The sequence below is a fragment of the Macaca nemestrina genome, chromosome 1 (assembly GCF_043159975.1).
Source record: "Macaca nemestrina isolate mMacNem1 chromosome 1, mMacNem.hap1, whole genome shotgun sequence".
Taxonomy (NCBI): Eukaryota; Metazoa; Chordata; class Mammalia; order Primates; family Cercopithecidae; genus Macaca; species Macaca nemestrina.
The window spans coordinates 127,580,031-127,652,119 of record NC_092125.1 but is presented as its reverse complement, the minus strand read 5'-3'; the positions used below and the strand labels follow the sequence as shown (position 1 = coordinate 127,652,119).

The 72,089-nt window shown below is 34.7% G+C and overlaps 1 long non-coding RNA gene across 1 annotated transcript; it reads left to right on the top strand.

Annotated features, from left to right (window-relative positions):
• Nucleotides 1–32,716: 32,716 nt before the first annotated feature.
• LOC105489195 (uncharacterized) lies at nt 32,717–51,832 on the top strand. Its single transcript, XR_011609129.1, has 3 exons — nt 32,717–32,855; nt 32,962–33,028; nt 51,710–51,832. It is a non-coding gene; the product is annotated as an uncharacterized lncRNA (long non-coding RNA).
• Nucleotides 51,833–72,089: the final 20,257 nt, after the last annotated feature.

Sequence of the window (72,089 nt, the reverse complement as noted above, 5' to 3'; positions counted from 1 at the left end):
CCTAGAACCTATTTTTCTCATACACACCTAGAACAGAGGGCTAAAGGAGGGTTTGTCATGCCTTCTTGGATCGTGTATTCTCCCAACTCCCACTTAGCCATTTATAGTACCCACCATGTTAGGTGCCAAATTGATTCCTTTGTTGACCTTATTTTAGATTTTTCAGTCAAGCTTTTATTGTACCATTGATATCTGACCCACTAGAAGGAGCCTGTGAGCAGAAAAATGTAAGAGAATTGGAATTATTACCCCTACCCCAAAAATGCTGTAACAAGAGAAAAAAAAAAAAAAAACTAAAATTATTTCAGGCATTTTTTAGGCAATTTCTCCTAATGTTTGCAAACCATTCTGCTTTACAACAATGTAACATGTTGACAAAGAATGAAATATACAGAATTCTAAATTTGTCCAATTTTGTCTGAAAAGCATACTCAATGCTCTTTTAATAGTAAGCCTCTAAAAATGTACTATGTGTTAACACCTGTTATTTTAACAGTGTGAGAATTATGAATTAAAATTTTATTTATGTATATATATTTATCTATATATACTTTACATATATAAAATTTGACATATAGGGTATATACATAATGAAATATATATAGTGAGATATCTCTTTCTGTATGTCTATCTTCCCAGTCTGAAAAAGTTATTGTTTGTAGGAAAAGGTGTAATACTGACATTTCTTTTCCTTTGTATTTCTATATGAGTGATGAAAATCCTGCAGAAGCAAAAACTGATTTTAATAGATAGAGGATACATACAAGGAAGTTACACATAAAACATGCTTGTTAATATTTTGATATATTATTTCCCATATGCTTCTCTTTACTTATGCTGTATCTAAGCACTGCTTAGAAAACCATGTATTCTATCTTGTCTTCGGATGAAAATTTCTCCTTCCTTTTTCACCTCCTTCTTCTGGGCTGCCACTGCCATTAGCTTCTTCTTTTCTTCATTTTTCTTTTTTTATTTTACCCTCTTCTTTCTCCTCCTTCTCCCCTTCTTTTCTTCTCTTTCTCCTTGTCAGCCTCCTCCTACTTCTCCTGTCTCTTCTTTTTATATATTTCTCGTCTTCTGCTTCCTTTCTCTCCTTGTCCTCCCCCACTTCTTCCCTCTTCTCTTTTCTCTCTCCTATCTTCTTGCATACTTCTCACTTCTACATTTGCCTCTCTATAACTATCAGTTTTGTGGTTGCTATCACCTTGTTACACAAAATTTGTAATACCTAACTAGGTTTAGATGGGTCAGAATTCGTTTTACATAATGTTGGAGTACTGCAATTTCAGTCACCGATCTGCAATTCAAGTCGCTGGTGACTTGGCTCAGATGCCTGTACAGGTACAACTACATTGAGTAGTATCTTTGTACAAATTATAATTCCAATTAGCACAGTTTAAAAAGTGCCTCATCAAAGCTATGGGAAGGCCTAGACTTCGTTAATCTTTAATGTACATACATATGTGAAATATGTAATTTAAAATATTTTGAAAACAATATATTCAGAAGTTCGGGAAGTTAAAATTACTTAACAGTGCCCCTTTTACCTACAGTCATTGACTTTGTAAAAATAAACATCGTAGGTATATTTATATCTTTGTGTATACTTATGCAAATATATATTTTATATATATCTACATAAATATATAAAATGATACATGCATATCTATATAACGAGAAATAGAAATATAGACTCCAGTATTAACAAGGTACACTTGCTATCTGAATTTTTTTTGTTGTTCCTAAATTTTGAATAACAAATAGAAGCAGCAAGGGTATCAGTGAATATATCCCTATATCAAACATTTTACACCAAGCTGCGACATATCTGAAGTAAAGAAACAAGAGTTCAGATCACCAGAGAGAAGCCTAATCTTGAACGGGTCATAGCTGCAAATTTTGTTTAGCTGATTGATGGGCTTAGGCAACTCTGCCCCCTTGTGGTGTTCAATGGGCTCATAGGAAACCAATATCCTGCAGGTCATAAATTTGGAAACAATTCTCACATGCCATTGACTGTGCCTAAGCATTAAAATCAAATACCTGGACAATATTGTGATTCCTATGGGTCCCAGGAGTACTGGGAGGAAAAATATGAACCAGTTTTGATAAGAGTGGAAGAACTGAGACAAAGAAGCAATCTCTATGGCTTTACATATTACATTTCTCAGTGTCGGTGTTTTGAGGGCAGTCATCCATAAGTGATATAGCAGCTTGTGCTTCTCTGTATTGTGGCTCTAACTTCTTCTAGGTTCCTCCAGTTCTCTGTTATATGCCAAATCTTTCCAGCAAATAGGACATTTAAAAAACAGAGAATTGTGCTTGAGGCTTTTTGTGCCCCAAACGTACAAATGTCATGTGTCATTTTTGTCCAAATTCAACAGTCTAGAACCCAGTCACATAGTCATACCTAAATACGATGATGACTAAAAATGTAGTCTAATGTAGTCAAAGGACAGAGAAATAAATTTGGTAGACAAATAACAAGCTGTGGCCCTTTGGTTAAAATTAGGTCTCAGATATTTGCAGATCCCACTGACTTATTCATAACCCTCAAAGAAATACCTTTAAACAATGAAATTTTTAAAATTTAAATTTAATCTAATTTAACACTTAGAGAAAATCACCATAAGTGATATAAAAAGTTAGCAAAATAGGCCAGACTAAACAGTACTATACGTATATCAGAAATAACAGTAACAGTCTTTTATGGAACACAGCCCCTTTCTCATGTTAGACATCCCTACCCTCTCCCTCAAAGCTCACTGTTCCAGAAAAGATAATGAGTCACTAGACTCCCAAAAAGTCCCAGAAAAGCTGGTCCAATAACTAAGAGGTTCTAGAAAGTAGAATGTTGATGTGTGATATTTTTCAAGAAATATAACAATACATTCAAATGCAACTGGTATTATAAAAAGAAAAAAAAAAACAAACAAACAAACAAAAAAAAACCAAGATGCATCTTCTTAAAAATCCCAACAGTCTTGCTCTAAAAACAAAACAAAAAGTGTAAGGTGGATAGGTCAGTTTGACACTCAATGTAGTGTCTTCACAAATAGTTTATTACTGAGTAAAATCCTTTTCCATATATTTCGAAATGAGAAACTCCAACTGAAGCCTAAACTCTCCTATATTACAGTAATACTAGACATATAGTTGCACTTGCAGCTCCATAGACTGAAGGAAGATGCTGGTTATCCTGTGATTTTCAGCCTATAAGTATCTTCCCAAGCATTGGGGTAGAGGTGACAGCAAGAGAAAAATCCCTCTTTTTTCCCTAGTATTACCATAGTGATTAGCTTTCTGCTCTTCGCTTGGTTTATCTTAAGTTCCTGTCAGTGAACAACGTCATATACTTGTCCTGTTTGTTCTTGCTGTCCTCCTTTTTTTGTTTCTTGCTGTTTTTTGTTTAATCCATACATGTTATCATTTTCCTCCACGTGGCAAAAATTTGAATTCTGACTCACTTGTGAGAGCATACATTTGTTAATTGATTTGAGTGTCATGTCAAATGTTCTAACTTAGGAAATTTGGATCTGGCTTAACTTTCTTTTCCCACTTCTATGTGGTCCACTCCACACACTCCAGCTTCTGGAGTTTCCACTTCAGCAAGCTGCCATCTTGGGCTGAGATTGTGGGCAGTTATTGAGAGATAACTTATATTGCGGTATCCAACAGAAATGACCATTCAGCTTTCAGTAAACTTTTGCAAAGTTTTCACATTAATCACAGAAATTGACCTTAACCCACATGCATACAACGTTTCTCAGGTTCACTCTTTTTCCTTCAGGCCACTTCAATTGTCCCAGCTCTATGCTTTAAGAGGATATGCACATCTCAGACGAAAGATATCACCATTCCCTGACAAATTTGGAGAGGAGAGATTTCTTTTCTTCTCAAACATTGTGGAAAATGAGATAGTTATCCCCCCAAAATGTTTTAACATTACCAAGAGGAAGGGAAAATAATTATGCCATTTCATTCTATCCTCAAGGAAAAACTGTGATGGGTACATTTTTAATTACATGTAAATTCATGGGCAAACCTTTGCTATTGATATGTATCTTGATTTAATAGACTTGTATCACATGTTTACTCCTGTGCCCACAATAGCAGTGTATACCAATAGGCTGCTTCAAAACCATCATGAAAAGTAGGAGGTGGTGTTTCCAAAGGTAGTGCTTTTGCCAGAAGAAATGGAAATACTGTGAAGATAAAAATAAACATCTATTAACACAAAAATAGAAAAATAATATATGTATACACATACACATACTTTTCTACATATTTTATGCAGTCATATCATAATAAAGAGGAACAAAAGTGGAAATGAAATATGACTCAACTTAAGTTAGATTCGTTTCATGTATTTTCCTAGCCTTACTGTAAATTTATTTTGTGGCTTTAGGAAAACCGGTTTCCTTATCTGATTATTTTTTCTTTCCAAAGTAATACTTTGGCCTGGATCAGAAGTCAAAAATCAATTGCCAATGGGTGCCAAGAATATAGTATAAATGAATGATATAGGGAACACAGAAGTTTTCCAACTAAAACTTGTTTGTTTGCATTGAACCAAAGATAAACGAGAGACAAAAAATGTTTTCTGTTGTTTTCTTGAATTATGCAGTCTTCTAGGTATATATCTCATTTTTAAAACTTTACAGTTTGGAAAACACAAGTTATCTGTCCAGCAAACATTCTTGTTCTCTTTTCCATACCACAGAGTTAAAGGAGGAGCCCAGGCAGGGACCTCATTTGCCAGGCCCCTTGCATCTAGGCCCAACATGAGACTTTTATTGGCCAAGGAATGTGAGGAAAAATGCTGTGCCTCACTTCCTGAATATGGAATGACATAGTTACAAAATTATGAGAGATCTGTACCACTTACATCGTTTCTTTTCTATTCCACTAACTGATCACAGATTAACTCTAAATCCCAGGGGATCTAAAAATCACAAAGTAAGAGGAAGATGAATTCCCAAATCACAATTTGGAAGAATACACACATTGAAGTGTAACATAAAATAGAAATCAAAATATTCTGGGTTAAGAGCTGAATATTTTGTTGTTCCTTTATTGTAGAAATTACCCCTGCTGTAACTAATATGAAAATAAAAATGGAAGAAAGTTTCACACTTTGTAAAAATGTAGCCATGCCAAGTATAGTGATAAATGACAGCAACACACTGAGCAATGTGCTGAAGTTTATGGTGACTGATGGGGACAGTGTGAAAAACGGAACATACCTACTTTTTGTTTGTCCCACGAGAATTTGAGTTCTAGTACTTTAGAAAATTTTATCTACTTTACTTACTTTAATTTTATAAGCAACTAGAATAATATAATGTGGAATAGATCATCAATAACTATTAGTTTGAATAAATGAATGAATGAATAAATATCTTATATGAAAGAGGAAGTTACTAACAGTTCTAGTACGTTACTGAAATATAACAATGCACATTCTCTGTTGCTAAATTTATTTTGACAAGAAGCTGTAAATGTGAATATTTATATATAAATTGAAAACACAAGATAACCCTCTGTGGACCAAAAAATCATGTTTATTTGTTCAAATCAGGCCACTGACAGCCATTTTATGATCTCTGAAAAATATTATTGGTTCTCAAAACTGGATAGCAGAGTTTTCTAAACCTCTTTGGGAGCTTTATGATCATGTTTTAAAGTCTTGACTTTACTTCAGACCTGTTAATTAGAATCTCTAGGAGTGGAACATGCTATTATATATTTTCATTAAGTTCCTCAGGTGATTTTCATATCACCAGTCTACACCTCATCCATGGACTAATACTGGAAATTACTCCATTAGATGACTCCAACTTTTATGATAGAATTTATGTTTTTGGATATAAAACATAATTAAAAAAAGAGTAAATTACAATAGATTTTTAGAACACCAGCTGTTTAGACAAAATATTTATTTATTCATCTAATATTTAATCTTTTCTCACTTCATTTTTTATCATACTAAATTTAGTCAGTCCAAACGTTACTAATTTGTATTTCTCATTTCAATAATCTGCCATTTACTTATGTATTTGAACACTTGTTTATACAAATATTTGATCACTAAAGTTAAAAAATGTCTCTAGTGAGGTGTTTCACTAGCATTCCATTCATGATTGCATTGTCTATAATAGTTAAATGTAGTGATTGAATTTATTAAATATTAATAATTCCTTTTTATGTTCTTATTTTATCTACATAATTTTATGAACATGTACATGTGTGTTTTATTAGGTAGGTATGAATGCCTACTTATTTTCATCATTTAATTGGAAATAGTTACACTTTGATTAAATATTTTCCACATTTCATGTTTTAACAAGTGGTTATATTTTTGGCTTTTTCTTCTGCTGCCATGTTCTTATACTGTAAAACAATCAATTCAGCCCTAATTAACTAGATCTAAAGAATGTTTTACATTCATTTCTTTCTGCATTCACTGGTAAATTGCATTTTGTATATACAATGTGTCAGGCACTGCTCTAGGTGCTGAATATATAGCAGTTAGGAAAAAAATTCTGCTTATTTGAAAATTAAAATTATGTTGGCAGAGACTAACAAGCAAATGTGTGCCTTTGTGTGTATGCATGTATGATGTTAGAAGGTAATTGATGCAAAGGAAAATAATGAAAGCAGAATTTATTTTTCCTTGATTCTCAGATGGGGGAGAATGTAATTTTATATGGGATGACACGAGCAGGAAGGTAATGTTTGAGCAGAGACCAACAGGAGAAGCACAGTTTGCACAGATTATATGGGTGGGAGAAGTACTCAGGAAAAGGGAATAGCAAAAGTACTAAGTCAGAAGCATGTTAAGTGGAATCAAAGAAAAGCAATGAATGAATATGAGTGAGCAAAGAATGAAAAATAGTAGAAAGCTAGACTACAAAAAAATAAAAGTAGAGATCTTGGAGGACTTCAGCTGATTTTTAAAGGTGTTTGTTTGTTTGTTTGTTTTTTCCTCTAGTTAATATTGGACACTAGCTTGCAGGAAGTAAATGTCAGAATTTTGAGATCAATAAAGAGGCTATTGTAATAACTCACAAGAGAAATGATACAGGCTTGGACTAAGATGATAGTTTGAGATGTGCAGTTAGTCATGATCACATTCTGGCTATATCTTGAAGAAAGTTCATTTGTTAAGCGCATTAGTCTGTAGTCACACTGCTATAAAGATACTACTTGAGATTAGTAATTTATAAATAGGAAAGGTTTAATTGACTCACGGTTCTACATGGTTGAAGAGGTCTTAGGGAACTTACAATCATGGCAGAAGGCAAAAGGGATGCAAGGACTTTCTTCACATAGTGGCAGGAAAGAGAGTGTGTGCAGGGGAAATTGCCTCTTTTAAGCTTTCAAATCTCATGAGAACATCCTCATTATCATGAGCATAGCATGGGAGAACAACTTTCATGATCCCAATACCTCCCACCAAGTCTTCTCCTTGACACATGGGGATTACAATTCCAGATGAGATTTTGGTGAGGACACAGAGCCATACCATATTATTCTGCTTTGGCCCCTCCAACATCTCATGTCCTTTTCACATTTTAAAATCAATTATGCCTTCCCAACAGTCCACCAAAGTCTTAATTTATTCTAGAATTAACTCAAAAGACCAAGTACAAAGTCTCATCTGAGACAAGGCAAGTCTATTCTGACTATGAACCTGTAAAAACAAATCAAATTACTTTCAACATAAAGTGGGGGTACAGGCATTGGGTAAATGTTTCCATTCTAAATGGGAAAAATCGGCCTAAACAAAGGCGCCACAGGCTCCATAAAAGTCAAAACCCAGACTGGGCAGTCATTAAATCTTAAAGCTCCAAAGTATCCTTTGACTCTGTGTCTCACATCCAGGACATGCTGATGCAAGGGGTGTGCTCCTTCAGCCTGGGCAGCTTCAACCCTGTAGCTCTGCACAGTACATTCCTGCAGCTGTTTCCATGGGCAGGCATTGAGGGTCTACAGCTTATTCAGGTGCACAGTGCAAGCTGTCAGTGGATCTAACTTTCTGGGTCTGGAGGATGGTGTCCTTTTCTCACAGATCCACTAGGCAGTGCCCTAGTAAAAACTTTGCATAGGGGCTCCAACCCCACATTTCCCTCTGGATTCCGCTAGTCAATGTTCTCTGTGAGAGCTCCACTCCTCCAGCAGACTTCTGCCTGGACATTCAGGTATTTTCATACATTCTCTGAAATCTAGGCAGAGTCTCTCAAAGCTCAACTCTTGTATTCTTCACACCCACAGACCCAATACCATGTGAAAGCCACCAAAACTTAGGCTTTCACCCTATAAAATCAATGGCCCAAGCTGTACCTTTTCCTTTTTTAGCAAGAGCCGGAGCTGAGGTGGCTGGCATGCAGGGCTCAATGTCACAAGACTGAACAGTGCAACAGGACCCTGGGCCCAGCCCCAAAACCATTTTTCTTCTAGGCCTCTAGGATTGTGATGGGGGGTGCTTCTGTAAAGGTGCCTGACATGCCCTGGAGACATTTTCCCCATTGTCTTGGCTATTAACATTCAGTTACTCATAACTTTTGCAAATTTCTGCAGCCGACTTGAATTCCTCCCCAGAAAATTGGTTTTTCTTTTCTACCACATGATCAGGCTGTAAATTTCCAAAGTTTTATGCCTTGCTTTCTTTTTGTATATAATATCCAATTTCAGGCCATCTCTTTGTTCACAATATGAGCATACATTTTTAGAAACAGTCAGTCTACGTCTTTAATGTTTTGCTACTTAGAAATTTCTTCCTCCAGATACCCTAAATCATCTCTTTCAAGTAAAAAGTTACATAAATCTTTAGAGCATTGGTGAAATGTCACCAGTCACTTTATTAAAGCATAGCCAGAGTGGCTTTTTATCTAGTTCCCAATTAATTTCCTGTCTCCATCTGAGACCACCTCAGTCTGGACTTCATTTTCCATATCATTACCAGCATTATGGTCAAAACCATTTAACAAGTGTCTAGGAAGTTTAAAATGCTTTCACATCTTCCTGTCTTCTTTAGAGCTCTCCAAAATGTTCCAACCTCTGACTGTTACCTAACTGAAAAGTTGCTTCCACATTTTCAGGTTACTTTTATAGCAGTGCCCCACTCTTGGTACCAATTTTTCCTGTATTACTCTGTTTTCACACTGCTATAAAGATGTCACCCAATGCTGAGTAATTTATACACACAAAAAAAGTTTAATTGATGCAGTTTCCCATGGCTGGAGAGGCCTCAGAAAACTTACAATAATGGCAGAATACAAAGGGGAAGCAAGGACATTCTTTATATAGTGGCAGGAGAGAGAATACAGTGGAAACTTCCATTTTTAAACCATCAGATTTTATGAGAACTCTCTCACTATCAGTAGAATAACATGGAGAAACCACCCACATGACACTATCATCCTCCACTAGGTCCCTACCTTGACATGTGGGAATTACAATTCCAGATGAGATTTTAGTGGGGACACAGAACCAAACCATATTAACTGACTGATATTGATAATTATACTTTTTGAAAGAAATCTGCTAAATTTTTAAATAAATTAGATTTATATTTAGAGAAATATAAGTAAAATTTAATTTATAGATTTCTGTAGTTATCCCTGGTGCATATATTCATATACAGATAAAAATTGAGGTAAATAGACCAGAATTGTACTGTTATTAAATTCATACAATCAATATAAAAATATGTCAATTAAAACAACATATATTAGTTACTACAGTATGTATTAAGGCATTAATAGTTTCAAAAATGAAGTATGATGACAAAATATTCAAATTTTAATTGAAAAACACAGTTAAATCTTATTTTAAAGGTTAACTTTTTTTTTTTTTTTTTTTTGAGACGGAGTCTCGCTCTGCCGCCCAGGCTGGAGTTGCAGTGGCCGGATCTCAGCTCACTGCAAGCTCCGCCTCCCGGGTTCACGCCATTCTCCTGCCTCAGCCTCCCGAGTAGCTGGGACTACAGGCGCCGCCACCTATCCCGGCTAGTTTTTTGTATTTTTTAAAGTAGAGACGGGGTTTCACCGTGTCAGCCAGGATGGTCTCGATCTCCTGACCTCGTGATCCGCCCGTCTCGGCCTCCCAAAGTGCTGGGATTACAGGCTTGAGCCACCGCGCCCGGCCAAGGTTAACTTTCATGATCATCTTCCTGTAAGGTATTCAGATACTTCGATTATTTTGAGTAAATTCCTTATCCACAAAATTTGAACAGTTTAACATTTACTTAAATACATTTTTCTCACTGTGGATAAAAAAATAATTTAAGGATACAGCTAAGTAGACTATAACCATTGTTATGCAGAAGACTTATTGTAGAGGCAAAACAATAGGCAAACAAAACTGTTACTTCTAAAATGTCTTTCATGTCATCAAGAGCAATTTCATATCTACCCTTAAGAATGTCACTATTTATATAAGAGATAAGTTGTAAAAATAATGAATACATTTGTAGTATTTACCAGATTTCATCAAGGGCCCACCTTCTTGACCATGAAACAATATTTATACCAACATAACTAGAGCAAATAAGTGACCAGCATATTAAATACTTGAATGTTAGAGTGAAAATGACACCCAGTATCAAGTATTTAAATCAAATATTGATTTGACATTTTAGTCAGTATTTTTTACAAAATTTAATTAGACTTGTTAAAAGAATAATCAATTCACACTTTATATAATATCAGGAATTTTCCGGTAATAAATTATGTAATACCAAATTATTATCCTTGTGTTTATTTAAATATTGAAATTGATCATTGTGTTGATCAATATGTTGACTACATTGTGATCAGTTTGTGCATATTTTATCACTGCACTGAATCTGATTCAGTAATAGTTGGCTGTAAATGTGAAACAATTATTGTCTTATTACTTATAGAACCTGTTTTTCATATAATCAGGACACAATTCCAAGCATAGAAATATAAATAATTTAAAAAAAAATTTAATTTTTGTTCTATTTATATTTAACATATATCAGAAATTATAGATAATTAGCCAATAATTACAAAAATCCTAATCAAATTGTAATTGTGATGGGTTTAAGAATGTAAAAATCCAATGGCCTGAATACCTTATTTTGAGAATGGATGTTAAATAGCTTATGAGTGGTGAGGTTACAGGTGATTTACATAAGAAAGTGTCAGATATAAAATCAGATATAAAAGCTGATTTATCCAAGTAAAAGAGAGAAAAGTGCAGCAGGAATATGCCAGAGCACAGTAACAAAATTAGTTTAGTAATGTGTCTTGAGATAAGGATACAAACAATCTTGATTTTCATTATGAGGGTAAAGAAATCTCTCTAATAGGTTTCAAGTCAGGAGATGAAAGAATCTCCTATTCGGTAAATGGTTCTGGGAAAACTGGTTAGCCATATGCAGAAAACTGAAATTAGATGCCTTCATTACACCTAATACAAAAATTAACTCAAGATGGATTAAAGACTTAAATGTAGAACCCAGAACCATAAAAACACTAGAAGAAAACCTAGGCAATACCATTCAGGACATAGGCATGGGCAAATACTTCATGACTAAAATGCCAAAAGCAATTGCAATAAAAGCCAAAATTGACAAGTGACATCTAATTAAACTAAAGGGCTTCTGCACAGCAAAAGAAACTATCAGTAGTGTGAACAGGTACCCAATAGAATCAGAGAAAATGTTTACAATCTACCCATCTGACAAAGGTCTAATATCCAGAATCTACAAGGAACTTACACAAATTTACAATAAAAAAAACCTCATCAAAAAGTGGGTGAAGGATATGAACAGACACGTCTCAAAAGAAGACATTTATGTGGCCAACAAATCTACAAACACAAGCTCATTATTAATGGTCATTAGAGAAATGCAAATCAAAACCACAATGAGATACCACCTCATACCTGTTAGAATGGCGATTATTAAAATGTCAGGAAACAACAGATGATGGAGAGGATGTAGAGAAACAGGAAGATTTTTACACTGTTGATGGGAGTGTAAATTAGTTCAACCAGTGTGGAAAATAGTGTGATTCTTCAAAGATCTAGAACCAGAAATACCATTTGACCCAGGAATCCCACTACTGGGTATATACCCAAAGGATTATAAATCATTCTATTATAAAGACACATGCACACATATGTTTATTGCAGCATTATTTATAATAATAAAGACTTGGAACCAACCCAAATGCCCATCAATTATAGAGTGGGTAAAGAAAATGTGGCACATATACACCATGGAATACTATGCAGCCATAAAAAAGAATGAGGACCTGGGTGAAGTTGGAAATCATAATTCTCAGGAAACTAACACAGGAACAGAAAACCAAACACTGAATGTTCTCACTCATAAGTGGGATTTGAACAATGAGAACACGTGGGCACAGGGAGAGGAACATCACACACTGAGGCCTGTTTGTAGGGGGTGGCAAGGGGAGGGAGAGCATTTGAACAAATGCCTGATGCATGTGGGGCTTAAAACCTAGATGACAGGTTGATAAGTGAAGCAAACCACCATGGCACATGTATACCTATGTAACAAACCTGCACATTCTGCACATGTACCTCAGAACTTAAAGTAAAATTTAAAAAAAAAATTACTCAGAAGGCAAAAGTGACTGTGATTCAGACACCTGTGAAGAAATTAACTGTTGATACAAAGGTGAAGCTTCTCATTAATACGGAAGTATAAAAATGGGAAGAGGATGTTTGTATGTACTTCTTCTAGCCATTTCAGTACATTTTCAGTTAGTGATATTACTTTTGTTTTGGATGCTCCTTTTTTCCCTCTGTTTTTGAAAAAGCCTAAAGTAACTATCATTAGAACATTTCAAGTTGATAATTTCAGTTGAGTAGGTTAATGGACAGTCTTTCTTATGTCATATTATAGATAGTTTCATACACTCCTGATACTAAATTTATGCAAAACTGTCTGATTAAAAATTATATATAACTTCATTTTCCTATATGTTGCTGTCAAAATGTTGGCGTATATTAAGAAGTTAAAGACAGACAATCTTTTCTCAATAAATTTGAAAATTTTACCAACAATTTTCTCCGCTTGTCAAAAACATTAAAGGTAAGTTTTCTAAGCTGAATTTCTGAGCTAAGAAATACAACTCTCATAATTTTTTCAGGTACATATATTTGTAATTTCTGATGCCTTTCTCATGCCTTAACATCCTCAAAAGATCATTTTGTGAGAGATAGTCAACCTGATAAGCAGCAACAATGTCCTAAATCTCCACTACAGAATAAGCCATTCGAAAATAAAAATATAACATTTACATTTTAAAATTTCCTTTGTTGGGCGGCAGAGCAAGATGGCAGAATAGAAAGCTTCACCCATTGTTTCCCATGCAAGGTCATAAAGTGAACAACTATCTATAGAGAAAAAAAAAAAAAAAAAAAAAAAAAAACAGCTTCATAAGAACCGAAAATTAAGTGAGCACTCACAGTAGGTGATTTTAACTGAAAGAGGCACTGAAGAAATTTTTTAAAAACAGTCCTGAATCACCGATGCATCCCTCTCCCATCCCTCAGCAGCAACAGCAGCATAGAGCAGACAGTCTATGTGGACTCTAGGGGAGGAAGAACACGCAATTGTGAGGTTTCGAACTAACTGCTGTCCTATTAGAGCAGAAAGAAAACTGAACCAAACCCAGCTAAAGCCTGTCCACAGAGGGAGCATTAAAAACCATCCTTAGCGGGGGGGAATAACCAGTGCCAGTGGTCCAAACTCGAGTGCCTCCAATCCTCGCCACCAAGGGCTACAGCAGTTTGAGTCTCCAAGTAAACTTGAAAAGGCAATGTAGGCCGTAAGAGCTGCAACTCAGACAAGTTCTAGAGACAGTGCACTGGGGGTGGGGACGTGAAATACTGAGACACCACCTGAGGTAGCAAAGGGCTGCTGGCACCACCCTCCTCTAACCTCAGGCTGCACCATTTGTGGCTCTAAAAGAGACCCCTATCTTCCACTAGAGAAGAGAACAGGGAAGAGTGTAAAGGACTTTTTCTTGCATCTAGGATACCAACTCAGCCACAGCAAGACAGTGCACCAGTCAGAGATGTGAGGCCCGTGTTCCAGAGTCTATCTGCCAGATGAAATTTGTAGACACCCCCTGGGCCAGAAGGAAACCCACTGCCTTAAAGGAAAGGACCCAGTCCTGGCAGCATCCATCATTTGGTAACTGAAGAGCCCCTTAACCCTGAATAATGACAACAAAACCCAGACACTACATTGAGGGCACTGGATGAGCCTCTGATACTTTCCGGCTTCAGATTACTCAGCACATTACCAGCTTCAGTGGGCTATGGGACCATTGAAACTCCTTCTGCTTGAGAGAAACAGAGAGAAAAGTAAAGGAAACTTTGTCTTGCAGCTTAGGTACCATCACAGCCACATGGCGTAGAGTACCAAGCAGGCTCTTGGGATCCGCAATTCTAGGACATGACTCTTAGAAAGCAGAGGGGAGCCCTGGGGCATAGGGGAGCCCACTGGCCTGAAGGGTGAGTCTTGGGGCAAGCAGCATTCAGGACAAGCTAATTTAAGAGACGTTGAGCCTTAAGCAAACATTGGTGGTATTCTGGAAGTACTTTCTACGACTTGTGGCGGTGATGGCTATTGGGTGAGTCTCCTCCGCCTTTGGAAAGGGGAAGGAAGAGTAGAAAAGACAGAGTCTGTGGTTTGACTGCCAGCTCAGCCCCAATACACAGAACCTCAGGTAGACTTCTAAGGTTTTTGACTCTAGTCCCTGACTTCCAGAGGTACTTCTGGGCCCACCAAGGGCATTTGGGACCTTACTGTCCTGAAAGCAAGGTCATAGGCTTGCCTGGCTCTAATGCCTGCTGATTGTAGAGTCCCACAGGCTTCAGCAAACTTAGACAGTAGCCAGAGAGTGGTTATAGAAGGCCTTGTGGAAGTCTCAGTGCTGTGCTGGCTTCAAGTCTGACCTAACTCAGTCACAGTAGTGGTAGCCACAGGGATGCTAATGTCACTCCACTACCAGATTTAGGTGATGAGAGAGAGAGAGAGAGAGAGAGAGAGAGAGAGAGAGAATCTGTATGTTTGGGAGGATGTAAGGGAGGAGAACAACAATAATCCAGATAATTATCTGAGATCTGGTCCTAGACCATCAAGGTAGTACTTCTACAAATTTACAAAAATCACAGCATTATTGCACTTGAGGTGCTCACTAAAGCAGATACAGCTTAGAACACAACACCTAAGTCCTTTCAAATGGTTGGAAAGCCTTCCCAATAAGAAGGCTTATTGGGTGGAAATAAGCTCAGACAGTGAAGACTACAATAAATACCAAACTCATTAATACCCAGACACCAAAGAATATCCACCAGCATCAACATCATCCAGGAAAACATGACCTCACCAAATGAACTAAATAAGCCACCAGGAAGCAATCCTAGAGAAACAGAGACATTCAAAATAGTTATTCAAACAGAGAAGAGAATTCACAATAGCTATGTTGAGGGAATCCACCCAAAATCAAAATAACACAGAGAAGAACTTCAGATTGTATCATAAATTTAACATAGAGATCAAAATAATGAAAAATAATCAAGAAGAAATTCTAGAGCTGAAAAATGCAATTGGCATAGTGAAAAATGCATCAGAGTTCTTTAATGGCAGAATTGATCAAGCAGAATAAAGAATTAGTGAGCTTAAAGACAGGCTATTTGAAAATACAGCCAGAGGGGGAAATGAAGCAAAGAATGAGAAACAATGAAGCATGCATACAGGATCTAGAAAATAGCCTCAGAGGGACAAAAGTAGGAGTTATTGGCTTTAAAGAGGGAGTAGAGAAAGAGGTAGAGGTAGAAAGTTTATTCAAAGGGATAACAATAGAGAACTTCCAAAGCTAAAAAAAGATACTATCCAAGTACAAGAAGGTTATGGAATAAGAAGCAGATTTAACCCAAAGAAGACTAGACATTTAATAATCAAACTCCTAACAGGTAAGGAAAAATAAAATAAAATAAAAAATAACCCTAAAAGCAGTAAGAGAAAATAAACAAATACTATACAATGGAGCTCCAATATGTCTGGCAGTAGTGTTCAGTGGAAATCTTACAGGCCAGATCAGAGTGGCATGGCATGTTTTTTTTTTAAAAAAAAAAAAGGAAAAAAAGGTAGCCTAGAATCGTATATCTGGCAAAATAAATAAATAAAAAATAAAATAAAATCCTTCAAACATGAAGAAGAAACAAAGATATTCCCAAACAAAAAACTGAGGGATTTTATCAGTATCAGACCTGTCCTACAGGAAATGCTAAAGGTAGTACTTCTATGAGAAATAAAAAGATATTAATGAGCAATAAATAATCACCCAAAGGGTACAAAATTCACTGGTAATAGTATGTACACAAAAAAACACAGAATATTATAACACTGCAACTATATTGTGCAAATTATTCTCATCTTAAGTAGAAAGACAAAATGATGAATGATAAACCAATCAAAATAATTACAGTAACTTTCCAAGACATAGTTGGTATGAAAAGATATAAAGAAAAACAACAAAAAGTTGGCCGGGCGTGGTGGCTCAAGCCTGTAATCCCAGCACTTTGGGAGGCCGAGACGGGCGGATCACAAGGTCAGGAGATCGAGACCAGCCTGGCTAATACGGTGAAACCCCGTCTCTACTAAAAAAATACAAAAAACTAGCCGGGTGAGGTGGCGGGCGCCTGTAGTCCCAGCTACTCGGGAGGCTGAGGCAGGAGAATGGCGTAGACCCGGGAGGCGGAGCTTGCAGTGAGCTGAGATGCGGCCACTGCACTCCAGCCTGGGCGACAGAGCGAGACTCCATCTCAAAAAAAAAAAAAAAGAAAAACAACAAAAAGTTAAAAAGTGGGGTAGCAAAGTTAAGGCATAGAGTTTTCATTAATTTTCTTATCACTTGTTTGCCTGTCTATTTATGTAAATAAACTAGTGTTTATTATTAGGTAAAAATAATGGGTTATAAAATATTTGCAATCCTCATGGTAACCTCAAACCAAAAACATACAATTGATACATGCAGAATAAGCAAGAACTTAATCATATCACCCAGAGAAAATCACCATAACAGAGGAAGACTAGAAAGAGAGAAGAGATTATAAAACAACCAGAAATTCCATAACAAAATGGCAAGAGTAACCCTTTACTTATTAATAATAACATTGATTGTAAATGAATTAAACTCTCCAATCAAAAGACATAGGCTGGCTGAATTATAAAAAGAAGACCTTTGGATCTGTTGTCTACAAGAAATGCTCTTAACCTGTGAAGTCATACATAGACTATAAATAAAGAGATGGAAACAGATGTTCCATGCCAATAAAAACCAAAAAAGAAAAGGGCTCACTATCTTTATATCTGACAAGATAGATTTCAAGACAAAAACTGTAAGACACAAAGAAAGCCATTATATAATGATAGAGGGAGTCTGTTCTGCAAGAGGATTAAAACAGTTTTAAATATATATGCAGCCAGCATTGGAACACTCAGATATATAAAGAAAATATTATTAGAGCAAAGAGAAAGATAGACCCCAATACAATAATAGCTGCAGACTTCAACATCCCACTTTCAGCATTGGACAGCTATTCCAGACAACAAAACCAACAAAGAAACATCAAACTTCACCTCTAGGGGTCTGCTGCACTTTAGACTAGTTATGGGTCTAGAAGCAAAAAGGAGCCTTGGGGCTCCTGAGGAAAATCAACATTATCTTGCCTGGCAACTGCCTTAGGGGAGGCCATCACTCTTGCCTTAGGCAGTGCAGGGTTTTTCTCCTCAGATAAAGGTAGAAAGTCTAATGTCAGCATGGGTCAGGGAGAGGATGTTGCCACTACTGGGGATGGGGAAGCAGTTTCTTCTGGCAAAAAAAGTTCAACAGAGTTCACAAGCTCACTGTCTCCAGCTTCATCAAGGTCCTCCCACACATATCTATTCCAAGTTTCAGGGTCTCATTCTTTTCCAGTTAGTGCCCTCACATTAACAGTAGAGACCTGGAGAGGCTGTGCATGCACCTTTTGTTGAAGTTAAGCCTCTCACATAAGAGCTTGTGACAATTTTTCCACAATTTTAGCTCTTTCTTTACAGGAGATAAGACTCTCACTCAGGATAATCTTAGCACATTTGAGGCTCACTGTCTGCTCTTGAAGCCAGGAGTTAGAGTCTCTGAGTTCATCATTTACTTTCATCACTTTGTCCAGTGAACTTAGAAGCAAATATCAAACTTCACTGTGTTTCTTGGTCCCCATATATGGTCAAAGGTATTATGTATAGGTTCACTAAACTCCTTGCCTCTCATGAGCAGTAAATCAGGAGTGTCAAATGCATTTATTTTACATAACTCTCTAAACAGTTCACACCAAGGATTATCAATGTTCTTCATACTCTTAGAAGTAGAGTCCTTAGCATTTTGGGGTCTAATTATATTAAGCAGCCAACTTCAGAAATCCCAAAACCAATTAAAGAACTCCATCCTTAATATCCTGTTTCTGTAGTGCCACTCCTGGTAATGGTACCAAAAATATGTATTAGTCGGGGTTATATAGAGAGACAGAACTATACATATACATACATATATATACACATACATATACATACATACATATATACATATATATATATATATAGAGAGAGAGAGAGAGAGAGAGAGTTTATTAAGTAGTATTAACTTACAAGATCACAAGGTTCAGTAATAGGCTGTCTGCAAACTGAAGGGCAAGAAAGCCAAAGCCAATATGAGTCCCAAAGCTGGAGAACTTGGAGTCCTATGTTCAAGGGCAGGAAACATCCAACACAGGAAAAAGATGTAGGCTTGGGGGGAAAGCTAAACCAGTCTAGCCTTCTCACATTTTTCTACCTACTTTATATTCTGGTCATGCTGGCAGCTGATTAGATGGTGCCCACCCAGATTAAGGGTGGGTCTGTCTTTCCCAGGCCAATGACTCAAATGTTAATCCCCTCACAGACACACCAAGGATCAGTAGTTTGCATCCTTCAATCCAATCAAGTTGACACTCAGTATTAACCATCACAATATCAATCCTATTTAAACTATTAAAAATATATACAGAAGTATGAAATACTTCTAAACTCATTTTACGAGGACAGTTTTACCCAGATACCAAAACCAGACAAAAACACTTCAAAAAAGAGAAGACTACACACTAATATATCTGATGAATATTGATGCAAAAATACTCAACAAAATAGCTGGCAAACCAAATTCAACAATACATTAGAAAGATCATTCATTATGACCAAGGAGAATTTATGCTGGTGATATGGTTAGGTTTTTTGTCCCCTCCCAAATTTCATCTTAAATTGCTATCCCCAGATTTTGAAGGAGAGACCTGACAGGAGGTGATAGGATTAGGGGAGCTGTTTCCCCCATGCTGTTCTTTTGATAGTGAATTATCTTGAGGTTTGATGGTTTTATAAATACTAGTTTTCCTGTGCTTTTCTCTGTGTTTCCTGTCGCCTTTGAAGAATGTGCCTGCTTCTCCTCCTGCCATTGTTGCAAGTTTCCTGAGGTCTCCCAAGCCATGTGTAATTGTAATCAATTAAACCTCCTTTTTAAATAAATTACCCAGTCTCGGATAGCATTTTTATAGCATTGTGAAAATGGACTAATACACCCTGCGTTTCAAGGAGGGTTCAGCATATGTTAATCAATCATTGTGATGTTTCATATTAATAGAATGAAGAATAAAAACCGTACAGTCATTTCAATTGATGCTGAAAAAACATTTGATTAAATTCAGCACCACTTTCATGTTACAAACCCTCAAAAAACTAGAGATGGAAGAAACATACCTCAACATAATAAAAGTCACATATGACTGACCCACAGCTACTATCATACTGAATAGAGAAAAACTGAAAGCCTTTTCTTTAAGATCTGGAAAACAACATAGATGCCCACTGTCACCTCTGTCATTCAACATACCACTGGAAGTCCTAGCTAGATGAATCTGACAAAGAAAGCTATAAAAGACTTCAAATTGGAAAAGAATAAGTCAAATTATCCCTGTTTACAGATGATATGATCTTATATTTGGAAAAATCTAAGGACTCCATAAGAAAACTATTAGAACTGATAAATTCAATAAAATTGCACGATGCAGAATCAATATACAAAAATCAGTAGCATTTCTATATGCCAACAGTAAGCAATGTGAAAAAGAAATTTAAAAATAATCACATTTACAATAGCCACACATAAAATTAAAGTCCTATGGATTAACCAAAGAAATGAAAAATCTCTATAATAAAAACTATAAAACACTGATGAAATAAATTGAACAGGACACCAAAACATGGAAAATATTCCAAGTTCATTGATGGAAAGAATCAGTAATTTAAAACATCCTTATTACACAAAGCAATCCAGGACTTAATGCAAATCTTATCAAAATACCAAGGACATTCTTCACAGAAGTAGAAAAAACAATCCTAAATTTTATATGGAACCACAAAAGACCCAGATTGTGCAAAGCTATTTTAACCAAAGCAAGAACATCAGGAAGAATAACAAATGGACACTGGGCTTCATACTTAGAAGAAGGGATGATCTGTGCAGCAAATCACAATTGCACACATTTATTTATGTAACAAACCTGCACATCCTGCACATGTAACCCTGAACTTAAAATAAAAGTTAAAAAAGAAAAAAAAAAAAAAAAAGAACAAAACTACAGGAATCACAATACCTGACTTCAAATTATACTACACAGCTATAGTAACCAAAACAGCAAGGTACTGGCATAAAAACAGACACACAGACCACGCAATGGAATAGGGGAACCCAGAAACAAATCCACAGATATACAGTGAACTTATTTTTGACAAAGATACCAAGAATATACATTGAGGAAAAGACACGCTCCTTAATAAATGGGCTGGTTAACTAGATATCCATATGCAGAAGAATGAAACTAGACCACTATCTCTTGCCATATACAAAAATCAAATTAAAATAGATTAAAGACTTAAATCTAAGACCTCAAACTATGAAACTACTATAAGAAAATTTGGGGGAGATGCTCCTGGACATTTTTCTGGCCAAAGAGTTCTTGAGCAATACCCCACCTACACAGGCAATTAAAGCAAAACTTGACAAATGGAAACAAATTGGGTTAAAAAGTTTCTGCACAGCAAAGGATACAATCAATAAAGTGTAGAGACAACCCACAGAAATGGTAGAAAACGTTTGCAAACTACTCATCTGACAAGGGATTAATATACAGAATATATAAGGAGCTCAAACAACTCTATAAGAAAAAATCTAATAATCTGGCCAAAGAAATGGGCAAAAGATTTGAACAGACATTCCTCAAAGGAAGACATACAAATGGAAAACAGACATATAAAAAAGTGCTCAATATCATTGATCATCAGAGAAATGCATATCGAAACAATGAGATGTCATCTCACATCTCACCCCAGTTAAAATGACTTAGGTCCAAAAGACAGGCAATAAAAAACACTGATGAGGATGTGGAGCAGAGGAACCCTTGTACACTGTTGGTGGGAATGAAAATTATAGAGAGCAGTTTATAATCTCTCTCTCACTATAGAGAGCAGTTTGAGGCTTCCTCAATAAACTAATAATTGAACTACCATAGGATCCAGCAATCCCACTGCTGGGTTTATACACAAAAGAAAGAAAATCAGTGTATCAAAGAGATTTCTGCACTCCTGTGTTTGTTGCAGCACTGTTTACAATGTTTGAGAATTGAAAGCCACCTAAGTGTTCATTAGGAGATTACTGGATAAAGAAAATATGTCATATATTCAAAATGGAGCACTATTCAGCCAATAATAATAATAATAATAATAATGATATCCAGTCATTTGCAACAGCATCAGTGGAAATGGAAATCATTATACCAAGTGAAATAAGCCAGGCACAGAAAGGTAAGCATCACATTTTCACCTTTTGTTGGATCTCATGGATAGAAAGAGTAGAAGGATGGTTACCAGAGCCTGGGAAGGACAGTGGGACACTGGGGGAAAGGTGAGGATGACTAATGAGTGCAAAATAAAAATGGGAAAGAATGAATAAGACCTACTATTAGATAGCACAACAGAGTGACTATAGTCAATAATAATTGTATATTTTAAAATAAAAAATAAGTGAAAATTGCCAAAATTTTCTTTGTGTATTTAGATAACTTGATGTTATGTAGCTCCTTTTGTCTTAAGGAGATCAGCAGATTCACTGTGATTATCATTATTTGTATGCCTTGCTGATGACCTGAAAAGAGTAGATACACTCAGAAATCAGAAATAGCTTTTCCTTGGTAAATCCTGCATGTTTTTTGTAGATCATGACCGAAGAACATGTACAAATATATATATATATATTTAATGGATAGAATAGATGTACTGCAAATGGTTTACTTTTACTGGGAATTCTGTTCCTATCTTTGTGTCCATATGCCCTTTCTTAGTGAAGACTCACAAAATGGCCAATACCAATATAATGGTGGAGAAAAATTCACCCAAGAATAGAACTGACTTTAATGCACTGACAATAACGGATATAGATATATGAACAGACTCCCTTCCTAATTAAAAAACCATAACTTTTGATTCACAGGAAAAAATACAAGGTTTGGTTGGATGATACTTTCCTTCACCTCACAGTCCTATTCATTTTCTCTAGGTTCATCATGAAATAGAAAGTCTGAGTGGCAACTTGCTTATTTGGTTTATGATCGTAGCTGCATGCATAGAAACTTCAGAATTCTGATACAGGTTAATAATTTGGCACCTTTTCTTAGTAATATTTTTAATATTTGTCCAACATTTGCTTAGTGAAGACTAGGAAAAACTCATTTTATATTAATAACTGTACATTGCTTTATTTTAAAATAAGGATTTACTGCATGCACTGAATGGAACACATAATTAAATAAAACTATCATATTTCTTCTCAGCTTTGTATCATTCCTAGGTAGCATTCCTAAGTAGCATTACTCTCTTGCCTAGAAAAGACATAATCTAGATAGATCTGTTTAGAGTCTGATGTTTAAAAAGTGGTTAACATTTTATTTTCTGTCTCTCATGTTACTGAAAAAGTGCCTTTCTAAATTTATTGTTTCTGCCAACTGCAACTATCAATTTTAGACGAATGTGAACTGATGCTTTCAAGATTATTGCCATTTCCTTTATTTCAAACCGATGCAAACTTAAAGCGAGTATCAACTATCTCCTTCTTAGAGTATTCTGGGCAAGGTGACTTCTCCCCTTTAGCTCTGTTCTTATAAATACATTTGCTTATTAATATCCACAATTGATGTTTCCCAGATATCTCAAATTTTACATACACAAAGTAGATACTTGATTTCAAAATCTCACCAAACCTCACTTTCACTAATTTCCATCTCTGTCAATTTTACATTTTCTACATTTTTGATCAAACAGTAAATCTAGAAGACAACTCTAATTCATCTGGTTTACTATTATTTAATGCATCAAATTCATCTGTAAGCCCTGGAACTTCTATATCAACAACACTTCTTTATTGCATTTTTTTCACATCCACTACTATCCTATTTCATCAAACTATCGTCTCTGAACCAGATAAAATGATGTCTTTGTACCTTTCTTAAAATGAATATCATATTATACAAATACTTGCTTATACATAATCAATGGTCTTTTAGGCCTTGTATTATCATACCCTATTCATTTCTTCTACCTGATTCCAAGGTATGTTCTCCCTGGCACATTCCACTCAAGCCATACTTTATCTAAACAAATTAAGTTCTTTCCTCCCTTAGAAAGTCCAAGAAGGTGGAATGATGTTTGTTGTGTTCATTGCTTTGCATATGGCTTAGCAAAGTTAAATCAATTTCAAGAATATTAAGCAGAAACAATTGCAGCTACTACTAGGTATTCTAGTTTACAATCTTGCTTTTGTGCCCCCACAAAAGCAAAGCGTGCAACCAGGAATTGTTTGTAGGTGGTTTATTTAGGAGATCATCCCAAGAAGTAGTAGTGAGAGTTAGAGGTGTTGGAGAAATGAAAAAAAAAAGCCAAAAAATAAATGTATTAAATAACTGGTTCTTTTTGTGGGCAACTGCTCAGTACTTCTGAGTAACTATAAACTGTGCTCAGAATTTTTACTATAAATAAAGACTGCCCCATTTATGTGCTAACTCCTATCCTTCTTTGTATGAAGGTGGGTCCAGAGGGCTTTATTTTTATGCATTTTTAGGCCACACATGTGGGTAGGCTTAGCAAGCTTCTATGGTTTCAGAAAGGGCACCGGGCCAAAAAGAAAAGAAAAGAAAGAGAGAGAGAGAGAGAGAGAGAGAGAGAGAGAGAGAGAGAAAGAAAGAAAGAAAGAAAGAAAGAAAGAAAGAAAGAAAGGAAGGAAGGAAGGAAGGAAGGAAGGAAGGAAGGAAGGAAGGAAGGAAGGAAGGAAGGAAGGAAGGAAGGAAGGAAGGAAGGAAGGAAGGAAGGAAAGAAAGAAAGAAAGAAAGAAAGAAAGAAAGAAAGAAAGAAAGAAAGAAAGAAAGAAAGAAAGAAAGAAAGACAGACCAACAAAAGCACAGAGCATTAGAAGGCACTTGAGATGAGACATGCCCACTTGCTCAAATACTGCCCACCAGAACTTTGACTCAAATCAGAACAGCTCTGCGGGAATATCACATGTGGCACCAAAAGAACTTTCTATAATGTACCCTTTGCACCAACAAAATCTGTCCACTGTTTCTTCAAGTTTACTCTGGCTCTCACTCTCCAAAGTGGTGTTCACCTGTTGTCTTTAAAAATGAATAATAAGGAGGCTAGTGAAACAAACTACAGTGTTCACTGATTTAGTTTGTCTCAAGGTGATAATTCATTATCTCTCCCATTTTAGAAAGAGAAATAACCTCTTTCTAAAATGTTATCACTCCTTGTAAACATGTCACCTGGGCCAGGTGATTTGCTTAGTGGTATGGCACAGATTTTTATTACAGAGTATCCCAAGTCCTTGCCCTTTGCTCTTTGCTCTTTTTATTCCTTGTCAGGTTGCGGCTTCTGCAGTTTTCTGTTCATTGTTATCATCAGGTATGGTAACATCAAAAGACATTTATGTGGATTTTAGGCCTATTATACCTTGACCACATTAGGTAGCAACACCCCTAACTCCTCAACATGATCAGAGTCAATTACACCTGCCAGCATAATGACTCATTTCTGTGTCTATAGTCTACTGTCATAAAGACCCCAAAATGGCCTCACCAGAGTAGTATTATCAGATTTAATGCAATCTTTACCCTACCCACTGGTGGAAGTGCTCATCTGCTGGGATCTAACACCAATAATCCAGTATTTCTATAGTAATAAATACAGATAGGACACATTCCATAGGAGAGTCACTGGGAGTGATGGTGGAATAGTTTGTCTCTAACTGGAATAGCTTATCTCTAAAGGGCACAGCAACATATGTGGCCCTTTGGCTCAATAAATATATAACAACACCCTAAAGGACAGCATTTTTAATTAAGATTTGTACATTGTTATTTTAGACATAGTGCTATTGCACACTTAATCAATTATATCATAGTGTAAACATCATTTTTATATGCACTGGAAAACCAAAAAATGTGTGTGACTCACTTTGTTGTACTATTCTCTTTAATGTGGTACTTTGTAACTGAACCCATAATATCTCAGAGGTATGCCTGCATTACATTTTTCGTATGGTTCTATATATGAGCTCTAAATACCCTCTAAAATTAGTATTAATGTCACAATTTTAGAGAAAGCATAATTTAGGTCCATAAATATTTACCAACAAACGCATTAATAAGAGGTTTGTATAGGGAAGAAGGAGAAATATATTTCCCTCCTGTTGCAAAGTTCATAGCTAATGTTCCTATGACATAGACAGACTAACAAGATAATATTACACTAATTTATTTAATAATACATGTGACATGGGAGCCTTAAGAAATGAAGAATCAAATACAGGGAAAACTGTATTTTTATGGACCATCATTGAGAAATGTAATAAAAGTAAAACATTATGCTGTGATGGTAATAAACCAAGGGAAACTTAGCAACACTTGTTTGTTCAGATTCTGCTTGGTCTCAGGGTATAAGAGTATAAGGTAGGAACTCTCTGAAATGATCTACTTTCTCAGGAGGAAAGATAGAGAAGGTCAGAGTTCACTTCCTGCTTTGTGTTTTTCTCAATTCCTTCAGTTTAAAATACTCAGTATGGCAAGTTGTCACATGTTGGGGTATTGTGTTCTGAACTCTGAAACTTGGCAGTTGTTCAAACTTATGAGCATTTTACTCCAGTGCACATGTTCTTGCTGAGTGTAAGACACCATATACAAAGGACTTAAAACTTCATAATTCTCTTTATATATAGATACATAGATATTTTAATAAAATGTAATCATATATATATATATATGAGAAAGCAGACAGGGAGGCAGGGATAGAAAGAGTAATGGACTATAAGGGGGACCAAAAGACTTCTGAGGGTGTTGAAAACATTTTATACTGATTATGTTGATGGCTTCAAGGGCGTTTATATCTGATAATACTCAAGAAGCTATACACTTTAGACATAATTATTTACAGAGTGGTATATAAATTATCCCTCACCAAAAGAAATGCATTTCACTAGTTATAAAAATAAGGCACTCCTTGCATATATATTGAAAATACAAAATAGTATAAATATAACAATAAAAACTTTCCATCAATAGTTTTTATTTAATGCTGGTTTTCTTTTATAATTTTCTGCTACACACAGATATGGGTGTATGTTTGTATAAACAGAAATTTATGCTACATATATACTCAATATAATAACAGTTTTATGTTCCATTAAATTTTGCTTATGTATATACCCTTCTTTGTTAAGTTTCAACTATTGTAAAATTATTGGAAATAAAAATACATGAAGAAAAACAAATCCACAAACATATATTGCAAACACAAAGATATTCTTTTAACAGAAATTGATATTTTAAGGAATAGGGCAATATTGTCCTATCCAAATTTAAAATGGTTTTATTGATGAAGTTATACTAAGATAGACCATGCATATGCATATAGCATAAACTATTTAAAAACAAGAAAATACATGTAGAAGGTGCTTTTTAACAGCAATTTGTCTATACTTACAAAAAGCCATAAAAAATTCATACTTTACGTAGTTGTTTGAATAGGAATTATTCATGAGGAAAGTAATCAGTAATTCAGTCAAAATCTAGGTACAATGCTGTTGAAGTAATACTTTCAAAAATGGCAAAAGTTTTACATAACTTAATTGTCCAACAATAGAAGAATAATGATAATGAAGAAAACAGCTTCAATTATAAACAGGACTTCATGTCATGTTAAAATCTCAACTAATAAAAAAAATTCTTGATGTTTGCCTCCCTATGTTAACATCAGTTATAGATCTGAAATATATACTGGACAAGTCATGTGCCATTTTATGTGTACTACATTTATGTAGCTTTTAAAAAGATTGATTAATGAAGATAAATTTGTCTCTCCCTTTTCTAGTTAGGGATACTATCTCACTTCTCTAACCTGTGGTCACAAGGATCTTTCTCACCTCTTAACTCAAAGTATTCTAAGGGGAAGTAATTTACTATATTTGTTTATGAAGAAACCCAATATATTTAGTGTGGAATGATAGTAATGTATGGCTCACTTATTACCTTCTCATAAATAATTTTTTATAAAAGGTAAGGATCTATTTTTATTTCTTAATTGGTGGTTTTTTTACAACTTTTATGTAAATTACTTACAAAAACATAATATGATATGAAGTTATTTTAATCATAATTTCAAATAACAAAATAATTACAAATATTTTTATATATAATATATATTGTAGATCACAAAACATTATTATAATATATAATTCTGAGTCTAAAAGACAGCATACAATTCTGGATCCAACCTAAAAGGGGAAAATAAAGAATATCTCATATTGAATAAAGAAGAATATGCAATGTAAAAAATCTAATTGTCAAATATAAACACAAGTGACAAAAGCAAAAATAGACAAATGAGATTACATAAAAAAATTTTTAAAAAACTATGCACAACAATAAAAAATAATTAACAGAGTTTAAAGGTGACTTATGGATTATGAGAAAATATTTGCAAGACATACAGACAATGCGTTAATCTCCAGAATACATAAGGAACTCAAAAAGCTCTATAGATAAAAAAGAGGATGGGAGAAAATATTTGCAAACTATGCATCTAAGGGTTAATATCCCGAATCTACAAGAAACTCAATCAACACAACAAAAAATCAAATACCATTAAAAAGTGGTGAAAGTGCATGAACATTTTTCAAGAGGATATACAAGAGGCAACAAACATATGAAAAATTGCTCAACATCACTAATCATCCTAGAAATGCAAGTTAAAACCACAATGAGATACCATCATAATGGCTATCACAAAAAAGTGAGAAAAACAACATAAGTTGGTGAGAATGTGGAGAAAAGAGAACACTTATACTCTGTGGTAATGCAAATTAGTACAACTTTTATGCCAAACAGTATAAAAAATTCTGAAAGAACTAAAAATACAGTTATCGTTGATTCAGCAGTCCCACTGCTGGGCATCTACCCAAAGGAAAATAAATCATATCAAAAAGTTACCTAACACTCGTATGTTTATAGCAGCTCTATTCACAATAGAAAACTACAGAATCAACCAAAGCATTAATGAATGATCAAATAAAAAAATGTGGAATATATGCACCATGGAATACTAACTAGCCACAAAAAAAATAAAAAAAAAATCATATCTTATTGCAGCATCATGGACAGAGCTGGGGGGTCACTGTTCTAAGTGAAATAACTCAGAACCAGAAAGTTAAAACATGTTCTCACTTATAAGTGGCAAGTAAACAATAAGTACATATTATGGACATTCGGAGTAGAAAAATAGATATTAGAGACTCCAAAGGTAGGAGGGTGGGAGGGGGGTGAGAGATGTAAAACTACCTATTGGAAACAATGTACAATATTTGGGTGATAGGTACAATAAAGGCTTCTACTCCACCACTATGCCATAAACTTATGTAACACAATCTGCACTTGTATCCCATAAATCTATAAAAAATAAACATTTTAAAAATCAATTAAAATGAAACAATGTAATTTAAAACATGGGCAAATCACCTGAACAGGCACACTTCTCAAAAGAAAACAGGCAAATGGCCAACAGATATACTAAATGATGTTCAACTTCACCAAATGTTAGGAAAATGCAAATTAAAACCATACTCTTTTCAAAATGGCTATCATGAAACAGATGAAAGATAACAAGAGTGACAAAAATGTGGAAAAAATGAAACACTTACATGCTATTGGTGAGAATGTAAATTCATACAGACATTATGGAAAACAGTATGGAGGTCCCTGAAAAGAACTAAAAACAAAACTATCTTATTATCCACCAATTCCACTTCCACATATTTACCCAAAAGATTTGAAAGCAATATGTCAAGAGATATCTATACTCCCATTTTCATTGTCATACTATTCACAATAGTGAAGTTATGAAATCAACCTAAAAGTGTGCATCAAAAGATGAATGTCAAGATATTGTGGTATGCACAGTTGTCCCTTGGTATCTTTAGGAGACTGATTCCAGGAGCACTACCCCACATCCGTAGATACCAAAATCCACACATGCTTAAATCCTTTAGGAAAAATGGTGTTGTATTTGAATATAACCTAAGTGCATTCTTCAGTATACATTAAATAATCTCTAGATTACTTATAACTAATGCCACACAAATTCTTTTAAAATAGTTGCTATACTACATTGTTTAGAAAAAAGTCTACACATGTACATGTATATACATGTACAGGTATAACCATCCGTTTAAAAATTAATTCCAAATATATTAAATTCACATTTTCTTGAATCCAAGGAAGCAGAACCTATGGATATGGAACGCCTGCTTATACACAATGGAATACTATTCAGCCTTTATAAAGAAATAAATGGATGGAATTGGAGAACAATACGCCAAGTGAAATAAGTAAGGCATGCACAGAAAGACAGTAACATGTTCTCAGTTGTGTGTGGAATCTAAAATAATCAAACCCCAGAAGCAGAGAGCAGAATGGTGGTTTACCAGAGACTAATGGGAATTAGGGGGTTGGGAGTGGGTGATGGAAGAAATAGGGACATTATGGTTGAAGGGTAGAAAGCTTTAATTAGATGGGAGCAATCAGTTTATTTATTTTTTTTCTTGGAGCTATATTGCACAGCATGGTGAATGTAGTAAATAACAATGTACTGTATATTTCAAAATCACTAGGCAAATTTCAAATGCTGTCACCACAAAAAATGATAGGTATTTGAAGTGACAAATGTGTTAATTAAATTAAGTTTTTCAGATTGTATTCATATCACTTTGTACTCCAAAAATACATACAACCAACTTTTTCAATTAACAATTTAAAAATAATTTAAAAAGCAAATGTAATAATAAGCAGGCAAGTAGCATATGGTTGTAATTGTACTTTTGAATTTTTGTTGTTTTTCTTTCTTTTCTATTTTTTAATATTTTTAAGCACACAGAGAGAGTTGGGTAGTGTATAATACCTTCGTGTCTTCTTCAAGTACTCTTCTTAAACCCCTACCCCAGAGTCTAAATTCTGTTCTTCCTTAAGGTTAAAGAGTACCTTCTAATTTAAAAAGTAAAAAACCTTTACCAATGGCTTTGGCTCATACTCTACATATATAAAGTTCTAAGAGAGTACATATTTAAAGTAATTGCATTATTTGTTATTACAACAAAAATTTGTCAATGACTTTTTATCTGGTAAATTCTGAAAATTTAAGATAAAATACAGAATAATTGTGAGATAGCTCATAAATTAGTTGAGAAACAAGGACACCACTTCAACCAAATGTAAAAATGCTTTAAACAAGTAAAAACACTTTTATATTGGGGGTCCAGAATACATAAAACATAGATGGGGTTAGGGAGGGTTAGAACATTTTATGAACGATTGATTTTTGAAGGATGAATTGAATTTTACTGTTAAAGAAAGCAGTATAAAAGGCGGAATAACTATAATGTAAAAATACATTCTTTCAGAAAAATATTAGCGTGTTGAAGGAGATATGAATTATTCCATATAACTAAAACATAAAGTTTAAGATGGCAAGTAGAAATAGATGAGGCTAAAATGACAGGAAGCTGCCAACTCACAGAGGGATGAAAACATAAAAATAATTGTAACTTCCTTTTAAGGAAGATGGAGAAAATTGAATAATTTTAATCTTTGGATATAACTATCTCAAAATTTTGATATATGATATAATGGAATAACCAGCTTAGCATTTTAGCAAGGTCAAGCTGGCAACTGTGTATGAACCGGAAGTGGATGAAGAATAGAGAAGAATGCTAGGTAGGAGGCTGTTGAAATAACTTGAAATAACTTAAAATAACCTAAAAGGAAGATGATAGAGGTTTGACTGAGGTGATAATGGGATGGATAAAATAGAGTAAATTATAAGGACTATAGTAATGATAGCTAATCCTGTGTGTAAAATAAAGTGCTCACTATGTGCCAGAATTTATTCTAAGTGTGTGTGTGTGTTTACTTATTTAATGTTCACAAAATACATGCACAAAGTACTGTTGTTCTTCCCAATTTATATGAGAATACTAAAGCAAGGAGACAATTACATCGCTCAGGATCAAATAACTAGAAAGAAAGATCTGGAACCAAGATTTGAAGTCCGACATTTCTGCTCCAGAGTCCTTTCTCAGAACTACTACGCCATATTGACTTGCTTAATAGAGGAGATGTAGGACAAAGGACAAATAGAAAGAGTTTATTCACTAACTAAAATGAATTGCAAAGAAAAGATACAATTTATCCATACATTTAGTTTGTGGAAGAAATTAGGTCATTACTTTATATTAACTACATATGTGAAGGAAAAGTCTGTTTATTTAAGGGTCATAAGACCATAACCAGGAACTGAACCTTTCTGGTGGTAACTTATTCCAATTCCTGGAAGAGTATATGTGAAAAAAAAAAGAAGTAAGTACTCAAAGAATTCCTTAGAATTACTTTACAGATTAAAGATTACAAATGACTGTAATTATAATTGCTGCCTACCTGTACACACACAAAAATATATTATTTTTCATTAAGACTACGAAAATAACTGACTTCCTTAAATCGTATTTACCCTTGATTCCTAGAAAAAGGACTCAAAAATGCAAACACAATGTCATTCTTGCCACCTCGTCCGTTTACTTAGTAACCAGCAAATGACTGAAGAAGGGCATGTAGTTAAGCGTTTCTCTAAATTAATTCATGTGTACAAACAGGGTACAGATACACTTTAAACTGGTGTTCTGATAGTCGATGTTCTCACAGATTTTTTATTAGAGCCTGAGGTGCTAATGTTAAACACCCCTAACACCTACAGTTGGGAAAGAGACCAGCAAATACTGTGAAATTCACAGAAATACAAAATTTCTTGTAGTAAAATAACTCTGCAAGGGAGATTTAAAAAGAATGTTCACGTCCTTAAAATAATTTGAGCACAAACTTGGCTGTATTTGTGTAACTGTCATCTATGCTAGAAACAATGATATCATAACCTGTTTCCAGCGGCCCTCTGATTCTAAATTCTACCTAAGAACTGACCTAGATTTCCTGAGAACGCCCTCTGGGTGCTGGTTTGCCTGACTGCTCCTTCCTTGAGTTTCAGAGCTCCTTGTTCATTAAACTTACCTACCTGCTTATTCTGAATTTTCTCTCCCCAGTTCAGTACTTTTCGGAGAATCAGGTTACAGGTACATTTCTTATCAACATTCTATGGAGAGAGCTGTAGTAAACACTGCGTTTGTACTGGTTGTAACTGTTTGCCATTTAATTTTAAATCTACCTTCTGGCCTTTAGGACCTGTCTAAATCTGTCTGCCAGGAAGAACAAGGAGCATTATCACCTCTTCACAGTCTCCATCACGGTAATGAACTTCAGGCTATGTGGATATCGTATTCTCTCAACTTCTCTCCTAAAAACCCAGTCTGCCTTTGTTGTTTTCACTTTTTTCTACTTATTTATCTATCAGAGCAGTGTTGTACAGGATATGGTTTGTGAGAAACCCAATCCGGGGGTTCCAATTAGAAAGAGTTGAATGAAACTATAAGCCAGGATAACTGCAATCTGTCTACCATTAATATCTTACACTCCAAGTCTGGTCAGTGTTGAACAGGTGAGAGGCGTATAGGGAAAAATAAAAAGACTTGTTCAGTTACTCTTGGTATGTAAGTTAGGCCAATTCAACTGCTCCCCCTTCCTGCTTCACAAATAAGCTTTGGTATAGCTCCTCCCTCATAACTATCATACTACAAATATGGCATATTTTATAACACTGCTCTCATTACAATTGTACAAAATTAAAACAGTTTAAATTTTTAACTGTAACAAGTAACACAAATGAGGTCACACGGGATGATATATCACCTTTAAAACAACAGGAAAATTATCTTTTATGTCTATGAATCAAAATGAAACCTATTTAGATGCTTTTCAGTTGCAATCCACAAACTACACAGTAAGAAACACAGACTAGGGTATTTATTGTATTTAATTTCTCATTATCCTTTGTTTGCGTGACTTTGATTTTGTGTTTAGATAATGCTTTAATACGATATTTTTTTTACTATCATTACAGCCACCCGTTCCTATTTGCTAAGATTCAATGAAAAAATATTAGCCGTGTTTTAGTCAGGATATTCCCAAGAAACAGGAACAACGGGTGTGTGTGTGTGTGTGTGTGTGTGTGTGTGTGTGTGAGAGAGAGAGAGAGAGTGTGTGTGTGTGTATGTCTGCATAGAAAGAGAGAGAGGAAAATTAAGATTGATTTTAAGGAATTGGCTCCCATGATTGTGAAAGTTCGAAAGTAAAACTGTGGAGTAGGACACTAGGCTGGAGACGCAGGATGAGCTGCAGTGGGGGTTCAAAGGCAGTTTACTGGCAGAATTCTTTCTTGTTCCAAGGGAAGGGTGGGATCTTTGTTCTATTAAGGACTTCAACTGTTCAGATGAGGTCCACGCACATTATGAAGGCAATCTGTTATACTCAAAATTCACCAAGTAAGATATGAATCTCTTCCACAAAACACCTTCACAGGCACATCCAGAATAACATGTAATAAAATATCTTGTCACCATGATCCAGCCACACTGACATAAAATTAACGTTATAGTCACCATGTAGATTTCAAAAATGAATACATAAATAAATTAAGAATAGCATATATTCATTTGTCAGCATTCTTAATTATACTATTTATTAAAATATATGGTAGAGTTAGTTTCCCTTTACCTTCTAGAATTTTTTTCCCTTGTGGAAACAGTTTTGGTTACTTTATATTCTATGGCTATTTCAGTTCAATTCAACTAAATTAAACGTATGCCCACAAGCAATATAGGGTAAAGTCAGAACTAATATTTTTCTTTATTAAGAAAGGAGAAGATGTCTCTCTCTTTTCTTATAATTTTTAACAATTTGCCAAATTGCAAAATGCATTAAAACATTCTTAGATATTACCAAAAATTCTTAATTTACCTAGACCTACTAACTCTGGCTGAATGATGATGAATTTAATAAGCTGTGGAACACATCAGTTTCTCTCGTGCGGTGATTTTTCAACATCTTATCATTAATTTTCTTGAGAAATAATCTACATTGTCTATAGATTTTTAACATAATTTAGTAAATGTATAAAAAAAAACACAATTTCCTAAATATAGTGTATTTATTTTAAATCTTAGTTTATTTTCCGACAAAATAGAGAGGTTCAAATGATTATCTCTAAAGTCCCTTATGTTCTCAATGTTCTATCCTTCCCTATCTTCAGCATCATCAGACCACATATGAGGCAGAGGGTGAACTGTGATTAAGTCTGAGGTGTATGGTAATAACAGCTGCCGTTCATTGAGGACCTTAGTAAGTGTTTGCCATACACATCTCCCGTAATCTCTTCAGCAAATCTATGGATCAGATATTATTATGAAGCAATATAAATTATTGTTGTCACACAGCTACCACTTTGAAGGGTAAAGTGAAAACAGGCATCTTAACCAAGAAAAGTAAATGCTGTCTCTAAGGTTATTGAAACTACCGAAGACTTAGTTACTCTAACTGTGTGAAATTACTTTTTTATATAAGCACTTCTTAATTTTTTTCATTACTTCACTATCTTATATATTGCCAATCAAAGTAATTGCCCATTTCTGGTTGCTAAATTGATGAATCACATTGTGTAAAAATTATTATCCTCAACTTTTCTCAAAGACATTAATCTCTGCTTGATATTCAGGTCTTTTTACAAAATATAACACTTCAATTTGTCATTTTTCATATGCCTGCTGTGGTCAGTAAGCTGATCTATTGCTGAGAAATACTAGGATCATTATTTGTAAAATGATTGATAGTTGTGAATCACATAATAATTAACTTTCGCTTGAAAGCTCAAGCCACTCAGAAGTGTGAGAAGGAATTGTTTTAAAATAATGATTAAGTCAATCAGTTTTTAGTAAATAAAAAATAGTTCTGCAACAAGTTGAATGCTCACTTATAATTAGGCCAACATATAACAATTTATCTCCTCTAGGGATGACTGATTCCTCTTCAACCTTCTTAATTAGTAGTTGTCTAAATTTTCTAGTTCTGGGCTAACATACATTGGGGAAAGGGCACCCTTTTCAATAATTGGTTCTGGAAAAATTGGATAATCAGATGTGGAAGACTAAAACTGGACCTCTATTTCTCACCATATACAAAAATAAACTCAACATGGATTAAAGACTTATACATATGACTCAAAACCATAAAAATTCTAGAAGAAAGCGTATGAAAAACACTTCAGGGCATTGGTCTAGATAAAGATTTTATAGCTTAGGCCTCAGAAGCACAGGCAACAAAAACAAAAAATAGACAAATGGGACTGTATTGAACTAAAAATCTTCTGCATAGCCAAGATCACTGTCAATACAATTAAGACACAACTTGTTGAATGGGAGAACACATTTGCAAACTATTCATCTGACAAGAGACTAATATCCAGAATATATAAGTAATTCAAACAACCCATACAAAAAAAACCCCACAAGATATCCAATAAAAAGTGGCCAAAGGACATGAATAAACATTTCTCAAAACAAGATCTACACATGACCAACAGGTATAAGAAAGAATGTTCAACATCACTAATCATCTGAAAAATGCTGAGTCAAAACCACAATGTGATATCATCTCATCTCAGTTAGTATGGCAATTAAAAAAAAACAGAAATAACAGAGGATCCAGATAAGAGGGAACTCTCATACATCATTGATGGGAATGTAAATCAGTATAACCACTATGGAAAAAATATAGAGATTTCTCAAAATACTAATACTAGAGGTAACATATGACCCAACAATGCCACCACTGGATATTTATTCAAAAAATAAAATAAAATAAAACATTCCATAAAGGGATACCTGCACTCTCATATCTATTGCCACATTAGTCACAATATGAAAAATACGGAATCAACCTATATCAGTCTATGTGCCTATCAGTTGATGAATGAATAAAGAAAATCTGACATATATACACAATGGAATACTCTTTGAGCATAAAAAAAGAGAAATCATCTTATTTGCTACAGTATGGATGGTACTGGAGCTCATCATATTAATAAAATAAGACAAGCACAGAAAGACAAATATAGCTCGCTATCACTCCTAAGTGGCAGCTAAAAATGTTGATCTCATAGAATTAGGGAGGGCAACGGTAGATAACAGAAGCTGGAATGATTGTGTGGGTGGGGATGGAGGGGATACAGAGAAGTTGGTTAATAGGTACAAACATGCAGCTGGATAGAAGGAATGATTTCCAATATTTGATAGCAGAGTAGAGTGACTATAGTTAACAATAATGTATATGTATATCAAAACTAGAAGAGAGGACTGAACTGTTCCCAACACACAGAAATGATAAATTTGTGAGGTGATGAATACTCCCAAAATACCCTGACGTGATCCTTACATGATGAATGCATGTAAAAAAATATCACATATAGATATCATATATGACATAGATATATATGTAGAAATATTATGTATTGAAAGAAAGAAAGAAAGAAAGAAAGAAAGAAAGAAAGAAAGAAAGAAAGAAAGAAAGAAAGAAAGAAAGAAAGAAGGAAAAGAAAGAAAGAAAGGAAAGAAAGAGAAAGAAAGAAAGAAAGAAAGAAAGAAAGAAAGAAAGAAAGAAAGAAAGAGAAAGAAAGAAAATGAAAAAGAAAGAAAGAAAGAAAGAAAGAGAAAGAAAGAAAGAAAAGAAGAAAGAAAGAAAGATGGAAGAAGTGAAGAGAAAATATGAAAACATTCAGAATACAGAAGGAAGTAATGGCATTATAAAATCAACTTGAAAACGAATTATTTAAAATTAAGAAAGTGATCTCATGTACTGTGAAAATTATATTCTAACTTTGTATAGCAATCAAATAGATATATAATGGGAGACAAAAAAGAATTTTAAGATGAGATATGAAACTTGGAAGAGATGACAGATGAGAAAAAATTATCACCAACATAAGTACCATTTATGTTTTTGTGGGTCATTTGAATAAAATTATTACTGGAGTTAAATTATAAATAAATAAGCAGACCAACAAATCTAGGAGACAAAGAAAGTAAACCTTTAAATCACAAAATAATACAAATTATCTTATCAATAGGCAATTGGGAATATCACAGAAATTATAGAAGTTATAATGTTTTAGAAATAATTCAGTATTCATTTTTGTTTAAAATGAATTCTTTAAAAATTAATGTAAATCCCATAAATGATTTAAAGCTCTCTTTTAAGCCAGTAGAGAACATTTTATTTAATGAAGAAACATTAAGGAATCTCAGTAATATCTGAATTATATCAAAAATAATCATTCTCACAATTATCACTTTTTCTGGAAATTATAGCTGAATGCAATACATGACAAAATTGTATGTATAATGATATATAGAGAGATAAAAACATACACAAGTATTTATACATACTGTAAAAGAAATGTGTGTGTTTATGTGTGTGTGTATAGGAAATAAAAATCATTATAATTTGCAAATGATTTTAGAGTTATTCTAGAGAAAATAAAATACAAAAAGAAAATTGAAGAACCCAAGATGATCGTGAGTATGTAACTAAGTATTCCCAAATCAGTTATTCCAATATTACAGTAAATATCTGTTTAAATATGATATTTTTTAAAAGTATGAAACAATGAAAAAATGTAAAATAAATAGAAATACAATTAGTAGGAAAGGTTCTTGATCAGGATAAAGAAAACTAAAATTTTACTGAAGTGCATAAATAACAATCTGATAAGTAAAGAAACACACAAATATCCTGATTTGAAAAATAAATATATTAAAAATGTTCATTATTTTAAATCAATTTATAAATTATAGTGAATGATTAACAGAATCTATAACAGATTACATAATTGTAAAATGTTCCTGGAGCTTATATATAAAAAGGTAGCCAAGATATTGTTGAAAAAAATAGAATGATTCACATTATCAACTATAAAAAAGTACTATAAAACTTCCATAAGGAGAAGGTTTTAATACTGTCAAAATAATTGTCTTAAGATAATTTTTAAAATAGACAAAAACATGTAAATCTATCTTTATATATTACTAAAGTAGGAAATGTTATCATTGAGGATAAAATGAATTATTATATAAATGATTAGACAACTAAATATTTAGCATACAAAGTTCCATTTCTTATCCCCCATGCCCATCCTCCACACATAAATCACAGGACTAAAGTGCCAAAACTTTAAAAAAAAAAAGTATGAAATGATCATAATTGAATGTTTATCACATATCAGTCTTACATCCATAATGTATTTTCTGAAATATTTTACCTATTATAATTACATTTCAGAAAAATATTCAGTTACATAGAAAGTTATTTGCAACATGTTATAGTTTATATCAATATATCAATAACAATTATTTATCAAGGACAGAATTTTTAGACAGTTTTACATTCTTTAATTTTTTTCTGTATTTTGTAAAATTTTCACAATGTGTATTTGAAATGTTAAAAAATTGTAAATGAATATATTTGCTTATTTAAATAGAGAAAATATTTTTATTTGGCATCACACTTTGTCATAAAATGTGCATATACTACAGTTATAGTTATCTATAACTAGCCTTCTATTTAATATATGATCCATATAATAGATGAGTAAATAAAGGTAAAAAATGAAACAACACACTGATGAACTGAGTTTTTATTACATTCTCTAAAGCAAACATCTCTTCTCTAGTAATTTAATCTTTTAGCCCCACTTGTAAGGTCAAATCTTTTTTGCTTAGTCTCATTTATTTTTTGATATCTTTCAAATTCTGATAATGTGAATAGGTTGCAATGTGAAGCAAGATTTTTTGCAGGAGAAGCAAGATTTTTGCAGGAGAAGCACGATTTAATGACGTTGGTGTTGTACTCGAACTATTAATGAACAAATGATACCCTGACTGAGTTAGACACATTCTAAAACCTAGAAGGAGATGATGTAGTCAACAATTCAGAACGTATGTAAATATAAAGGAATACATTTGATTGCTTCTCGGCCTTTTGGCTAAGATCAAGTGTAGGAATACATTTGAGAATATCAATAATGTTTAATGCAACAACGAATTTTTACTGATTGCTTTCTTAACATCAGCTGTGAAGTTATTTTTATGACTTTGCAAAATTTTGTGAAAAATCACAGCAAGACTAACATTCATTTTTTTCTGTACTACAAGTGTGTTTTTAATTATGTTTTTCTATATTGTCTTATGAATCTAAAATATTTTCAACATTTGTCTTTCAGAATTTAATACAATTTATTTCAGAATTTAATACAATTACAATATTTTCATACAATATAGTATACAATTATTTTTCCTATGAAGTCCTTTAATGACCCTCTTCCTATATCACAAGTATTTAGGTACATACATATTAGGTAACTGGAACTCTTCAAATTTAAAATTCTAAGAAGTATTCATGACAAACTTTCTATGAAAGATACAGGATAAAATATTATCTTGTATATATTGATCACTTCTATATACCTTTTGTCCCACAATGGAATGTAAGCTTGTTGAGTTTCCCTATTTGGTTTTTGTATTCTACAAAAATGCCATTATACACATTTAAATATTTATTGAGTAAAATCACTAGTTAGCGTAATTTAAAAAGCACAGAAAGGAATTTGATGTGTAATAGATTATTTTGAGGGATTACCTGCAAAGGATAAAAGAAAGAAGAGTATGCAGGGAGAAACAACAGCTTATGATACTGTTCTGTTACCAGTGAAAGGGACAGAAAGGGAATTATTGGGTAAGAATATTAGGCTGCAACACATTTCTAAGAAAGTTTCAGCTAGGCAAACAAGCACTCCCTGAGTTAACATTGCTCAATTTAGAAGTTCTGAATCCCATCCTAATGGGCTGGCACTAGTATCCACATTGGGCTTAGTTATTGGTTGAGAGCAAGCCAGGTTATACATGGCCTTGAAACGAAATTATGGTTACTCCAAAAGAAAAGCGACTGGGGCTATGAATCAGTTATGCTCCCTGTAGCAGTTTCCTGTGAAGGAGAGCTTAAATGCTAATTCTGACAGCAATAAAACTATATTAAAAACTACATATTAACAGGTGAACATTTGATCAATGAATAAGCAAAAGTCAACTCTCTATGATATATACATATATCAAAACATCACATTTATTTACCCAGTGAATAGACCCAGCAATTGTTTGTCAATTAAAAAAATAAATATGTGTAGTTTTTAAAAGTCAATTTTCTGATGGCACCAAAATTCCATATACTATGGTTAGGCTTTGTGTCTTCACTCAAATCTCATCTTGAATTTTAATCCCAAGAATCTGCCAAATCCCCCAAATCCCTATTTGTCGAGGGAGAGACCTGGTGGAGGTAATTAGATCATGGGGGCAGTTTCCCCCATGCTGTTCTCATGATAGTGAGTTCTCACGAGATCTGATGGCTTTGTAAGTGTTTGCTAGTTGGTCCTGTGGTCATTCTCCTTCCTGATGCCTTGTGAATGTTGTTCACTTCCCCTATGCCTTCTATCATGATTGTAAATTTCCTGATCCCCCACCCCCAGACATGCTAAACTGTGGGTCAATTAAACTTCTTTCCTTTATATACCCAGTCTCAGATCATTCTTTATAGCAGTGTGTAAACAGGCTAATACAGTAAATTGATACCACAGAAAGTGGGGTACTGCTATTAAGATACCCATAAATATGGAAGTGATATTGGAACTGGGTAACAGACAGAGGTTGAAACAGTTTGGAGGGCTCAGAAGAAGACAAAAAAAAATGTGAGAAAGTCTGAAACTTCACAGAAACTTGGAGGGCTCAGAAGACAGGAAGATATGAAAACATTTGGAACTTCATTGAGACTTGTTGAACGACTTTGACCAAAATGCTGATAGTGATATGGACAATGAATGGCCTAGGTGGCCTCAGATGGAGATGAGGGACTTGTTGGGAACTGGAATAAAGGTGACTCTTGCTATGTTTTTGCAAAGACACTGGTGGCATTTTGACCCTGCCCTAGAGATCTGTGGAACTTGGACTTGAGAAAGATAATTTAGGGTATCTGGCAGAGAAAATTTCTAAGCAGCAAAGCAATCAAGAGGTAACCTAGGTGCTCTTAAAAGCATTCAGTTTTATATATTCACAAAGAAATTGTTTGAAATTGGAACTTATGTTTAAAAGGGAATCAGAGAACAAAAGTTTGAAAAATTTGCAGTGGGATGATGTGGTAGAAAAGAAAAAACAATTTTCTGGGGAGAAATTCAAGCCAGCTGCAGGACTTTGCCTAAATAATGAGGAACAGAATGTTAATCACCAAGACAATGGGGAAAACATCAAGGCATGTCAGAGACCTTCTCAGCAGTCCCTCCTCTCACAGGCCTGAGGCCTAGGAGGTAAAAATGGTTTCATGGGCCTGGACTCTGCTGCTCTGTGCAGCCTAGGGACTTGGTTTTCTGTGTCCTACCTACTCCAGCTGCAGTCATGGCTAAAAAGAGCCAAGGTACAGTTTGGGCCATTGCTTCAGTGGGGTGCAAGCCCCAAGTCTTGGTAGTTTGTGTGGTGTTGGTCCTGCCAGTACATGGAAGACAAGAATTGAGCTTTGGAAATCTACACCTAGATTTCAGAAGTTGTATGGAAATTTCTGGATATCTAGGCAGAAACCGTCAGGGTTGGAGCCCTCATGGAGAATTTCTGCTAGAACAGGGCAAAAGGGAAATGTGGGACTGGAGCACCCACACATAGTACTCACTGGAGCACTGCCTACTGGAGCTGTGGGAAGAGGGCCACTGTTCTCCAGAACCCAGAATAGTAGATCTACTGACAGCTTTCCACCTGGAAAAGCCACAGACACTGAACACCAGCAATGAAAGCAGCTGGGAGGGACACTGTACCCTGCAAAGCCACAGGGTTGGAGCTGCCCAAGGTCCTGAGGTGCTCATCTCTTGCATCAGCATGATCTGAATGTGAGACATGGAGTCAAAGGAGATCATTTTGGATATTTACAATTTCATGACTCCCCAAATGGATTTCAGAATCACATGGGACCTGTAGCCCCTTTGTTTTGGCTAATTCCTCCCATTTGGAACAGGAATATTTACCCAATGCTTGTACCTGCATTGTGTCTTGGAAGTAACTAATTTGCTTTTGATTTTATAGGTTCCTAGGTGGAAGGGTCTTGTCTCAGATGAGACTTTTGGACTTGAACTTTGGGGTTAATGCTGGAATGAATTAAGATTTGGGGGGACAGTTGGGAAGGCAGGATTGGTTTTGAAATGTGAAAGACACATGAGATTTGGGAGGGGCTGGGGCAGAATGAGGAGGCTTTGTGTCCCCATGAAAGTCAAATCTTGACTTTGTGTCCCCATAATCTCCAAGTATGAAGGAAGAGAATAAGTCGAGATAATTGGATCATGGGTACATTTTCCCCCATTCTATTCTCATGATAGTGAGTGAATTCTCATGAGATCTGATGGCTTTATAAGTGTTGTGTAGTTTCTCTTGTGATCATTCTCCTTGCTGCCTTGTGAAGAAGGTGCCTTGCTTCCCCTTCACCTTCTGCCATGATGGTAAATTTCCTGAGGCCTCCCCAGCCAGGCTAAAATGTGAGTCAATTAATCTTTCCTTTATAAATTACCCAGACTCATGCAGTTCTTTACAGAAGTGTGAAAAAGGACTAAAGCACCATATTTGATAGTCTGGTTTTTAAAGATTACTGTTATGTAAAACACGTGTTAAGTGTTATGTGTCGTCTTAACTAGACTGAGCTAAACTTTTGAGAAGTTCCTATCTTGTGTGTTTCTAATTTGGACACATTAGAAGGTTGCTGGGAGAAGATTCTTGGGAGATTTGCAGGGTAAATGGAAGGTAGCAACCATTTAATATCTCTCTCTTTCTCTCTCTCTCTCCCCTCTCGAGTGTGTGTGTGTGTTCTCTGTGTAAGTCACACACACACAGAGACACACACACACACGTGTTTGTTGATCTGATGACTCATTTCAATGTCTTGAAGCAGTAGCCGGATCTGCAGCTGTTCTACCTATTCTTGTGTTTTCCTTCAGCATTTCTGACTCCTTGGAAAGGTTCAGTTTTCTGACACAAGGCCCCTGCTTCTGCAAGATACTCTTAATACCAAAGTCAAAAGCAAGAAGAATGGCTGGCTGGTTTCAGTTTAGGGTTCCAGTTTATTTAATCATTGCAGCCTGCCTTTGATATTCCCCCTTCACATCTATCAACTGCTTACCCTGCAACTTCAAGATTACACATCATATGTGGATACAGAAAGCATTATAAAGGCTTTTTAACAACCTCCTGTTGTATGAGGCTGATTTCCTGCAACAAAAATAAATAATATATAGCCAAGTGGTTTTGCTCCTCTGGTTGAACAATGGCTGCCGGCTGATACAATAGGGATGTTGTTTGGGCCACAGTGCTTTATTATATAACAAAATATAACTTGAAACCTGGGACAAAATAGAAGACAGAGATGATTACTTATTATGTGTTTTTCAGGAAGAAAAAGCTGATATGCTTTTAATAATTTCCTATTATATTTTAAGAATATTCTTTGTCATGTTTCATTCTTGTCTTTTGGTACCTAGCCCACATTTAGTAATAAACAATAACCCAGAAAATTCACATTTCACTGCAACATCACAATACCAAAGTCCATGACCAGATGACAGTCACACTTTGTTTAACATCTATTATACTACTATTTTGTCATTCTTCATTTTTCTTTCAAAAATAAACTTGGTGGTCCTCTCCTAAAGACACACATATTCCCACTGCTGTCTATTCTTTTGTACCTTCTAAAACATATTGACAAAATATTTAAATCTGTTGAATTTAGGCAGAGAGCATTTTTTATTCTCATCTTAAGGCCATTTTATAACACAAAGTAGGAGTAAAGAAAACACATCTAATTATTTCATACGTCAAATACTTAAAGAATTACTGTGATGTTTTTCTATGAACTGTCTTCTCAATAAAAACAATTCAATAAGTGACAAGTTACTTTTATTTTTAGAGATTCTTACAATTTATAACACATAACAAATGTATAAATGAATTAACTTTCATCTTCAAAATCAGCTGTTTTGACTGTTCTAGGATAATAGAGGTAGGTTTCATAAATATGGTTCCTTTGCTAGCTGACACCATGTTAAGCCATGTTGGTAGAGGGTGCTCAAGAGACACCAGAGGAGGAGGGGGATTTTTCTTCCTGATGCCACTGTGTCTCACTTTCCAGATTTCTAAGCAGTGTGCTTTTTCCAGCACTTGGCTCTTTAATCTACACAGTTTTCTCTACCTCTAGGTGCCTGCAATGCACACTTCCTACAAAACCTGGCTTATGCAAAGTGCATAGGTTCTTTCCTGCTAGTTTCCTGAAGAGCACAGCTTTCTCCAGCACCTGACTTCAGCACAGTGTATTTTCTCAAGCATCCAGCGCCTGCAGATATGCCCCCATTATCTGCTTCCTTCTGATAGCAGCAGGATGAAACACTCATCAGCCTGCAAATCTCCCTGTCATCTCTCTTGGAAGCTTTGCAGTGGAATGCCACAGATGAGGCACCTTCACACAAACAGGCTCCCCAGCATTCATACAAGGGACAGCAAAGTGAGGGTTTTTTTTTTTTTTTTAAGTTCTAGGGTACATGTGCACAACGTGCGGGTTTGTTAATATGTATACATGTGCCACGTTGGTGTGCTGCACCCATCAACTTGTCAATTACATTAGGTATATCCCTCAATACTATCCCTCCCCGCTCCCCCCACCCCACAACAGGTCCTGGTGTGTGATGTTCCCCACCCTGTTTCCAAGTGTTCTCATTGCTCAGTTCTCACCTATGAGTGAGAACATGCGGTGTTTGGTTTTCTGTCCTTGCGATACTTTGCTCAGAATGATGGTTTCCAGCTTCATCCATGTTCTAATAAAGTGAGTTTTAAGGCACATCCCCTTTCCGTGGATGAGTTTCTCTTACAACCTAGAAAAAAAAATGTAGCAAGTCATACCACTGAGTCCCCTCCGTATCTTATGTGGCATCTTGTGATTTGAGGATATGACTCCTCCAAAAAGATCTCAATTCCAGTCTTGACATGGTGAAGAAGTCTCTTTCTTAGGTCCTTTTATTCCAGCCTCATGAGCACTAGCTAATTTCTATACCTGCTTTTTCTGTGTTATTTAATGCTCGCTTTAACTCTTATTAGCTAATTCACCATTCTCCAATCCCCTGACAATTATTCTTTATATTAAAGATTCTGTATTCAAATTACCTCATGGTTTCTCCTCACCACTTAACCTTAACAGATACAGAATTGATACCTAGATTAGTTTCAGTACCTAGATTCACAAAGATGGAAATTCGTGATTGACTTGGTTACACCCATAAGTGCAATGTTGGCCTTTATATCCATGGAAAATGGGATGTTAGTAATCATGTCATGTAATAACATCACAGTTCATGAAGTTATCATTTGTGGTTATATGTAATAAAATACAAACTGAAGCACACGCTTTGGAAGCACAATTGGATGCTTGCACTTGATGTTTATGGTGGTAATATGGCTACACACCGTGGAATAATGGATGAATACTTTTGCATACATTTGAGTAATTATACAAATAGAATGACAAGAACTGATCCATTAACTCTCAACTCTATTCACAGTCTGAAGACTAGAGAGCTTTCATGATAACCCGAAAACAACCTCTTATTTGTTGTTGTCCATAGAGCTAATATTGGTGAAAATTCAAAAGAAAAATTAATGTGCATGCTACTGGTATATAATATGTAAATACACAGCCTTGCCAAATTTTCATATAAAAGCTAGGCATTTCTTTCTTAATAATGTGATCCCGAAACTGGAAATGATGGTATATAGTTTAAAATACACATATACATATTTGTATACCAATTCATAGATTTTAGTAATTTTCTTAGTGTAAATAGTTCTTTCAGAACTGACTTCAAGACACTAACATGAAGTCACTAGGAACAGAATTGGAAAGAGTTGTGCAAAATCAGCACTCTCTGGCTAGTATGAACATCTCCTGCACATCAAGGATTCCACTCCAACAATGCGTGTTAAGACTCTCCCAGGGTTGACCTCAACAGTATGGTTATCAAATATTTTGAGTAAGTACTTGCTAAACGCTATGGTTAAATATGCATAGCCACAAGACATTTCGTGAAATAGAAGAAAATGAAGAGAAATTCTCGATATAAAGAAAGAAAAATAGTATCTATCTATCTATCTTTGATAAAACACAAAAATTATAAATGAACTAATTGCTTGATAACTGACCAGAATTCTTAGATGTTTCAACCTGCTTTAATTTACATGTTGGCCACAATGGTTAATATCATTTCAAGCCACAGGTCAGCCAGATATATAAATGAACACTGGCATATGTACAGACTGTTGGTATTGACATGAAATGTAGGATAATACAATTTGATTTAGAGATATAAAGATTTAGAGAGCTGAAATCACTCAACCCCCTAAAAGTATATCATAAGCAATGAGATTTATATTTTTATTTCATACTCTGTTATTTGATTTAAGCAATCCACTTCTATTTTAATTACCACCAATTTTAATAACTTACAATTCAATCTGATTTCAATCTACCTAGAACTATTATATATTTTATCTTAAATTTAAAATAGCATACCCCAAACCAAATAAATATAAAACTCCCTTTGAAAATAGAAAGAAGTGTGCATTATTCAAGAATAAAGAAAAAGCCAGGAAGCTTATGGTAAGTGAATATGTAAATATATCAATAAATAAAAAATAATGTTCATCAGGCAATATAGGGGATATACAGAAGACAACAGCAATGCCACATCTTTGTGCAACTCCTGCTGTGAATAAATACAAATCATCCAACATTCATAAAATCAAACATGTACTTCAATCATCCTTTACAAGAATATCTGTGCATTTCCAAGAAAGAAAGATATTCTGGAAACATACAAACTAATGCCTGCAAATTAATGTTGTATAGAATCCTGATCTCTCTCTCTGTCACAAGATTATAAAAGCTTGATTAAATAACAAATAAGGGGTTTTGTAGGGGATGAATTTAATCTTAGAACGACAAGAGAGAGCACTGTCTCTTCCGAGTATATCTTTACCTCAAATAATTTCAAATTTCCTCAAATAATTGTGTTATGTTGGCATATTTTGATGTAGTAGAAGAGCTCCAAACTGAGTGTGCTACGGAGTTTTAGGAAAAAAAAAAAAATCAGAAACACATGCAACAAAGGGAATTGTGAATGGAAAGCAAAGCATGACCTTTCACTGTGGCTGGTATGCCCCCTAATGCTGCACTTTGGATGGCATTCTTCAGGGCCATTTCAAGTGCTCCATTTAAAGCAGAATGGTTCTAAATCACTGGCACATAAAGTTTCTTCTAAAAGTGAATTTTCTGGTCACTAAACAGGCAACCTTCAAGACCAGACTAAGCAGGTTGTTTCCTTCAATATGCAGCGCACATTGAAAATGTGAAATATGAGGAAGGCAAAGCTAGGGTTTATTTACTCGTGGAAAAGAAAAGGAGAATTCACAGTAGAATTCATATTATTCTTATTATTCTATTTTCTTTTTATTATCTATGTTTCAAATACGGAAACCATCATTTTATTCCTAAGATCACCTTCTCTGATCTTTTTTCTCTATTCCATTGCAGGGCTTTTTTAAAACAAAAAAGATATTTCTTTAAACACAACTTAAAAATTCATGCAAAAGTGTGCACTAAGTTCTCAAGCCTCCTCTCTCTTTCCACACCTGCTCCCTCTCACTATGAGAATGTTGTACTTGTGGTTACTTCTGCATTTCTTACCTTCCTTCTTCTTCAAGGTAAGAAGAAGTTATTGTAGGGCTTTCTAATTTTTTTTTTTTGCTCTTGAACACTCATCATGGACACATACCCTAGTTCTGTCTGTTTTTTTAGTCTGATCTTTGGGTTTTACTGAATGCATTTTCAGATATATTTAAGAAAAGAAAAAGATTAATTTGTCAACTAATTGATTTGAGTAACTGTAAGCAAGATTGATGCCTGTGACCTGCTTAAATAATGATAAAGAGAGGCATAACCTGGAAGTCACCTTAGAGTTTAGAGTCTAGTGAAAAGATTAATATTGCTCATATAGCTATTCAAGTTAATGTAACATTGCAAAATTAGCAAGTGCCATGAATAAGAGACAATTGCCATGATACAAGCATCTGTTAGTGTATTGATGCATTCAGGGAAGACAAGAAAGTTATCCCTTTGGAACTGGGTTAGTGGCCTTGGGTGTGGATATGAATATGTTAACTTGATGAAGAAGGAAGGTAAGAAATGCAGAAGTAACCACAAGTACAACATTTTCATAGTGAGAGGGAGCGGGAGTGGAAACAGAGAGGAGGATTGAGAACTTAGTGCACACTTTTGCATAAATTTTCAAATTGTGTTTAAATAAATATCTTTTTGGTCTTAAAAGAAAATGGGATACCATGGAGATCTTTTAATAAGTAAATACCAAATGATCATATGTTTGCTTCAAAATTATTTATCTAGCTGCAGTGAGGATGAAAAATTTAAATAAGGGAAGAACTAATACCATTTCATCACTTAGAAATGGCCAGGTAGTCTCAGAAAAAGAATATGTTTACATGGAAGCCATTAGGTTATGGAGATGGAGGGATATGTGTGGATTTGAATAATTCCTTTCTTGTGTAACCACAGTATTAACATTTTGTTGATGTGCAGTTAAAATGTATCTACTTGTTTATTATCTGCCTACTTTGACATGTGGATATGTGTGTTTTTATCTATATAATCTATGCCCTCAATTAAATAACACATGACTTAAAGAAAATTTAAAAAAAATTCATTTCATGGTGTTATAAGGAGCTACAGATCTCAGTGTGTCAGGAAACAAGTCAATTTCCATAATACCCACACCAATACCAACCCAATCTGCTTAAAATATCATCAGAAATATCCCATCAGGATTACCAAATAAACTGCCTTCCCTAGACTTCCACATATGCTAATCTGTCTCCAATCCTAACATCTTTCCAGACCCCCAAAGTTTCCACTATGCCCTCTGAAATTCACAGCCTGTCATCTCCTATATCCTCAACCTCTTCTATGAACTTTTTAAAACATGTCTAATTAAAACCTGGCTTTCCACTAAGCAACTCATCCTTCAGCCATAAAGTCTTCTAACTATTGGCCCTGACTTTGGAAAAGGTGTCCTCTTCGTTCCTCCAAATCATTGTTTTTCCCTTCCCTCTAAAATCCATAAGGTTTAAAGATAATGGATTCAAATTCAATATTCAGTATTCAAACTATAAATCTTGTTATTTTAAGTATAAGTAAAATAACTTTTCCATAATCTGTCCTCTTGGAAAACTGACCTCCTCTCTCTTTTGGTCTTGCCCTCTATGATACCTGCATTTGCTTGTAACTTATGATTCCTTTTACAAATAAAAGCATTTTCTTTAATTATGATCTCTGACGAGTCCATTGAAAACTCTTTTTTCTCCCATTTGTCCACTTGCAATTTTCAACTATCGACTTTGTTTCCAGCGTTGTACAGCCCCGTTATATCCTCACTTATTTCCTCATGCAGCCTACATGAATTATTATTATATTCATCCTTATTCTCTATTATTCTGGCCTGGAAAAACAGCATCATTTCTAAATCCCATTTTCTGTCTACTCTGAAATTTCTCTAGGAAAGCTAAACACAGCTGGAAAAAAAATGACAACCTTGATGACTTTTCTTACTTTGAATTCATGACCACCAACATCAAATAGATACCAATTCTATTTGATCCATCAATTTTAAGACATTTACAGAATATATATTTACTCTTATACAAACTCCTCTCTCTCTTTAAACTTTATCTACCCTCTTTTCTTAAATCACAAGTAATAAAGGTGTTATCTATTTTCAAGTAAAAAACATATTTAATAAAAAGGGATTCTACCATTTCTCTCCAAAAATATATTATTATATTTGCATCTGTAAACATGCACTCTAATACCCATTTTCTTAGAAAAGATGGCAGCTGGGTTTTACTTTTGCATAAACCCCAACCTCATCTTCCTCTTTTCTCCTTAAGCGTATCCCAAGAGCATTCCTTGCTTCTCTTTGTTTTATCATTAATGTTAATCTACCTACTGGATTATTTCTATCAGCATACACACAGTACATAATATCTTCCTTTTTTAGTTACAATCTCTCTTATCTCAATATCCCTCTGTAGCTATTGCTTCAATCTATACTCCATTATATAGTTAATTGCTTCATAATTATTTTTTAAACCTATTACAACTAACTTTACTTCTCTCATTTCCTCTTGACCTCAGTTGAACCAAAGTTTTCTCATCATTCTACCAAATTATTCTCATCAAGCTCAGTGTAATTTGCCACAATAGCAAATTATTGCATAATAATTAAGAATTCCCTCAAGGACTATTTTTTCTTAAATTACCAAACCACCTTAATAAAAATCAGCTTGGATATTTGATATACATTCACCAAGAAAATCTACTGGTCTCCCAAATTTTTACATCTAATTATATGGTTTCTTAATTCTTCAAGTTATATATGGAAAATCTTAGAGTCATTGATATTCCCATCAGTCTCTTGTATTTATTTTCACAACAACAAAATACTTGGGATTTTCTTTATGCATATTGTGGTAAACAGTGAGCAACATGGAATATTTCTTCACCAGGGGGCTTTTAATACTCTAATCTAGACATATAAATTTATATGATTTAAAGGGGAATTGCCAACTAGACTGGTCATACCTAAATATCTGTTTTTCTAATTTTAATACATATTTATTCCTTAATATCTCTGTATATCCTAAGTACATAAAAATGTTAACTGTAAATAAAACAACCATGAAGAACACAGGCTTATGGAAGTGCTATAAATACAAAGTACACAAATTAGAATGCACAGACAAATATATTATTAAGAGTGAAAATACCAGAAGCTATTTTTTCTTTTTTTTAGATTGAGTCTCACTCTGTCACCAAAGCTGGAGTGCAGTGGCACAATCTCAACACACTGCAACACCCACCTCCTGAGTTCAAGCAATTCTCGTCCTTCAGCCTCCCAGGTAGCTGGGACTACAGGTGCGTGTCAGCATGCCTGGCTAATTTTTTAATTTTTAGTAGAGACGGAGTTTTGCCATGTTGCCCAGGTTGATCTTGAACTCCTGGCCTCAAATGATCAGCCCTCCTCAACCTCCCAGAGTGCTGGGATTACAGGTGTGAGCCACTTATTAATAGTTGTGTGACCATGAGAAATTAGTTAACTTTTTTGAAAACTGAAGTATCCCATATTGAACATATAAATACTTATATTTGATGGTCACTATCAGAATCATGAATGGTAATATTTTAAATAGCGAGCCATAGCTTTTATGCCTGCTAATATAGTTTGGGTATTTGCCCCCACTTAAATCTCATGCTGAAATGTAATTCTCAATGTTGGAGGTGGGGCCTGACAGAAGGTGTTTGGGCCATGGGGTCATATTCCTCATGGCTTTGTGCTGTCCTTGCAAAAGTAAGTCTTTGTGAGATTTGATTAACAGTGTGTGGCACCTCCCCATTCCCCTCTCTTCCTACTGTTTTTACCATGTGAAGCGCCTGTTCCTGCTTTACCTTCTACCATGAGTAAAAGCTTCCTGAGGCCTTACTAGAAGAAGATCCCAGCACTATCCTTCCTGTACAGCCTGCCACTCAAACTTCTTTTCCTATAAATTACTGAGTATCAGGTATTTATAGCAACTGCAAGAACTGTCTAATAGAGAAGATTAGTACCGAACAGTGGGGCATTACTATAAAAATACTTGAAAATATGGAAGTAACTTTGGAACTTGGTAATGGACAGAGGGTGGAAGTCTTTGGAGGGCTCAGATGAAGAAAGAAAGTTGAGGGAAAGTTTGGAACTTTTAGAGACTGGTTAAATGGCTGTAACCAAAATGGTGATAGTGATATGGACAGTGAAGGCCAGGCTTCTGAGGTCTCAGATAAAAATGAGAAATTTATTAAGAATGGAGAAAAGGTCACATGTGTGATGCCTTAGCAAGGGGCTTGGTTACATTCCATTCACGCCTTAGGGCTCTGTGAAAGTTTGAACTTGAGAGACATAATTTAGAGTATCCTGTGGAAGAAATTTCTAAGCAGCAAAGCATTCAAATGTGCCTCACTGCTTCTAACAGCCTATGCTGAGATGCAGGAGCAAATAAATGACTTAAAGTTGAAATATCTATTTAAAGAAAAGCAGAGAGTAAAAGTTTGGACATTTCACAGCCTGGGCATATGACAGAGGAAGAAAGAGCTGTTTAGGGAGAGGAATTCAATCAGGTTGTGGAACAACTACTTGATAGAAAAATTAGCATAACTGAAAGAGAGCCAAGTGTTAATATTCAGAAAATGGGAAAAAGCCTTGAAGGAATTTCAGTGCCCTTCACAGGTCCTATCACAGGTCCAGAGGCTTAAGAAGGAAGAAAGATTTCATGGGCCAGGCCCAGGGCCCTACTGCACTGTGCAACCTCGGGACACTGCTTTCCACATCCTGGCCACTCTGGCTCCAGCTTCAGCTCGAAGGTGTCTAGGTACAGCTTGAGATGCTGCTCCAGCTCCAGAGAGTACAAAATGTAACCCTTGGCAGCTTCCACATTATAGTGTTAAGCCTTCAGGCACACAGAATGCAAAAGTGAAGGAGGCTTGGAAGTCCTCACATTTTGCCCACAGGAAATTCCTTGTGGACAAATAACGGACAGTACTCAAAAGTCATCCCTCTAAGGTTCACCTGAGACAAATACATATCTGATTGCTTCCTCTGCCCTATCGTTTATGTAAAGATGCACATTTACTGAGCCAGACTAAATTTTGAAATCAGTGGAAGGCTGAACAACAACTCAAAAGACTGCAACCTATTGTCTCTTGTCTACTTCTAGCCTGAAAGCTCCCACTTCGAGTTGTCTTGCTCTTCTGGATCAAACTAATGTACATCCTACACATATTGATTGATGTGTCATAGCTCCCTGAAATGTATAAAAGTACACTGTACTCATGACCACCTTGGGCACAGGTTGTCAGGACTTCTTGATGCCAGAGTGCATCTGTAGCCTTGGCAAAATAAACTTTCCAAATTGACTGAGACCTATTGCAGATATTTTGGTTTAACAGTTTAATTGTGTCTTGGAAGTAAATAACTTGTTTTTGATCTTACAAGCTCATTGGTAGAAGTCTTGCCTTGTTTTAGATGAAACTTTGGACTGTGGACTTTTGAGTTAATGCTGAAACAAGTTAACAATTTGGGGAACTTTTGAAAAAACATGATCGTATTTTGCAATGTAAGAAGGACATGAGATTTTGTGGACACCAGGGACAGAATGATATAGTTTGGATATGTGTCCCTGCATAAATCTTATATTGCAATGTATCCTCAATGTTGGGGGTGTGGTCTGGTGGGAGGTGTTTGAGTCATGGGTGAAGATTTCTCGTGGTTTGGTCCCGTCCTTGTAATAGTGAGAACTGGTGAGATCTGGTTAAGAGTGTAACACACTCCCACCCTCACCCTACTCTCTCTCAGTTCTGTTTTAGCCATGTGAAGTGCCTGCTCATGCTTTGCATTGCACCGTGAATAAAAGCTTTTTGAGGCCTCCCCAGAAGTAGATGCTGACACTAAGCTTTCTGTACAGCTGCAGGACCATGAGCCAATTACACCACTTCTCTTATAAATTACTTCTTCGCAGCAATGCAAGAATAGCCTAATGCACCCGCCATGTAAAAAAGACTAAATAAAAGTTAGTAATCATTATTATTATTGGTGTAATTTTTAGATAATTTGCCAGATTCTTTTCTGAACTCTGTATTATATGCATTTTCAAACTTTTATGTGTTTTTTGAAGTGTATGATAAATATGTAGATTTTATATATATATATAAAATATTTTATATATATATATATCAGCCTTTGACTGAGATTGGGACTATTGCAGATCCATGCAAGATCTTAACTACAAACTCATAAGAAAACTTGGACTATAGACAATAAGTCATTCTTGTGTAAGGAAATAAGTGTATATTGCTTTAAATTACTAACTTCTGTGTTAATTTATCCTGCGACAATAAATAATTAACTGAAATATCAGATTTAAAAGGAAAAACAGAAGTCTGGTTTCGGACACTGTGGCAGAAGCCTGTGGTCCAATTCCACTTGGCCCAATTTATTTTAGCAAAGCTGTGGTGAACAGTTCCATAGTTTAGTGGTTTCCAACCAAGAATGTACCATAGTATTGCTCTGTTTTTGTTTTGTTTTGTTTTGTTTTGTTTTGTTTTTTTACTAGATGTAGGCACAACTCTGAAGTGCAAGGGAGACAAAAAGATTTTGCTTCAGATCATGTTTCTAAGGTATACAAATTAAAAATACTGTGTTTGAAATGCTGACTAGATGTCTAAGTTGTTGAGTAGGCAATTTAATATACTGTCTTTAATTCAATATAGAGCTCTGGGCTAAAGATAAATTTGATGGTTGTCAGAAAATATATAATATTTAAAGCTAAAAGTCTGGATGATCTTCTAAAGGAGTAAAGGCAGATAAAAATATCAAGTACAAGAAGTGTGTTATGAGGCACTTCAATAATTTTTGCTTCTAAATAAAACAGAAACTCTGATACTCTTATCTATTCTGCATTGTCAAATATTTTTCTTATGCTAGTATATAATATATACATACATGTGTATTAGACATCTCCAGAATATTAGGCCAATAGAATGTGGAGGTAAGTACATACGTAGGTAAGTAAGTTGTATATTTGCAAATTTTGTTTAAAAATGACTTCAAACATAAAAAGTTGTACAAATACAAATATTTTAAGAAATACCATTATATCTTTTATTCACACTCAGCCATTGTTAATATTTTGCTTCATTTTCTCTATCACTCATTTGCTTGTATACACTCTCTCACACTCACTTTAAATAGATTTATACCTGCATAATGTCTGAAATATCTGATGGTTAGTTGCTTATATCATGGTGCTTTACCTATAAATATTTCTATGTAGATTTCCTAGCAATTTGGATATTCTCTCATATAACCACAGTCCATTTAGAAAAATTATAACAGTATTTATATAATTACTCTTATATAAGTTGCTACTCATATTCCAAATTTGTTGACTGATTTCATGATTTTTTTTTATAGTATTTCCACCCCTTTAGTACAGGATCTAATTTAGGGTCAGGTATTTCAATTCTTCCTCATGTCTTTTAGTCTTTTTAATTTGGAACATTTTCATGGCCAATTTTTGTCACTTTGACATTGACATTTTTATGAAAACAGTATGCTAACATTTATTTTTCAAATACAGTATTTCTCAATTTCTGCTTTTTAGATGTTTCCTCATGATTAGGTTGAGGCTATGCATTGCTGATCAAAATACTCCATAGATGATTGTGTCTTCTCAGGATACAACATCTAGAAGCAAATCATGTCCATCTGCCACTCACAGTTGATGCCAGTCAGATTATTGAATTATTTTCCAATTTTTAATTACCATTTTGTTTTCATAGTTCTTTTTCCTTCCAACTAAAAAGCAGTCTGTTGGGACATTGGAATAGCTTCCTCCTTATTCAAACTTGCCTCTAAATTTATCTTCCAGTCTTCACTGTGTTGGTTAAAAAATGATACATTCATTGGCCAGGCACAGTAGCTCATGCCTGTTATCTCAACACTTTGAAAGGCCGACGTGGGTGTATCGTCTGAGGTCAGGAGTTTGAGACCAACCTGGCCAACATGGTGAAAACCCATCTCTACTAAAGTAGATATAAAAATTAGTTGGGTATGGTGGTGCACACCTGTAATCCCAGCTACTCTGGAAGCTGAGGCAGGAGAATCACTTGAAACCAGGAGGTGGAGTTTGCAGTAAGCTGAGATCACACCATTGTACTCCAGTCTGGGTGACAAGAGTGAAACTGCATCTCAAAAAAAAAAAAAAAAAAAAGACACATTTTTTTAATTTCAGCATTCCTTCTACATTTATAACTCTAGTATTTCACTGTGCAAAAGAGCCCTCAGTACTGATATATGTTTGTGTGGGTATGTGTGTGCAAAAAAAAAATTTGGCAGTATATTTACATATGTTTCAATACATATAACATTACTAAGTATGTAAATAATTAAATTGAGGTAGATACATGAATTCCTATATTCAATGTTTTATAATTAATTTCATTATCTGGGTCCTCAAATGGCCCCTATTTGCATAGTGGGTCCCCTTCAAGCAAGGTAGCTCCTGTTTCCTTGTGACTTGCCTCCATTCTTCTTTCTTGCATAAATGATGTTCTAGATTTATCTCATACCTAACTTGCTACAGACCTGTAATCATCTATGTGTTCAAGAATCTCTTTTGATAGAGATCAAGATCTGAGTATTAAGTGTGCTCCTGTCCAGTGGGGTATGTTTGCTTTGTTGCCCTCTCTTTGAAAAGGATTAGGAAATTAATGCGCTCATATACACATATACATATCCCCACTTGCAAATATAAACAGACATGTACATATACAGGCATACTGTGAAAGTCAAATCTGGGGAGTCCCCAAATCACTAAGCTAAAAGAAAAAGTCAAGCTGGAAACTGCTTAGGGACAATCTGCCTCCCGTTCTCTTCAAAGTCACCCCTCTGCTCACTGAAATAAATGCATATCTGATATTTTCCTTTGGACAGGCTAATCGGTAATTCAAAGTAATACAACCATTTGTCTCTTATAAACCTATGAGCTGGACGCCCCCACCCCCCTTTGAGTCTCCCCGCCTTTGCTTTGAGTTGTCCTGCCTTTCCAGACCGAACCAACGTTCATCTTGCATATGTTGATTGATGTCTCGTGTCTCCCTAGAATGTATTAAAGCAAACTATGCTCTGACCACCTTGGGCACATGTCATCAGAACCCCTTGAGGCTATATCATGGGCACACAACCTCAATGTTGGCAAAATAAACTCTAAATTAACTGAGACATGTCTCGGATTTTGGGGGTTCACAATACACTCACATATAATACATGCATATGCTTACAAACCTATGTATATGTACATTTACATTTTTTAAGAATCATAAGTTCAGGAAGATACTTCCAGTTCTAATCCATTCCCATGTGCTCTTTTATTGTTTTCCCCATTCATTTATTTTCCACACTGAGAATGGAGAAGGCCACCAACAATCATCAGCACATATAATTCAATTGATTCTGTATTTCATGAAAATTAATTCCAGAACTTAAACTTCACTTACCACTACATAGCTACTAAAAATACAGCAGAATTTTCTGCGCTTTTTTCCTTAATCCTCACAGCCCATCCTGCTCCAAACTCAGGGTATACAATCAGTTTGTTAATAAGCCATCTGGAGAAATTTATTTTTTCATTATTTCTTTCTCTTCTATCTTATTTCCTTATTTTCTTCCTTCTTCATCTTTCTTTCTTCCTTCCTTTCTTCTACCTTCCTTTTTTTTCTTTCTATTCTTTTCTTTTTTCCTTTTTTCTCCCTTTCTCCTCCTTCCTTTCTTCCTTCCTTCTTTTCTTGCTTTATCTTTCCTTCCCTCCTTTTTCTTCTTTCATTATTCCCTTTCTTTCTCTTCCTGCAATGCCGTTAATGTACTCACTTGAAATATAATTAAATGTATTTATTTGATGTCTTTTAAAGTGGGTTTCTTCCCCTTTTCCTATTCTTATTGATTTAATTTATTTTTATAACTATGATATTAATATGTTTTTAAAAGTCAAAGTGGTATAAAAAGGTAAATTTCAAGAAGTGACTTGTCACCCACTCCCTTCACCACATCCTTTGTACTAACTTTATTTATTTGTACTTCTAGTGCTTCTTTTTGTTATGATAAAAAGATACATGCCAATTTTCATTTCTTTCTTACAGGCAAGGTAGCATACTATGTATATTCCTTTACATTTTTTTGCTAAATAGTATATACTGAAAATCACTGTAAGTCAGTTTCATGTAGCTCTTTTTCAATTTGTGTAAAGCTACATTAAAAGCCACTGCAATCACCAATACACTTCTATTTCATGTCATTTTCATTGGATATTCAGTAGTTACTTCCAACTCAGTATTTAAAATGGAGATCACTGTTTTGTTCCACAAAATAACCTTCAATTTTTGTTTGTGATATCTTTGTAACTTTTTAGGCTACTAAATAATTACTCTTTTTTTTACTCATTTACCTATCATTGTTATCATAGTTCTACAATTATCATCCTTAAAATCATTTTATTCTTACAATATTTTCTTCATCTCATTGCTGCTACCTCAGTTCACAACATTTCCATCTTGTAGATATTTCATTGCCTTTGGGATTATACTTCTATTTTAATCTCATTTACATTTATCATCAATCCAAGATTTCTATAATATTATTTCCTGGCATTCATCTGAGTTCAAAACCTACAACAGCCCCTCATTATTTACTTCTAGATGCGAAGAACCTTTCTATCAGGGCTTTTCTGGTTTATGCCAACTATTATTTATAATATCTCATATATTGGTCATATATTATGTGTTTACTTTGGCCTGTCTGCATTTTATTAAGCTGTTTATTTAAACTGGGATACACTCCTCATTTGGTCATCGAAATTTGCCATATTTCATCATTCTCCTGCAACAACTGTGGACCACATTCCTTTGAAACTCAACCACCTTCCTCATAATTCCTGAGATATTTTATAATTACATGAAAATCATTTATGTATCTATGTTCATCTATATAACTTTATGAGATGTATAATATAAAACAAAGCATAAATGTTAATATTTGTCAAATATTTTCTGAATATTTACAATAAAACCTCTTTTAAAATATTCAATTATATTCTGCTATATTTTATCATAATATTTTATAATTTATTTTACTTGTATATTTTCTTCATTAATTTTAATTTTAATTAATATTTTTATTAATAGTAAAGTCATTTTAGCTTACTCCAAGCCAAGAATCTTAGTATTTAAGATTTTGTTTAACAGATTACACTGAGCTAGTTTTGTTAATGTGAAAGTATTTTACAAGATTGATGGGCTTTTCATTTTAATGTAGTCAATGGAATGTTAAATATTATTATGACAGAAATAAATTAAGAACAGCATATCTATACATTGGCCTATTCTATTTCAGCTTCTTAAAATAGCTGATAGTCCTCCTCTGCATTCTATGTAGTGTATTTATGTTAATTATTGAAGTAACAGGGACTGAAGTCTTTCCTGGGAATATCAATTTAATATTCATGTGTAGCTATCCATACTCTCTTATTTAGTAAACACTGATGATTTTGTTTGAATTAAGATCTTCTAGCTTCAATACCGTTGTCATTATGGGTAGGGTTCTTGTGACAAAAATAAAAAATATATCAGTTTAAACTAGGATGTTCTCCTTATTGGATCATCTAAATTTGTTATATTTCATGATTCTCCTAGGACAACTCTGGAACACATTCCATTGAAACTCAACTACCTTCTTCATAATTCCTAAGATATTTTATAATTGCAAGAATGTTTCTTCTGTATATTATGTTATTCTTTAGAAGCCGCAAATGGCCCCTCTTTGCTTAATGGAGCCCCTTCAAGCAAGATGGATCCTCTTCCTTTGCGACTTTCAAAGAGTTGTAAGCACTAGCCAGACTATTGCAGAGTGCATTTTTAAGGTCTTGGTTTATTTTCTCCATTGCTACCGTTAACAACAGCTTTGGATTACTGACAAGTCTATATAGTTTTTGTTGTAGCCTAAGAATGTAAGGATGTAAACAACGTATGCCAAATGTTTGATCAGGATAGTAAATACAACTGGAGTTCAGGAAAAGATATGGCATTTCCAGTGAACCAAGTGGCAGGAGAGGTCACTTTCAGGAGACCAGAGGAAAAAAGTTTAGAGAAGTCTCAAGAACAGATTTTCATCCATGAATTCCAGGCTCAGGAGTGTAGGTTCCAAAGCAAGCTTTCAAATCTGATCTTTCAGATGTAAAATATAATACTAACTACAAATAATCAATATGTTTATGTGACTTAACAAGTAGTTTTAGTTGCAATAAGCAGGTTAAGATTCGGTTGAAACAGGCAGAAAATGTGAACTGCCTAGAAGTAGGGTATGTGTTAAATTCTCATTACAGTTGCAAATTCAGACTCCATCTTTGGTTTTTCATTTACAGTAAAAGCACACTTTTGCTGCATTTATAAAAGAATATTAATCTGAACTCTTTTTCCTTTCAGTACAGTTATTTTTATAAGATGAACACTAAGACCTTACTTCTATTACTTTAAAAAGGTCTTGACCACCAGATAAAATCCATTAAGGAAAATTCCACTTACATTGATACCATGTTGCCTCTTCAAGACTGGTAAAGTGCAAAAAATCTCAAATTCTCAGTACAGTAATTACAACTTCAGAGAAATTCTCAGAATGGATAACATAACAAAGTAACTTCTTATCATTTCTGGACCCTTGAACAAAGGACAAAAAGTTAATTGACTAAAATGATAGCGTTTAGCTTTGGAATGAAAGCACATTAACCTGTAATGTCAATTTATTTCATTGAAAATAAATGATTTTACCTCTCTACATTTTCACTGCAGAAGGCACTTGTGGGAAAGAAACATCATTAAACCATAAATTGTGAAGATTAACAAAATTTATTAGTAATGGTTAAATAAATTCACTCTTATAGCATTCACATAAACATGGCAGGCACACAAATGTGTGTGATTATCTTAGAACAGTTGAGACACCATTCGAAGCATGCGCTTATATATTCTTCAGAAGCTGCTATAATCAGAGGAGCACATAAATATGAGATGATGCATGATAAGCAACAAGGAGACATGGCTTGAGAAACTGTGAGTTAATGATGTTTGCAATATATTGAGAACTATAGATATTTCAAACTGCATAATTAAGGATGTCTCTTTTTTTTTTTTTTTTTTTGAGACGGAGTCTCACGCTGTTGCCCAGGCTGGAGTGCAGTGGCGCGATCTCGGCTCACTGCAAGCTCCGCCTCCCGGGTTGCCGCCATTCTCCTGCCTCAGCCTCCTGAGTAGCTGGGACTACAGGCAGCCGCCACCGCGCCCGGCTAATTTTTTGTATTTTTAGTAGAGACGGGGTTTCACTGTGGTCTCGATCTAAGGATGTCTCTTTAAACAAACAGTGATTTTATTTAAAAGTGTATTTTCATCCACAAAAAGCATATGGAAAGTGGAAGAATTACTCTAGAAACCACATGTAACTTTTTATTATTATTATTATTATTATTATTATTATACTTCAAGTTCTAGGGCACATGGGGAACATCACACACTGGGTAACTTTAACTTAAACAAAAAAAGGAATCATTAACCACAGTACTGAGCTTTGCCACTCAAAGAATAGCCTGCATTTCAAGGCTGTAGTTGGCCAAATGTTTGATGTAAATATCGTGTTTTAATTATCTGAAAATTATTGTTAATTCAAAGTAGTAGAATAAGAAAAAAATGTTTACTATAAACTTTGGATCAGTCCATTATTTCTATCACTGTCGAGCAGAATAAGTACCCTATGAGTATCTGAGGCTCATACAAGTCATGTAACCTGTGTAAGCCTCAGATAGTTGTATGATAATAGCAACAATCTGCATTTTATGGTTACTAGGATGGCTACTAGGATACATGTAATAATCTGAGTATGAACATTTATACGTAATGAAACTCAGAATTGATAATATTAACTAATTTGATCCATGTGTTAGACCATTCTTTTTTCATTTCTATAAAGCAATACCTGAGGCTAGGTAATTTATAAAGAGAAACAGTTTAATTGGTTCACAGTTCTGTAGGTTGTATAGGAAGGGTGGTGCTGGCATCTGCTTTGGGTGAGGCTTCAGGTAGCTTAGAATCATGGTGGAAAGCAAATGGGAGGCAGACTTGTAACATGGTAAGTGTGGGAGCAAGAGAGAAAGAGGTGGGAGGTGTCAAAACAACCAGATCTCACATGAGCTCAGCACAAGAATTCACTTATCACCAAGAAGATGGTGCTAAGACGTTTATGAGGGATATGCATCAATAACTCAATCACCTCCCACCAGGCCACACCTTCAACATCGGCAATCACATTTCAACATAAGGTTTTGAAGGCACAAACATCCAAACCATATCAATCAATCTCAGTCTCTGAACATTTTACTAAGATCCTTAAGGCAGGATCAAGGAAAAGCAAAACAGTCCCTTGATTTGAATTAAGGATCTTATGTATTTTCCTTCATGGAACTTGATTTTAGGTTAAGGTATTGGAAACTTTTTTCAAAATAATGCATAAATAAGGAGAAGTCATTAACTCTTGAGTTTAAGTATATATTTTTAGATTTCTGAGAGCAAATCACAGTCTGAGATAAATAGGAAATAGATGGATTTTTCTGTGAAACAAATAAAACGAACCTTGACAGTTCATCGCAGCATTTGCACAGTACCCTGGTGATGTCCTTGAGGTAGCTGGGAGCAGGAGTGCAGAGAAACACATAAGGCTTGAATTTCTTGTTAAATATTTTTGAGGAAAGATTTATTCAGGTAAAAATCATATGAAAAATAATAAATTAGGAGGATGAGTTATGAACAAATCATGAGTCATCAGGAAATCAGTGGGTCCATGCAGAAACCACAAGAGAGGAGGGGTCAGATATAAGTTTACTTACATCAAAATTTCCCTGGACCTAGGATAATAGAACACCCATCTTCCATTCAGGGGAGGGACATAAATGCAGCCAAGAGGCTTATAAAAACTGAGAGTATGGAATAACAGTTCTGCCATCAGAGTTTACTATTTTCTGTCATGTTTTCTTCACTACCCCTATCTATAGATTGCATATTTTATCTGCTAATTTGCTGGTCACCAAGTGACAACAATCTCTAATATGATGACCTGGCCGGGCGCGGTGGCTCAAGCCTGTAATCCCAGCACTTTGGGAGGTCAAGACGGGCGGATCACAAAGTCAGGAGATCGAGACCATCCTGGCTAACCCGGTGAAAGCCCGTCTCTACTAAAAAATTCAATAAAACTAGCCTGGCGAGGTGGCGGGCACCTGTAGTCCCAGCTACTTGGGAGGCTGAGGCAGGAGAATGGCATAAACCCAGGAGGCGGAGCTTGCAGTGAGCTGAGATCCCGCCACAGCACTCCAGCCTGGGCGATAGAGCGAGACTCCCTCTCAAAAAAAAAAAAAAAAAAAAAAGAAAAAGAAAAAGAAAAAAAAAATATGATGACCTGACTCAGGAAAAACTTGGTTACAATCCCTAATCTAGGACCACAAATCTCTGTTATGCTTTTAGCATATTCTACAAAAGACCTTAACCAAGGAGAAAAATGGGAGATGAAATCTAGTTGGCATTAAACTCACTAATCCTTACTCCCTGTCTCTGGAATGTGTCCATTGAGGAAGAGGTACCCATTCTTAATTTGTAAAAGGGCAAGCTACATTTACTTCTTTCATGGTATAACTTCCTGTTGATTTGGGGTGTTATCTTTAGCCAAGTAATAACATAAGCACAATGGGTTTTAATATCTCCTGTGTCTTAGTACTATCCTTTTCACATAGTACACATTCCCTAATCGTTTTTAGGATTATTATTGAATGAATGTCCCATGTGGTAAAATCAATCCACATAATTCTTTACAAAGAACTTTAAGAAGCTGCGTGTGCCTATAGACTTTATGACTTTTCAAAAAATGTTAACCGCAAGATATTTTTTCTACTATATAAATTTCATGAATCATATTTAAAAATATGTAAGTCACTCTAAATCCCAACCTCAAATTAGATTGTTTTCTACTTTGATTTGCCTGTCTAGATTCTTTAATTGCTGTGATATTCTCCATTGGCATAGACAACAAAATGTAAAAGCCACAGGAACGTTATTCAATCACTGTTTCTAACTAACAAAACTAAAGGTTCCCTACTTTGGAAGGGAAGAGGGAGTTTCTATTTTGTGACAGATTCCACGTCTACTCGCAATCATTCTTTTACTCTTACAATTGAGCTGAGTATCAGGGAACTTAAATGACTTGGTAAAAGAAACTCATCTTGTAAGTGCCAGAAATGAAAGTCCAGTATTCAGAGGAACAACTAATTTGTCTGGATGGTATTTTAGTTACACTGACTATGCTTTCACAATGATGAAGTATTTTGTTTACCTGGGAATTTCAGCTAATTATCTCAGTACTTTTTCAACATAATGAAAAATGACCAATTTGAGTGATTGTGTTTTCCCTCAATTAGGTGATATTTTTCTCATTTAACTGAATGTGTTGACACCATTGTTGTAAAGTCCAGAATTCCCAATTACCTACTGAATACAGGTACATGAAGTAAAATACTAAGAAACATTCACATAGGGAATTTACCACCAAGTATTTATATATGGCCTTTAATGAAAATAATTACTTGCTTGTTTTAAACTCTTTTATTTTTGAGAGCTTAAAAAAATTCCAGGCCAGGTGCGGTGGCTCATACCTGAAATCCTAGCACTCTGGGATGCTGAGGCGGGCAGATCACAAGGTCAGGAGATCAAGACCATCCTGGCTAACATGGTGAAACCCTGTCTTTACTAAATACACACACACACACACACACACACACACACACACAGTATTAGCCAGGCGTGGTGTTGGGTGCCTGTAGTCCCAGCTACTCAGGAGGCTGAGGCAGGAGAATGACGTGAACTCAGGAGGTGGAGCTTGCAGTGAGCCGCATTCCAGCCTGGGCGACAGAGCGAGACTCCATCTAAAAAAAAAAAAAAAGAAAAATTCCACTGGTGATTCTTGGCAATCGTACTTAATATTCACTTTCTCAAATAAAATAAACTATTCAGTATTAAATTATGCCTGGGATGTACATTTCTTTAAAAATAAAAGATATTTAAGCTTGCCAGACAATAAAATTTTAGAATTAAGTTACATATAGGTCTTTCATATATCTGTTAAAATATATGCAAAGAAAGAAAACAGAATTCAGCCCTCTGTCTGGAAATATTTATGGAAAAACATTTATATATTTATGTGTGTGTGTGTGTGTGTGTGTGTGTTGGTTTTAATTTTGCTTCAATAAAGGCAGAGTCAAATCACAACCTTGCTTAGAAATGAGAACTTTTCTTCAAAAACTGTAAATAGGATTTTAGATACATATCTAGGCAATATGCAAAGGTAGACTTTAAAATCAAAGGTGGTTCTGGGCAGGTATTTTAACTATGAGTGATATAGTTTGACTCTGTGTCCCCACCCAAATCTCTTCTCAAATTGCAATCCCCATGTGTTGAGCGAGGAACCTGTAATCCCCACCTGTAGAGCAGAAGAAGGGAGTTGATTGGATCATCGGGGCTGTTTCCTCCATGCTTTTCTTGTCATAACTAGTGAGTGTTCAAAGGATCTGATGGTTTTATAAGTATTTGACAATTCCTCCTATGCACTGGCTCTCTCTTGCCTGCCACCATGTAAGATGTGGCTGCTTCCCCTTCCCCTTCCCCTGTGATTGTTTCTTGAGGACTCTGCAGCCATGTGGAACTATGAGTCAATCAAACCTCTTTCCTTTATAAATTACCTAGTCTCATGTGTTTCTTTATAGCAGTGTGAAAACGGGCTAATACAATAAGCAAATGTTGATTTCATGTAGAACTGGTAAAACAGATTTAAGTAATAATTCAATCAAATATCAAACCACCTCAATCATTTGTGCCATGTTTTTTAAACAAAAATTAGTTATCCAATTACATAAGAATATATGAAGTAATTTTTAGTTATGCATTTCCATGTTTTTTGACCTATTTCTGGTAAAAGAGTGCTATGTGCTACTATTCATTTTTAAAAGATAATTTGTAGGACATATTTAAATGTAAGTATAAGTATACATATAGATAATAGGTATAGATGATATAGATTAGTGATCACATGAGTATTTCAATTAACTGAAATCATTTGTCATGACTTTATGATCTGAAGATGTTTTGATATATATATTTTCCACTTTAAAGAGCAATAAGAAAGATAAATGAATTATATTATCTCCAATCAAGGAGATTATAATCTTTTAGAAGTAAACTATAAATACAGAAATACCATAATTCAAGGAATAAATGTGTAACTCCAATAATATAGGTGGGAAGCACTATGATGCAGCAAAATAAAAATAAAAAAAAAATCAATACTTGAATACATCTCCCTGTGATGAGATAGGCTATCTGTTGTACCTCCAGGTAAACGGTGACCTTTACCTGGTCAAATCGTTGAAACGGCCAAATCATTGAAACGTGTGGTACTCAGTTTTCGTTTTCAAAAAAATCAGTGAATTGGTCCTAGGTTCCTTTAAGCTTCTATTTTTGATAACAAAATTACCATGGCAACTGGACAGAACTTTCATTAAAAGAAAAAAAAAAATCTGCCTTTTGATGAAAAAGAAAATAAATTCCAGAGAAAGCAAATTGTATAACACACACACACACGGAATTTCTTAAGATAAACACAACCCAAACAAAACTAAATAAAACTAAGAAACAACAAGCAACATGGGACAAAAGAAAAATGTTCTTTAGGAAAAGCATAGTTTCAATTCAGTTGGAGTACAGTTTTATGTCATTTTGTGATAAGCAATAGGGTGAGGATTGGAGATAGTTGCAGAAATCCTGAATGTCAGAATGTTATTACGTTTATAGTTAATTTGGTTGGGGAGAGAGATGGTCATTGAATTCATGTGAGTATGACTGGATCTGTTCTGTCAGATTAGTGAGAAGAAGGAAGACCCTCAAAAGGAGTATAATTAGAAATCCATGCAAGGAATTCAGAATCAAATTAATGAGTATCTAAATTGACATGACAAATATGAGAATAGAATGAAGGAGAAAGGACATTAAAAAGAACAGAATGCATAGGGGTTTTTGTGTAAGAGTATGGATGAAGGAGAAAATGAAAATTTAAAGGTGAATACCTGAATAAATCATGGTGTTATTTAAAGAAGAAAACATGAGGAGCGTGTCTCTGGGCAGAACGGACTATAACCAAAATAAAACTACATATAAACTAAAAGCTAGGAAAAAGATTGAAAATCAGCAAGATAATTTATTTATTCCATATATCAGAAACCCAAGGGTCAAAGAAGTGATTTGTCTAAGCCAGATGACTAATACAGAAAAAAATTTTGAAGCATGCTTAGTCAGAGGGCTAGTAAAAAAGCAGGTGAAAATACCCAACAAGGCAGTAGATTACAACTGAAGCCAGCAGTAAAATTACACTTTATTGTAAGAGTTAATGATTATCTCACTAAAGTAATAATTTGGAAGAACTCTACAAAAGAATGTCTTCTTATTATATCAGGGATCACATAACTATTGCATTAAAATTTTAGAACAGCTGATATTCTTCCAGCATCTTCAGATTACCTACTGTAAAAATATCGGAAAAATAAAACATTATGAAAATAATTTTATATAGAATAAAGTTTCTGCAACTGATACTTCTGGAAACAAAAAAGATAAGTATTCTATCTTAAAAACATTCAGAAAGTTATCTATTTCCTATTTAATGGATCCTAGTTTTTATAAATGTCAATACAGTGATGGGGTTCAGGACATGCTACCCCAAAATACAGCATCTTGTCATTTGAGAAAATAGCAGAAGCAAGATCAGTCTTCGATTTTTCCCTGCCCTTCTTCCCTGAAGCAGGTCATAAAAACTACAAAGGATTATCTGACATTTTCCCGAAGCAGGTCATAAGACTTTCATTTAAGAGGTGCCCTCCTTATACCTAGAGGCAAGGAATATCCTTATCTCTGAACACACAGGGATACAAAGAGGAATCTGAACAAAGGAGCCTTGCTAAGTTACCCTTAGTTCATTATCATTAGACCATGCCCTTTTGTCCTCCAATCATATTCCTCCACAACTGTCCATTATTAGTTAAATCTAAACATAAAAAAATACATTTTTCTATTTCTTGAGGTCTTCATTTCTCAAAATTCCCATGTCATTTAAAAGTTATAATCAAGTAATTTGTATACATTTGTTGTTCAGTCTTTTGGTATAGGAACATCATTCATAATCCTAGCAATTGATAAGATAACATATTTCCCCCTTACAATTTCAAGTAGATGATCAAACATGGAGGCATCTAGATAAAAATCTGTTCTGTGGAGACAATCACTTGGCCATCCAGACATCTTTGAGTACTGAAGATCTTTTCAAAAAGTTAAATAAAGTAAATAAACAAAAGTGGGGAGTGAGACAAGTGAGGAAGATGAAGAAGCAGGAGAATAAAGATAAAGGAATAGGAGAAGTCAAAGAAACAAGGGAGCAAAGGAGAAAAGAAGAGGGGAATCAGGAAGAAGGAAGGAAATCACAAAATCTGATCTCTTTCCTCACATAGTAGATAAGTGAGAATGTTCAACTAACCTATATTCTCAAATATACGACAGTCTAAAAGGGGATTCTTCACCTCTGCCTACATTCTGTGCCTAGATTTAGGAACATGGTTCTCCTAAAAATAAAGGACACTGGAAAAGGAAAGCAGAGCCGGGAAATGAAAGCATGCATTGCCTCTGCCACCTAATTTTGATTCTTCAGGTTAATACCTCCTTTGCCCCAGGTATTGCCTTCATCTTCCAAGTAACTAACCTATAGCTATCTCATTTGGGCTTGATCATGGCTGGCTCACAAGAAATTCTGCAATAACATTATTTGCTAAGTAGATCATTTTCCAGAATATTTCTTTTTTATTAGACAAGAAAACATTTTTTATTTAAATAATAAATGTATACAGAATGATAGATGGTGAAATATAGTAACCCGCTCCATATTATCATTAAACTAATAGCCACCGACTTTTTCTTCTGACAACACCAATTATGATAACAGAGACTATATTAGACAATTGTTTCAATGTACTTTGAAAAGAATACCATATGCACACATGTATAATCATAATACAAAATTGACAAAAAATAATTTATTATATTTAGTGTTTCTATTTAGGAAAAGTATCATGAACAGTGTATAACATTTCTTTTTCTCCACATCCTTGCCAAAATATGTTGTTTTTGAATTTTTAATAATAGCCATTTTGACTGGTATGAGATGTCATCTCATCTTCGCTTTAATTTGTATATCTCTGATGATTAACGATGATGAGCATTTTCATGTTTTTTAGATGCTTGTATGTCTTCTTTTGAAAAACGTCTACTCATGGTATTTGCCCACTTTTTAATGGGGTTATTTTTCTCTCTTGTTGAGTCAAGTTTCTTATAGATTCTGGATATTAGTCCTTTGTCAGGTACATAGTTCGCAAATATTTTCTCCCATTCTGTAGTCTGTCTGTTTACTCTGTTGATTATTTTTTCACTGTGAAAATGCTCTTTAGTTTAATTAAATGTTATTTGTCTATTTTTATTTTTTGTCATTTGCTGTTGATGTCTTTCTCATATGTTTCTTGGCAAGGCCAATGTCAAGAAGAGTTTTTCCTAGGTTTTGTTATGGGATTCTTGACAGTTTGAGGTCTTACATTTAAGCCTTTAATCAATCTTAAGTTAATTTTTGTGTTCAGTGAGAGATAAAGTGCGGTTTCATTCTTCAGCATATGCCTATCCAATTTTTCTAGCACCGTTTATTTAATAGAGTGTCCTTTCCCCACTGTCTGGAGTCAACCTAAGTTTTCATCAACAGATGATTAGGTAAAGAAAATGTGTATACACACACACACACACACACACACACACACACACACACACCATGAAATACTATGCAGCCATACAAATAGTATTGTGTCTTTTGCAGAAACAAGGATGGAACTGGAAGCCATTATTCTCAGTGAAATTATTCAGAAACCAAAAATAAAATACTGCCTGTTCTCACTTACAAGTGGGACCTAAATAATGGGTACACAAGAAAATACAGAGGAAAATAGTAGACACTGGGGCTTCCAATAGAGGGCCAGGTAGGAAGGGGTGAGGGTTGAAAAATTACATAGTGAGTACAATAGTCACTATTCAGATGACGGGTAAATGGAAAGCCCAAACATCACCGTTACACAATATATTCATGTAACAAACATGCACATGTACCCCCTGAATCTATATATATTTTTTTAATTTAAAAAAGGAAAAAGCATCATGGGTGAACATCTCTGATTTTTCCCTTTAATTCTTTATAATTGATGACAGCTCTGTATGCTTTATGTTAATAATTTGCTTAAATTAAAACTCGTTTTCCTAATATTATGTTTTTTGGTGGTTTTGTTTGTTTGTTTGTTTTGTTTTGTTTTGTTTTGTTTTTTTCCTGAGATGGAGACTTGCTCTGTCGCTGAGACTGGAGTGCAGGAGCGCAATCTCGGCTCACTGCAGCCTCTGCTTCCTGGGTTCAAGTGATTCCCATGCCTCAGGCTCTCAAGTAGCTGGAACTACAGGCGTAAGCCACCATGGCTGGCTAATTTTTGTATTTTTAGTAGAGATGGGGTTTCACTATGCTGGCCAGGTCAATCTCGAACATCTGACCTCAAGTGATCTGCCCATCTCAGCCTCCCAAAGTGCTAGGATTACAGACCTGAGACACTGTACCCTGCCTAAAATTATGTATTTTAACAGCTTTAGTGACATATGTTCAATAAATAGAATGCTGCCATATGAAATATACGAAATTAGATGAGTTTGCATATATGCCTAAACCTGTCAAATGATCACCATCGTTAAAGTAATAAACATATTTATCACCTCCAAAAATTTTCTTGTGCTCCATTGTTAAAATTACCTTTAATTGTTGATAGCTCTTTTGTAATCCTTATAACTTTTATTTAGCTAAATATCATTATAAAACTGGCTACTACTATTAGTACAACAGATCCATAAATAATTGTTATTAGAATAGATTAATCCTGAAGACAATTCTAGGAAAATATTTTAAATCAAAATACTTTTGGGAAATTTAAAGTGAACTCTAACTGTCAAATATGACCAGAGATACTTCTATTTATTATACATAAATAACCCTAATTAATTTCTCATTGTGTTTGTTTATGTATTTTATAATATTATATTCCAAATACGGCAAACTGTTTAGAATAAAATGTTTATTACTTAATAAATATTTATAATCTCATAAACAACTAGAAAAATTTCAAGTGAAATTAATAAGAAACAAATATGCTATGATCCCTTGTGCTCCGTTTGCTTCATTCTAAATTTAAAAGAATAATAATTACAAATGTCTTATTTCACAGAGCTAAGAATAACTTTTAATTATTTATATTTTTAGGCATTAGAAATATAATATTAACCAAGGGGTACTAAACAATATGAAAGTACTTATAATCTAAATAAAATAAGGGTATTTT